General features: G+C 44.4%; 6 protein-coding genes; 2 read left to right on the top strand and 4 right to left on the bottom strand.

The window, feature by feature from the left end:
- Positions 1-10,773: 10,773 nt before the first annotated feature.
- On the bottom strand, positions 10,774-12,163 carry GSTUM_00010933001 (uncharacterized protein; the record flags this gene model as incomplete). Its single annotated transcript, XM_002841599.1, has 2 exons — positions 10,774-11,973; positions 12,038-12,163. The coding sequence occupies 2 exons, from the start codon at positions 12,161-12,163 to the stop codon at positions 10,774-10,776; spliced, it is 1,326 nt and encodes a 441-aa protein (XP_002841645.1).
- Positions 12,164-39,443: 27,280 nt separating this feature from the next.
- Positions 39,444-40,580, top strand: GSTUM_00010932001 (uncharacterized protein; the record flags this gene model as incomplete). XM_002841598.2 has 3 exons in its annotated part: positions 39,444-39,660; positions 39,727-39,849; positions 39,905-40,580. Exons 1-3 carry the CDS (start codon positions 39,491-39,493, stop codon positions 40,578-40,580), a joined length of 969 nt encoding a protein of 322 aa, XP_002841644.1. The 5' UTR covers positions 39,444-39,490.
- Positions 40,581-40,594: 14 nt separating this feature from the next.
- Positions 40,595-41,552, top strand: GSTUM_00010931001 (uncharacterized protein; the record flags this gene model as incomplete). XM_002841597.2 has 1 exon in its annotated part: positions 40,595-41,552. The coding sequence occupies one exon, from the start codon at positions 40,595-40,597 to the stop codon at positions 41,222-41,224; it is 630 nt and encodes a 209-aa protein (XP_002841643.1). The 3' UTR covers positions 41,225-41,552.
- Positions 41,553-42,732: 1,180 nt separating this feature from the next.
- On the bottom strand, positions 42,733-44,438 carry GSTUM_00010930001 (uncharacterized protein; the record flags this gene model as incomplete). XM_002841596.2 has 5 exons in its annotated part: positions 42,733-43,293; positions 43,398-43,520; positions 43,570-43,857; positions 43,950-44,264; positions 44,306-44,438. 5 exons carry the CDS (start codon positions 44,436-44,438, stop codon positions 42,884-42,886), a joined length of 1,269 nt encoding a protein of 422 aa, XP_002841642.1. The 3' UTR covers positions 42,733-42,883.
- Positions 44,439-45,714: 1,276 nt separating this feature from the next.
- GSTUM_00010929001 (uncharacterized protein) lies at positions 45,715-46,885 on the bottom strand (the record flags this gene model as incomplete). XM_002841595.2 has 1 exon in its annotated part: positions 45,715-46,885. The coding sequence occupies exon 1, from the start codon at positions 46,414-46,416 to the stop codon at positions 45,715-45,717; it is 702 nt and encodes a 233-aa protein (XP_002841641.1). The 5' UTR covers positions 46,417-46,885.
- A 1,545-nt stretch (positions 46,886-48,430) lies between these two features.
- GSTUM_00010928001 (uncharacterized protein) lies at positions 48,431-50,000 on the bottom strand. XM_002841594.2 has 3 exons: positions 49,241-50,000; positions 48,881-49,195; positions 48,431-48,799 (listed from the first exon to the last, which is right to left on the bottom strand). Exons 1-3 carry the CDS (start codon positions 49,409-49,411, stop codon positions 48,578-48,580), a joined length of 708 nt encoding a protein of 235 aa, XP_002841640.1. The 5' UTR covers positions 49,412-50,000; the 3' UTR covers positions 48,431-48,577.
- Between the last annotated feature and the right edge of the window lie 22,089 nt (positions 50,001-72,089).

Here is a 72,089-nt window from a genome sequence, read left to right as displayed (position 1 = left end):
ACCATGCCCTCCTACTTCCACTGTAGCCGTATTTCCCAGTACTATGGATGCTGGTCACGGTACTAGTAATTGATGAACCGACTATAACACCTCCATTTTAGGTATCTTCCCTGAATAGCAATAGGCGGTGTTCCGAACTCGGCTAACAGTATGTTGTTTGCCAACCTCATAGGCATTCAAAACACTGATCAGAGGCAGTCATTAACGTGGACGTTAATCTGCTTCACATACTATGCATGGTTGGCTACAAACTCAAGTTCATAGTAGACAGTTGGAAGGTATGCTGCTTGCACTAAGAGGTAAGTCTCCTATGCTCCTAACTCACCAACACTCCCAAACCTCCTCCCCAATGCCGAAATCCTTCTCCTAACACCCAACTCCCTTTCCAACCACTACTTTACATGAGAGGAAAAGCTAAGAAATACATTAAACCTATACCCAAGAACCCGCAAGTCCTCTGAAGACAACACCATTACTCCTAACAATTCCATTCCTTCCCATGCCTTATCTCCAAACCCAATCCAGTCAGTCTTGAGGACACTGAACTCCATTTCCCTGGCTCAGGCTATGCGGTCACAATCTGCAAATATCTCTCCCACATGGTATCGAGCGGCCTTACTTGACTCCGCCGCTACCATAATGACCCCGTCATCAACGTATGAGACTACCAACTAACGTACACCTGGAGAGTATTGCATGCGTAGCCTGAATATATCTGCCACATACCCACCAAAAAGGAACGGGGAAAGGGGTGAGCCCTGAGGTACTTATTTACTGATATGGTAGAGGTAAGAGACGCATCCGTTGAAGGGAAACTGTACCGACCGACAGGAAGTCCACCGCCGGATCCATTGGCAAAGGTATACAGGGCACCCCCTAGTCACCGGAAAGTCTGACAGGAGATCGATATCAATGTTATCAATCCTCCTATCCATGTCCATTGACAAGATCAATCTTTTGTATCCCATCTTATGCCGTAGGAATTCAAAGACTACTGCTATGGCATCATAAACATCCCGCTTATGTCGAGATCCAAACTGTGTTTCCCCCAGGTCAAGGTAGGCAGCCAGTCTCAACAGGCCAACCTATTCTGTGACTTTTGCTGGTGTCGACAGGAGCTGTATCATTCTCCAAGATTTCACAACATTGTACCTGGGTTTGTCCAGCTTGGGTATGAGTACTACCTCAGTCTTGTGCCAGTCTGGAATATCGTGTCACAGTCCGTAGTCCACCAGGCGCCTCAATCTTGTTGTATTTCTTCGTTTCCAAAACCGTAGGAAGGGATAGCCAATATCATCCTTGCCTGGGCCTGTATTCGAAGGGGACCTAGTAAGGGCAATTTCCATCTCTTGAGCACTGTCCATATCGATCTCAGAATCCTCCCAGGGGGTGGGGTCGACAGGAGACAACTGCTGTATAATCAGGTCACTAATGTCTGAATGTGTTGTAGCAGAGGACCCATCTGTTGGTGCTATGGAGGGAACAGTTCACTTAGCTTCCAACTTCTGTGCCAACCTACAAATATCTAGGTCTTGGCTCTCGGCTATCTTTTTCCTGATATGATTCAATCTGGCCCTTAGCAGCCATGCATAGTAGACACATTGGGTCAACTTGTAGTCCTCCATCCGCTCTGCCTGGTGTATGGCGTATCGACGTAGCCGAGCCACATCCAACCTCGTCTTGTCCAACTCCAGTGTCTACTACTCACACTGACCTCTGCCAACTGAGACCCATGGGAGTCTGTCCACCACTTATCTCACTCATTCCTACAACCTCCCATCTTCCACCTCTTGCAGGGCATCTAACTATTTCCCCACCTTTTCCCAGACTACCTTCTTCCAGGCTGGCCTCCTACACATGATATTCTTAGGGAGGTCAATTGCCAACTTAAGGGCTTGAGCACTATGCTCACAGCCAGTAGTGTCCAGGTATCACTGCCAATATACAGTACCCAGTATAGGCAAAGGTAGATTATAGAATCATCTCGAAAGGTTGATACTGTCAGGAGAACCATGTTCATATCGTGAGTCAGGGCTGTGAACCACTGTTTCAGCTACCGTCCCACCGTACTATTGCTGTCCGCACTTGGGTCCCAGTTTTAGTATCTGGCATTAAAGTCACCAAACACAATGTCTGGTTCCCCAAGTTCGTCCAACCAGCTAACAAATTAGTCCTTAGTGTAGCCAGGTCGGAAGTAAACTCCGGCAAGCACTTTCTTCATCCTCCTTTCCCAGTAGCCCGCACTGGCACTGCTCTCCCTGTGCCATACCATTTCGAACATCCCACAAATGTGGGGCCAAACAAATACCTCAATACCTGACTTCTTAACAAAGGAAAGCAAATCCCACCTATCAACATCTATAGGTACATGCAGTCCCTCCAGGTCAACCAGTGGTTCAATAATAAAAAACAAATAAACAAAAGAAAACAAATCAAATGCCAGTGCCCGATTCCAACTACTCCTCCCTACGTTTAATGCCATTGTTGTAATAAGCATTAAAAGAAGGCCTCAACTGATCCACTCGGGCTACAAGGGCTAGAGGGGTAAGGGACACCACAATCCTGGTCCCGGGTAGTCCAAAAGGTATCTTCACGGTGGGGTTTGAAGATGGCTGTAGTTTTCAAAATCCCATGTGCCAGCGAGAGGGAGGGGGAGGGGCTTTCCAGTTCCTTACTCTTGGCCATATCCAACTTCTGACAGGGGCCTTCATCTTCCTCATCACTTCTGATCTCAACCAGTCATGGTATTGGGGATTTTCCACGACTGTGGTGTCATCTCTGGGGCCTCCCCATCTGATTTCTCTGTTGTCTCAGTTTCTTGGCAGGTTCCGCCGGTGGGTCCGCTCCTTGATTTGGACTCAAGGACGACAGAGCTCGGGGCGACAATCTGCCTCCTGGGCACTGTTCATATCTAGTGAAATAGTCTATCCAGTCACAAAGCCAGCATTGTCTCCTAGTGTGTCCACAGGCCTGGCCCACACCTCCTGGGCATCTAGGCTTGCTGCACATATGTTCACGGGAGAAATGTACTCCAAAACAGAACTGACAGGGGAGTGGGCAACCACATGTGGCCTCAAAGTGGCCAGTCGCCAGACACTTACCACAAACCTTCAGAGGTCTGTGTTCTTTAAACACCCAAATGTTGTGGGCTCCTCCTCCCAACCAAATCTTTCACTTGGCCAGCCTTTCTCTGATGGCCTCATTTCTTTCGACCACAAAATGGATACCTCATGTCGTAACATTAGCCTGTCTCATTGTGTGGATAGACCCCATAATATCTGGCCTGGACACCGTTACTACACCAGTGTTGGATTGTTCTAAGTCAGAGTGGAGGCCATCTAAAGCTGCCCTTCTGGTCCATCCCTCAAACCTCCATATTGATCCCTGTCCTGTGTCAGCAAGTGGGACACCAGAAACAAAAATCTTCACCTTTTCCAAGTTCCTTTGAAACTCGAACTCCCAGAGCGACAAGTCTCTAAGCAGGTCAAGCCTTTCCTTGTCAAGCCAGTTGCCTAGTTCGATGACAGAATGTCCAGCCAGGGTCAGAAAAATACAATCAATCTCAGGCCGGACATGCCCCGCACGGATGTACGGGGCATTGCCTTGAATCTTTCCTTGATTTGAGAAGGTCCTGTTGATTCAGTTCCGAATTGCCTCGATGCCACACCTTCTGGTATGGCTACTTGTTTGTGGGTGGCGAATTGCATAGTAATATGCCTTCCGTGGGCATCTGGGGTCAGTGACGACTGTGGTGGTGCTGGTACTGAGTTGAGTAGGCTAGGAGCTCCCTGTGGAACCTGTCAGTACTCCTGTCGTATCAGGGCTGTGGTTACGTTGATGCTGGCCATGGCCACAGGCCCTGATTAAGCTGGCAGAGTAGCAGGTGCACTAGCAATGGAAGCCAGTTCCTGTCTGTCAGTGCTCTTCCCCTGAGTCTTGGCCAGGGTCGCCATTTCCTTCTCGCTATCAGATCCGCTGGCAGCCTTTCTTCTCCTTCTGGCAGCACTGCTCAGGTGCCAACCATGTTTCCTACCCTTTCTCTTTTCTTCTTCCTCCCCATCCTCTCTTTCCCAGTATACCGATTTGCCTTCTCCTCTACGAGCCACATGTAGAGTCACTCCTCCTGCACTGGAGGAGCTCCCTCTGTTAGACTAGTGGGAGGAGGCTGCTAATGTGGGGCAGGTGGAGGGTGTTAGCTCTTTTTGAGTAGAGAGAGGCTTGAACACGTATGCCATCCGTTTCACTACCTCTGTGAACGAGGCTTTAGCTGTAGGAGCCACCGTGGCAGTTTCCTTTCCCTGAACAGGGACAGGGGGTGGTGTATTTTCCAACAATGTAGATGGAGTATTGCCGGACATCACTGAAGAGCAATGGCGGTAGGGGGACAACTTACCTCACAGGGTTTCTATCTCTTCCCCTTGCTTGCCAACAATGTCTGTCAGTGCTTTCACCGCCCGTTCCAGCAGGTGTACCCAGCTCCAGTAATTCACTCTGCCCTCTGGTCTTTCATTACCAAATGCCGCGCCATTGTTCATCCAGGTCCGAACATCGTGCACAGTGTCGTCCTCAATGGATCCGGATTCCGAGAAGAGAAATGGCTGAGTGTTGCCAGAGCAGATATCCTCCAGCCCTTCCAATATGGATCCAATTATACTACCTGAGCGGGGCCCCAGAGAGGGAGTCCTACCTGCATCAAGCATCTCGCATACTCCTGCCATAATTGAATCTGCCCGGGCAATAGCGGCATCAGCTTCCTCAGGTTGGGTATCGGGAGGTTGAACCTCCAATGGTCTTTGAGCGTCGTGCAAGGCTTTCCGAGAGCTAAATAGCTGTAGTTCCCACGAGGTCTACTCTCTATTAAGGTTAGGTAGTAATGATGCCATTGCCAGAGAGGGGGCATGGATGCTGTCGCCCAGTCCAGTGGCTTTGGAGTTACGCCCTTCTTCTAAATCTATGGAAGTTTCCCGAGCCAACACCTCCGAGGTAGGCAGGACACCTTCAGTTACCAGTGGAGATGAGGGTGGTAGTGTAGCTTCAATGGTTGATGGGAGACTCATAGGTGGAGGAACGGCCAGGTACCCGTGATCTATATCAAGGGGCAGGCCAGGGAGGGCGAGAACGATCTGCTTTTTCCGGCCTTCATCAACATTGATTGCCCTCGAAAACTGTGGCCTCAGAACCGGAGTAGTGGACCATTTAGCGGGAGATGCTGACCATGTACAGTGCCATGTCCCAGCGGTAGGAGGCTTGTAATCCTCATCCTCAGGGTCATCTAATCAGAACTTCAGGGTCTCATAAAGAGCACTTTCTCCAGATAACATTCCATCCAAAAAGGAAGGAGTAGATGCACCAGCCTTGCTTACAGGACCTTGGCGGAGCAAACTGGACATCTTACTTTGGATAGCCCTAGCGAGGTGAGAGGTAGTAGACCATGAACTCACCTCAACCGTAGCCGCAGCCAAGTCATTTTCAGTGGGTAGTATAGAGGATTGAGGGACGATAGCCTGAGAGTCTTTGGAGGGACAGGGTGCCAGGGCTGGAGAGTATTCCGAGCCGTGATTGGAGTTGAACTGAACGAAGAGTCCTGTGGTTGTGTCCTTGTTCAAGCCACACGTGGCTGAACAGCCTCTCCTAATTAGGAAACCCTTCACCAAAACCTCCAGTTCTTTCATCCTGGTAATGGTCGCGTCAGTGACCGTTTACCGAACCAAGTCATCAAACTGCAGGTTCACTGCATTTCGACACCCATGACAGTGGTGAATCTGTAGGAAATTAAAGTTTCCTTGGGGTGCAATATATGACCAAATAGTTGTGGGGATAAGGTCAGGGTCGGCCTCAGTAGCAGGTGCAAGAGACAAGACTGCACAGGTTGTCTCAAGCAAGGAGGAGGGGTTGGAGTCGAAATGAACAGGAGACGACATCCGTGCAGGGGGGGGAAAAACTGTGAAAGAGGTGGCTGTCGAAGACACCATCCTCGCCCAAACTATACTCAGTGATTACCGAGACCAGGCCACAGATATCTTACACTGAAGTATCTTCTAAGTGAGAACAACGACTTCTAACCCACTGCCTGAAACAAAAAACACAAACAAGTAACAGTAGATGAAGTATTTATCGTGAGTGAAATAAGGTCAAGTATTAGTATGCTCACTTCCAACATGGAGTGCAAGAAGTAGGAAAAGTACTTAGAACAAAGTGTGAAGAACCTATCCTCTTCGGCTGCATCAGCCTCCTTATATAGTATTCTTCCCGCCCATAGTCATGTGACCTAAAGTGGTCACATGTGCGAAACCAAATCATAACAAACTAATCATGTGACCAAAATAGTCGCATGCTTAAAACTCATGACCTCATAGCGAGGTCATGTGCAAAAACTCATAAACCAATCATAACACAATAAACAAGTCATATGCGTGAAACCCATAACCTCATAAGTAGGTCATGTGTGAAACATAAATCATATGCGCAAGGCATACCCGCAAGGCACACTCACAAGGCATACTCATCAGGTGCACATCCCATGACTCATATTTGAGCTATGAGGGAAAGCATCACAAATCCCACACATAACAAATTATAAGACTCGAATGAGCCATATGTGTGAAACAATAACATACCTGTGACTCATAACCATATGTCACGTGAAAACCTTTTCCTCACCAAGCCACATTCGTGACACCTCTAGCCGAGCACATCTACCATAACTTGGCAACTAATATACATGGAATAACTTATTTCAATGCAAACTATGAATTTCACCCATAAACAGAATAGATGAACTATCACCATATGCAAAATCCAGAGCTACACTTTATACAAACTGGATAAAAATGATCTATGAGCAAGAAAGGCAGTCACTCCATCAGATACAACAAGCCATGGCAAAATTGAATGATGGGAAGGCCAAGAAACAACTAGACTTCAAAATCTGCAATAAAGTAAGATTAAACGTAAAGAACATTTGAAAACCTTAGAAGTCAAAGAAACTCAGTCCAAAATTATATAGACTGTGCGTGATAATGGAGAAATGAGAAAATTGTACCTACAAGCTCAACATTTCAGATCGATAGAACATACACCTAGTGTTCCATGTATCTCGTTTAGAACCTTACCGGGAGTCAGTATGTACGGAGCAACAATAACCTCTCATAGACCCCGAGGATATTGAGGGTGACATACAATCGGTAATAGAGAAAATTGCAAGAAGCGAGATATGCTCTAATGGAAAGAGAGTACACGGTCACTACCAGGAGGTACATGAACTATTGTACTTTTTCAAATGGCAAGGATATTCTGGAGACAGGAACAGCAGGAAACCGGCCACAGGCATGAATAATGCAAGGGAAATGATAGCAGAGTTCTATAGTAATATCCCAGAAATGCCATGGCAGGAAGACAATAGACAATAAAGGAAAGGTTTTCCTACCGTGGCCAAGTAAATGCAGAAGGATTTTCACCATACTCTCATCAGGTCCTACAGAAGCTAATGTTTGAGGTTTTAGTGATTTAATATTCTAATTTTAATTTTTAATTTTTAATTTATTTTATATATACCCAAAAGACATTGGAGAATAAGCCTTAAGAGGAGGGAGCTCATGTTAGGAATACAGGGATCCAATACCTAGAAGTCATCCTAAATGGAGTAACCTCACCCGGAATTGGAATCCCTGGTCTCCAACACTTACCTCCGGCCCCGGGATGTGGCCCGCAGGTCATCATATATATCAATCTCAGTTGAGTCCTGTGACTATTACACCCCAGAATGGAAGGCGTCAGAATAATACCATATTCGTTGCCACTGTCCATCTGACCAGATCCTGTTCACTTAATATATGGGAGGAGACCTTCGGCTAGGTCTGAGAAGTGGAATGGAGTAAATTTGTCAACTACTCAGAAGGTTACTAGGCTTTAAAGCTGCAATATCTTTCGCATGGGCCATATGTAATGGGACGTTTTGCACAAAGAAATGGTATCGAATTGTAAAGAATATCAGCGAGACTAATACATTCACATCTACCCTCTAATATTCTGAAGAGTCTAGAACTCTGTAAAACACTACCATAGAAGCCAATAGACTTCATGGAGGGTTACAATTACATTTCGGAACACGTTGTTGCTGCTGGAATAACACCCAATACTACAACACCAATTGAAACCCTGTTACTCAGAGCAACCAAAGGTTGTCAACTGTGGGATTGGTTATCAATCCGGTGGAATAGCTTCCTGCGAATCAGTAGGAAATTCTCCAAAATATATCTATTGATTGGGTAAGGAGTTATCAAGGTTTGAAGTCAGATAACCTAGAAAGGTTGCGATATTGACTATTTTCGCAGATATAACACACACATGAGACACATCATTTCATCAATGACAAAAACAATTAGGTCCAACTTAGTTCAACTTGAGAACTAGGTCATAAGTGTTAGGAATACCAGAACCCGATACCTAAGAACTACCCTAAGTAGGGTAACCCGACTCGGAATCGCAATCTCTGGTCTCCAACACCCCTTCCAGCTCCCTTACGAGGCCCGCGCATCATCATGTATGTTAATCTCAGTTGCGTCCTGTGACTATATTACTACAGAATTGAAGGTATTAGAATAACACCATATACGTCGTTGCCATATGTCCGACCAGATCCTGCCCACAGGATATATGAGAGGGGACCTTCGGCTAGGTATGGGAAGTCGAACGGAGTGATTCTATCAACTACTCAGAGAGTTATTTGGCTATAAAGACATGACACCTTTGGCATAGGCCGTAGGTAACGGGACCGTTTCGCACAAAGAGATGGTATCAAATGGTAAAGGATCTCTACTAGAGACCAATATATTTACATTCACCATAAGAGTCTAGAACTCCAAAAGGTACTACCAAAGAAGCCAACGAACTTCACGGAGTGTTGCAACTGGGTTTTGGAACACGTCGTAGCCATGGGGTGATTCTCAATACTACAATGATTACTGAAACCTACTACCCAGACAGCAACTAAGGGTTGCCAACCAAGGAATTAATTACCAATCTGGTGAAATAGCTTCATGCGAGTTAATAGGAAGTCATCCAGAGAAAATCTATGGGTTGGATATGGAGTTACAAAGGATCGGAGTCAGACGACCTACAATGGTTGTAATGATGACCACCTTTGCAGATATAGCCATAGATAAAACTGATCATTTGATCAATGGCGAAGACAATTGGGGCTAACTCAGTTCGACTTAAGAACTAGGCCATAAGTCTAAAGACTCTGCTAATCGGCATATTACTATTAGGGGCAGCATGTTTCCTAAGAAGAAATATCGTAATTACTGAAGAGGGTGTGATGGTTTTCAGTGTCCACAGGTGTTTGCACCTTGGGAGAAAACTCGACGTCGCGAATTACATGAATCATAAGCGAAAAGCCATAAATAAAAGATAACAAGAGAACTAAACTAACAACAAGAAGACTATTACAACAGGCTTGCTGAGAGGTACTGGAACTTATCGAATTTACCTCAAATGAAGAAAAAGGAATCCACAAGGCAAATGATGGTGACAAACTGATCAAGACAATATGTAAAGCCTTCAATGAAGTAAAAAGGAAAATGAAACTAATGGTATTGAGTTTATGCCAGTGGAAGGATAGAAACATGTGGTGCAAAGGAAAGCAATAGATTCCAGATGAAGAAATGATAAGGGCGAGTATAATAAGACAACATCACAATATTCGGACTGCAGGACTGGAAGGAATGATGTAACACAGGGAATTCACTACGAGGTCGTTCTATTATCCAGGATTGTATGAAGATATCAAAAGATATGTCAAGAATTGTGACAAATATCAAGAGACGAAAACGGCTAACCATGTACTGTACAAACAGCTGAAATCGAGCTAGGTTTTCGAACTACCTTATGAAACTGTTACTACATATTTCATCACTGATAGACCTCCATCGGAAGGATATGACAACATCTTGGTCATCATGGATCACCTGACCAAAATAAGTCACTTCGTTCAATTCAAAAAGAATTTGGATAAATCAGAATTTATCTGGACATTCTTCTGAGAGGTCTTCCGATTGCACCACCCTGCAAGGAATGTCATTACAGATTGAGGAATACTATTCACATCAGGGCTGTGGAAAAGGCTATGTAAACCATCTGCAAAGGTTTTTGAACCACATTACTAATCATTCTTCACCTTTAATCCTCTGAATTCCTCCTTCTTCAAATGGCAAAAGGATATCCTACCTGAATCCGAGGAAAAGGTCCTCAGGTTGAACCTGATTAAGCGCTTGGCCGTATTGGTGATATCCAATTCGCAAGGTTCCACACTAACATTATATCATTTTCACCTCTCCCTGCTGCCTTCACCTTTTTTCACCCTTTTACCATTTTCACCTTTCTTTCACCATTTTTTTCTCTTCCCCGATCCCCACTTGGGCAAACCCCAAATAGTTCTTAGCCAGTATTCAGTGGAGAAAATCAGAATGGAGCAATTATTGTCTCATGAATTTCTCCTCTTTCATGATATATTCCCTGCCCGCCCATAACCTATATTCTACTCGAGTACTCGTACTTCGACACCTTCCGGAGTCCCTTCTCGCCGGCTAACCCTATTAGGCAAGTACGCACACCTTGAACTGAACCCGAACATTTGAAACAGCCTCACCCGACCCCAATCGTTCTCCCGAACATAGGAAAAATAAAAACAACACGCAATTATGCACGTAGCGCAACATCCCGCATCCACATTTCCAACTCCGAAACCAAGCTAACAAGATCACTTTACCGGTACTACTCCTGCCCAGTCCTACAATTCCTCGTGCCCCCCTTCCCACTATACCACCCTCCCATTCTCAACCGTCTCTCTACATCCCGCCAGTATACCGCCCGTCCACCCTCCCCACCTTTCACATCCAAATCGCCCACTTTGGCGTCGATCTTGGCTTCCATGCCTCTTCCCCGACGCTTGCGCACCCACACTTTCAAGAATAGACTGCAGTCGCGGAGCGTCATCGCGGTCCAGATGTCGTCTTCATCTGAGACGGCCGGTTCATACTTCTCACCAGTGGCCAGGCAAGTTCTGCGGATCTCGTCTTCCGACGGGAGGACGTCTTTCTCGCCCATTAGGGCTAGTGTGGCGGACGTGAACACGCCGCGGGAGCCGAAGCGGGATTGTAACGCTGTGAGGAGGGGGATGATTGGGGATGTTCTGAAGAAGTTTGTCAATAGCGTGACGAGGGAGTTTTCTAGGCACTTTGCGAGTCTCTGGTTTAGGGTTGGTGGAGTTGGAGTGTCGCTGTCGCCCTCGTCGTCCGATGTGGGCGTGGGATCAGCTATCATGACTGAGTTCTCCATGTTAAGAATTGCGAAAGTGGCTTTCTCGATGCGTGTCGGGTCGCCGGAGGATAAATCTAGTGGACAAAAGTCCAGCGCTTCCTCTTCCAAATCGTGGCCCTCTTCCCCTGGTACGCACAATAAATCATTAGTCTGTCTCTTGGCAGACTGCATAAGTCTCACAGCGCACGTCCGACAGAGCAGCCAATTCGCCGGAGCATTTGGTGACTGCGCGAGCCATTTCGGCTTAAACTCAATCATAGCCATGTCCTTCCACTCATCGCTTCCCTCGTCCCGCCCGTCATCTATCTCCTCACCCTCCTGCATAGAATCCAGTTGCGTCTCCATCTCGTTGTACAGGTAGTTCCCGCAACTCATGTCCTCCACGATCAACCCCCACGACTCAGTATCGTCCAGCAATCGCCGTTGCTTCGGCGGCTTGATCGGACGGCCGGACCAGTCTGTTGCCTCCTCCCCGTCGCCCATGGCAAACATGCTGTTCAGGTCGGGGATTATGTTAATACCCAGTTTGACAATCTCGGTCTTTAAAAGGCAGTTATCCAGCAGTGGGCCCCAGCGGGAGTGCAGGTCCGCATATAATTGCTGAGTTGTGGGGGCACCAGGAAGGCGTTTTCGTAGACGGAGGAGATAGGGGCCCTATCCCATCCTCATCAGCTGCGTTTTCTGCAAGAGGAGGCGATTGCAGAAGGAATGTACGAACGAAGAACGGATCAGCTCCAATGTATCGGTAGAGCACGTTTGCGGCTCCCTCTCCAAAGTACTCCCACTCCTCGGCATCGTCAAGGACGTATCCCTCTAGCGGGGGCGGAATAAGCGAATGTTCCATGATGCTGGGCGTAAATTATCCTGAGTAGCAGGGAAAGCAGCACAGGGAGTGTAGTAAATAGAATGGGCCAAAATTCGTTGTATGAGGGAGCAGTGGAGGGTTGTGCTAGCGTCTGCAGTCTTGGCAGACCTTCCGAGGGGGGTTACTCCATGTATTTAAGGTAGATCACAATACGATATTGTATCGACGATGGTGGTGGCATAATATAATAATTGCTCTGTGGAAGCGACCAAGCCCGATTGATTTCCAACAGACCAGACCTGAGGAGCCACGCAGCACGCTGCCTTGGTGAGCTTTTTAAGATTGATACCGACTCATTCCCTCCCCACCCGGGCCACCACTACCCATCCGCCCACCTACCCATACAACATGTAATGACCAAACAGGGCGGGAGGATGAATGGAGGGATACCGGCAGAACAATAAATTTATAGGTCGTGTGCGGTGTTTGTCCAAGATGGACATGGGGGTAAACGGGGTGTGGTGATGAGGGTGTCGTGATGTAGTTGTGCAGCCAACATCCCATTCTTTCCTCCACTAGACTATACATTTTAATTCCTCCCCATCCACTGTAGTCTACCGAGAACTCTATCTCCACACAGACTTTGCACCCATTTGTTTTTACTAGCGCCAGCAGGGCAGGTACCCTACTCTAAAAGTGTGCTGCATGATACTGTACATTGTATTATCGTATCACACCTAAATAGCACAAATAAATGCCCTTTCTCAACTCGCCCGAAATACTGGCGTCGGTGCGATCAAAGGGTGTCAGAAACGACGACTCTCCCACCAGAAATCCTCAAATCCCTAGACATCATAGAAGAAAGAAAACAATGAAATTATCATAGCATTTCCCCACATAGCATCCATTGGCCTGCCATTAATAGGTTCTGCCATTTTGGGAGTAAGTTAGTCGAAAGAATTTTGTAAGCCGGTGCTCGTTATGCATCGAAAACTTTGCAGTATAGATACGGTACTCGAGTATGAGACTCGAAAAAACAAGATACTCGTACGGCACTCTAGTACAGTACCGGTAACGAAAACACATGGCCTAATACCTGTAACCCAACTTATCCCGGTCGGCCTCCCTCCCTTCCTTCCCACCTGCATAATTGACGTGCTTACAATTTCCATCCTCATCGACATCTAGTCTGCCCCAAACTTCCCCCTCATCCCTCAAGTAGCTACAGTACCGGTATTGCTCCACAGCCCACTTCGTCCAATATATTTCGAGGGGTAAGGTAACATCGCACACCACTCCCTCCTCCCTTGTAGCATCCACAAGTATGTTGCTATCATATATTGTGCAGAACAATACAATAAAAGATTCTCGCTAAAGCCGAAAAAAAAAAAATCCCTCCCAATTCCCTGATGTCCGGCATGCGTTTGCGCGACATTCCTGCAATAGAGTATAAAGCAAGGCCTGCGTCACTATCCATACTGACGGCTGACGGAAGTGCATGGAGGGTGGAGAGAATTATTCCAAGAACTGCAACCGCGGTTAGCTCTCCGATGGAGCCAGGAGAAAAAAATGGTCGATGGAAAAAGCAGAGGTGAACTTGCTTTACGATAGTACAAATTGTTCCGGATGTATAAATTGTCCTAAGCCAAACGCTTCGGGGAAGCATGCTTGGCATGAAAACTACCGTAGGTCCAATGCACACAGTTTTTTTGGATTTTAGGATTTGTTTATGATATCATATCAGTTTTTCGTTTACAACATATCATAGGAATTATAATGACATTAGAGGGTTTGCACAGTGGGACCTAGGTGCCAGTTAAATCTAGGAACATAGGTTATTTAATTTGTCTTGGTGACTTAGGTCTGCGTGGGGACCTGGCTGTGGTCCAAAAGATGGGTTTAGACACCTGGAGAATCTGGCAGGGTAACCAGTATGAAAAGATGGAAAAGAAAAAATGAAGCTAGACAGAAAAACTCCCGAAACGACAGAACAACCCCTGAAACGACCGATCATTATCAACAAAATGGATGAGAATCGACCTCCTATTGAAAGAGACCAAATCATCATACCGGATTCTCCTACTTCGGTCCTCCATGTACCAGAAACCCAACAACAAGCAGCAGCTACCGCTCTACCTGAACAGCCAAAAGGTAGTGGAAGACATAGAGCAAGCAGAGCTGGAAGGGCAGCAAAGTGGACAGGCTGGATGGATTCTGCACTTGTCTGCCAGGTTCTGACAACAGACCCAATTAACTGTGGGCATGGGAGGACGGTTGCAAAATGGACTAAGGTATTAGAGATACTTCAAAGGTTGCAGCCATAGCCAATTGTGCGCGGCTCAGAGTCTTGCCGACAAAGGGTTAAAAAGCTTGTTGAAATATATAAGGTTAGTAAGTTCTGTATATTAAAATAATAAAAAGATTATATATATGGAATACTAATATATCTATAATAGAAAAATAATATTTGGTCTCTCCGAAAGAGTGGGACCAATGAAGAGTTTGGAGAGTTTGAACAGAATATGGTTGAACTCGCCACCAGGTGGGACCAAAGCAGTATTGATCCAGCTACATGAAGGGTAGTACAGTAAAAGGCAGCCCAACTAGAGCTTGATGGGAGGAGGGTGAGGGAAGATTCAATGCGTGGGGTGGTTCAGAGATGGGAGGAGGAGTGGGATCATGAAGAAGGCGCAGTTGATTGTTTGGCAACACCACCAACCAAGAAGCCCAAGAATAAAGCTGTCAAAGATATAAATGGGTTATTGGATGACTTTTTGGGGGGAATGAGAGAAGTTAAAGAAGAATTGGAGGAGATACAAGCAAAGTATGATCAGAAGCATGAGGATCTGATGAGAAGAATTCTTGGTCTGACAGATGAGATTTGTGAACAAAGTGAGCGCCAATCTCACGATGCGTTTCTAGAGTGAGAAGCTAGAAAAGAGGAGCTTGCTATGATTTTAGAAGCTTTATGGAAGGATGGTGAAATCTAAAGTGTTAGATATTAGTTGTGATACTAGTTGTAATACTTGATTTATTTCTATCCTGTTTGAAGAGTCAGGATTGTGGTGGATTTATTATATTTCTTTATCTTCCTCCGTGCTTTCTTATTGTTTTTACTCTAATTCTCTATAAAAAATTCTATATGTTGCTATTCTTTTCCTGTCATTTCTCTATAAGTCCTATTCGCTCTTTTGCTTATTAGACAATTTCAATCTCTACTTAATGTATTTGTTGCTCTGTTTGTTGCTCTCTTTATTGCTCTTAAATGGAAGTGAATATACAGGTACTAATAGATTAGTATTAGTAAAGTTCGTAGAATATATTCAGTACCTCGATTATTGTGAACTTAAATAGCAAGACAGTGACAACTCCATTTCTAGACATATTTCTAACGGAACATTATTTTAGATACAGAATAAAAAAATTTAGTTATGAAAATATGCCGATAATAGTGGTGGTTCTAAATGCTGATCTACCGCAAACCCATCTGGATAAACAATATCACCTCTATCAGTACTAAAATATTGAGTAACTTGAGGTTTATGTAAACATACATGGGCATTATGAAGAAGTGCAGCCACTCAAAACTGAACTCCTACAAGTTGAAGTAAATGTTTTTGGTTTTTTACATAGTCTAAGAAACCAAAAGTATTGATCATTTCCTTGAATGCCCACTCTGCTATAATCCGTAGCCGTGACATAGAACGATTCCACTGCTTTTGATCGTTTGTAATTCTTGCTCCTTAATATGGCGATAAAATGAAACTATTTATACTATAGGCCAGATCACCATATACCTGGAGGCAGGTACCATCTGGTGCTCGTGCATATTGCTCCAGTAGATTTGGCAGGTTGGACACTTTCCACAAAATGCATCATTTCGCTGGCCATCCACCGGGCCAAACAAGTGGCTAATAAGCCCATCAGGAGTCACAATTGCATGATACTTAAGGCAATATTCCCGCTTCCAGCCGTTATAGCAGGTACACTGGTGCTGAACAGGGCAGCAATACCACGAATTGTTCCATCAATGAATCCCCAGACAGTTCCAATCAGTGCTCCTTTTCGCTCAACTGTACCGGCATAAAGGACTAATCGTTCTGGTGTTAAGCGCTCCGCATCCCATATGAGTAAGTGCCCCCATTTCTCATGGATAATTGATTAAGTTGTAGTACTAATACGTGATACTATTTCTACCAGCCAGCCAAACTTCAGGGCAAAATCGCAGAGTTGATTGGGATATGCTAATCGTGCTAGGAGCATACATAGTATTGTTCGTTGATCCTCTTTAATTTGATTATTCGCTCCTATAGGATTTGGGAGTTACAAGATATCAACCAACTCCTCAACCTCACTTCGGGTAAACCTTTTACTTGTAAGTATGTTTTACTGTGACATTTGATACACTATTATATTAAAGTGACTATATACAAATTGATTAGGCTAATACATACCGGAATTGGTTTCTCCACTCTTCCTCATCCAAAGTATCCAAATCCAATCTCCTCCCTGCTCGTAAAGCACCTCTTTTCTGACTATTGTCTCTAGAGACAGCAATATGAAGCTGTTGTAGAAGAATCAACCTTCTTGCATGTCTTTTCTGTAGGAACTGTGGTGCAAGCATGGCTCCGCTGGTTTTGTGCTTGAGATATGTTGTTCATCTGTTGTCGATGGGTTTTTTTTGTCACTTTTATTCATCATAATAATATAATCTCATTATATCAAATATATTACACAACCATTATGCTAATTTGACGTAACACATATTCCAGGTCACCTGGACACTATGCGCAAACTCATTCTGGCACCTAGGTCGCTTTTGCTTTAACCGGCACCCAGGTCGTCGGGTGCAAACCCTCTATTTTGATAATATTTTTATCATTCTGTAAAAGAAGAACTGGTATGGTAAACCTCTAAGGCCCTAGAATTATCAATTTAGACCTGTGCCGAGTACAGTACACTGTCAGAGCTTCTCAACTAAAACCATCAGCCGATTGAATAAAATTCACTTTGAGGGACCCCACAAGTACCGGTACTCGTACTTTAACCTTATTTCATTCTGACTAGCCCGGGCAACGCCCTCACTCCCGTGAGGCATCATACCAGAATTGCAAAAACCCTTCAAACCCCCTGTGGGTTATTTAGCTGAACTTAGTGTGTCAACCCACGATGCTCTCAGGTTAGCGTGTCACTGGGACTTGATTTACCGGTACTCGAGTACTCGAGCACCGGTACAGTAGTCTACAAGTGTAGGTTTGGTTGGTGAGATCTGACGCTTTCCCGGGGGCTGATCTACTTTGTTGGGAAAAGGTTTATGAAGAAAAGAGTCGCTTTGTACTCGTACCGTACCAGTGCCGAGTATTGTACATTTGATATCCCAACAGATCTTAACCCATTTCAAGAGCATTTATCTCTGAATATGGAGGCTATTATGCTTGAGTACGGTACTTGAGTACCGTAAAAACCAAAATAATTAGGAACGGCGCTAAGAGGTCACTTTAAGGTCTGTAATGCTAGGGATATGGCGCAATATCAGTTTCACATTATGATAACAGATTTCCTCATAGAATACACATTCATTGTCATCATCAACTTCATCCAACTCTACCAAATCATCCTCAGATTTGATTGCTAGAGTTCCTCCTCTTCCCCAATCATTTAGCCCTTATAGTAGGTAAGTTTTATCTAGTCTCTTAATACTAATTTCCTTATCACTACTACCACCAAGGGGCAAGGCTAACCTAACTAAATGAAAAGGCTTTTGGATTACCTCCGTCCAGGATTCTGAGAAGATCTCCCAGGCTGTCCCAACTGTCTAAGTGGTGAGAATCCTCTATCTCTCCACCATACTTCCTGGCAACTGACATCCAGCAGTAAGAATCTCTTTCTCCTTTCTTTCGATATCTTTTAACTTTTCCTCCAAAACTTACTATTGACACATTAGCTAGGTTTCAAAATTATCAAGTCTTTTTTTTTTTTTTTACATTGAAAGATTAGGAAAAATCAGTTTATAATACCTTTAATATGTCTTTAAAGGGGTGATTAATACTCACATCTAGGGGCTGTACCAATGGGGTACAGTTCACAGGTATTAAGCTAATAGGAATATGGTTAGCGAGGAAGGTATCAAGAACATCAGGTGTTTTGTGAGCCCTGAAGAGGTCTAAGAGAAGAAGTGTAGACTGACCATTGAGGAAAAGTACCAGCTACTCATATTGCCATTTAAGAAAGTTTGCCTCATGGGCATAGGCCTTTGAATTAAACTTGACTACGACATGTAAATCACTCTCTCCTATCTCCTTGACAATTGCTAAGCTAACTCCTTGGCCTCAAAAGAAGATCAGAGGTTTGACCCATACAATATAATCTGTAAATGATGTAAATTGAATTGTACTCTGGTATTTGTCCCAACCTGACTGACTTCCCTAAACCCACATAGTACACTTACTAATACTACTATATGTTTATTCTTCAAGATACTCGAAGGGCAATGTCAAAAATAGTACTAAGCACAGAAAAGGTTTTTACATGAATCGTGATGATGATGAGTGATAGGTATGTTATTGTTTCACGCATATGACTTGTTTAGATCATATGACATGTTATGTTGTGATTTATTATGTTTCATATATGACTCGATTATGAGTCATGAGATGTGCGCTTGGCGAGTATGGCTTGCAAGTATGCCTGACGTATATGACTTATATTTCACACATGACCTCATTATAAGGTCATTGGTTTCGCACATGTGACAACTTATAGTCACATAATTTGTCTATTGTATTATAATTGGTTTATGAGTTTTACAAATAACCTTGTTACAAGGTCATGGGTTTTATACATGTGACTACTTTGATCATATGACTAGTTTATTATGATTTGCTTTCATGTATGTGACCGCTTTAAGTCACATGATTTAGGTTGAGAAGAGCACTATTTAAGGAGACTGGTAGGGCCCAGGAGGATAGGCTTTTCACGCTTTGTTCTAAGTACTTTCCCTTGCCCTTACTGTCAGTTCGCCCTGAGTGATTCTTTTGCACCCATAATGGGCCTTGATATCTTAGATTCTGGGGGAGATATCTGAGTTCGCTCAGTAGTTTCAGGGGTCTTTGGTATTGAGATCTGTTGGCGTTATGTGGTGGATTACTTGTTTGCTTCTTGTTTCGTCGGTTGATGGTTTCTCACAATGCTGTCACTTTGAGTACTTCATCACGGTCGCTTATGAGCCCCTTTTGGTAAAATGTCTTCGGCTTCCTATCTATCGTCTACTCACAGGTTTCGTGTTCAATTGGGGGGGATAGAACATGGTGCTTGGGGGGATCAACCATGGCGTTCTTTGGGCCAGCTCATAATGTTGAGTTTTAACGAAGTCCTTAGTTCTCACGATACAAAACACCCTTAGGTTAGACTGATGACCTTCCTAAGTTCAACTCATCGTACCGGCCGCATCATTTCTCAGGTGGCAGGACAGCACCTACCCAGCCCCTCCTCGTTACATTATATTTCTATGGTCGGAATCCTACGATGTTGTTTATCACCATTTTCTTAGAAGTTTTGTCCTTGTAGCATTTACGGTGGTTCAGTCAGGTGTCTCCTTCCTGTCTCAGTGGGGATGGCTTTGACTCTGAAACTTCTTAACCCCTGGTGCAGTTTTTATTGCTACCTGGAGTGGTGTGGGATGATTGGCTGTTAGGCACTCACGTTTTCAGTGCATTTGGGTGGTTCGGTTGTGATTTGTGGTTGGTGGCTTCACCCATTGCAAGAGAGGCCTACCTTCTCTTTATCTACTCCTGTTCGTTCGCCCTCCCCCTTCTTGTCATATCAGTTGGGTGTGCCTCTTACCCATTGTTCGGTCTGTACTTGTGGCCAGACCAGTTGGGCTAGCTTCTACTCGCTCTGCCTACTCTTTCCTGGCTTGGTTGGACTTTGGTTCAGCTAGATCAGATGGTGTGGCTGGTACTAGCGCCTTCGGGTATTGGTACTGCCTCATTTGTGGCTCCTGGCTGTACCTGGTGGGTCCCCCTCGGCTGCAAGGTACTGGGGAATGGGGCTCTGTTGGTGTGGCAAAGACCAGTAACTGCCTAATAGGGCTAAGTATGGGCTGTCTAGTGGTGATTAGATGGTTGATCTGTCTGAGGGGCTGGAGGGCTGGATGGACTCTGTGGCATCTGGCGTGTGGGGCTTGAGGGTGCTAATTAGGAGGGGAGAGGCACCGGCAAGTACCAGTCAGGCCTGCGTCAGGTTGGGCCAATCTAATTAAGTGTTTCCAGTCCAGCTTGGGTGGTTGAGTGAAGCTGCTGAGTGCTGTAAAGCTCCCCGATGGCCTGGCTAGCTGATGGCCACCTGTGCGAATAGTTGGTTACAACCACCTGGTTGGACTTGTTTAGGCTTTGCGTGCTGGGTTTTGTGGGATTTGTTTGGTTTCTTTGGTTGAGCTACAGGTTTGGCGGGAGGAGGAATGGCACCACAGGTGGGAGATAGGCCCTACTGACCTTTTTGGTCTGTCACTACCTCTATGTATTTCTTTTGTTTGTGTTGATTTGTTGGGAGGACAGGCAGCGGGTACAGGTCCTCCTCACCGGTACGCTCTTCAGAGGCAACCAGTAAAGTGGGTTTATAGGGTCAACGGCCTGGCATGCAGGTGCGAGAGGTTGACATATTGGTTGCCTCCTCGCTGCCATTGTATCGCCTGTAAATTTTGTTTGTATTTTTTAGTTTTCTACTGTAGTGGAGGGGTTTACGGGACGGGTTCAAACCGGGTGGTAGTGATTTTATGTTTATTGGAAGAGGAACCTGGTTGGGTCGGTCTTTTGCTCAGCCTCAGCTACACTTAGTGCTGGTTGGCTTCATACTAGAGGGGCTACAGACTTGAACCAGAGCGGGCCCTGGATTGTTTGACAGTCTTGTAATTAGTTTACGTGCGGGCATGACTCAGGGATGGTAGGTGTAGGACCGTAGACTTAGTTAGCTTAAGATTAGTGGTATACCAGTTAGCGGTATCTCTGTACCAGCAGGAGCTCATCATATGCCACTGTTAGCAGTACGAGTTTAAATAAAATTAGATTGAATTCTAAGTTCTTTTCCTCCCTCTTTCACCCGGTATCAGACGTGAATGTTCGGTCTCGATCCAAGCAGGGCCCTTGATTTCTATCTCACGATAGGCTTCAAGTCTTTAACTTCGAACACCTTTTGGGAACTTCATTGTTATACCTCCTTTTACGCTTACTGGAAGTCATTTCTTCCTTTTACTTATCTTTCAGTTATTCACTACTGTCGCCCCCTCACAGTTGCAATGGCTAAGCATGCCTAAGCCCCCTCCGCCATGTCCGCTCTACGTTTGTCGGTGGTTCTGTCTTGTGCCATTGAGAAGAACCTCTCCCTGAAGGCCGAAGCTTCTGGCCTTTGGCATCAAATCTCCGTCCATTCTTGGCGATTTTATCATGCTGGGAAAGAGATATCTGCCTTGTCGGCTACCCTCGAGAATGAACATGCTATTAATCCTGGTTATCTCACGATATTGGCGGCTGAAGCTCCTATAGTTATCCTCTCTTCACCTGTCCTCCCTGTCGCTTCAGTTACTATGGTTGTCCCAGTTGGGGGGAGTCGGTAAGACCCTCAGTGTTCTCAGGGTCAGGCGGAGGGGCTCCACCGGTAGAATATTATGCTGCCGGTTATCTAGGCCCCTCCTGCAGCTACAGTTGTTGGTGGTGTTATGGGTGGACTGGTTCTTCATTTGTCAGGGCCAGTTGAGGTACTTGCTGCTAGTGTGTGTGGGGTGCATTCTGGTGTGGTGACACCAGCTGCAGTGGTATCACCCCCTTCAGGGGGGAAGGTCCCTGAGTCCTCTGTGGCTGACCCTGTAGATGGTCAGGGTAACGCCTCTGGTGGTGTCCCTCCTGTAGCAGTAGGTGGTGATGAGGGTGGTCCATTCACTCCAGTTACTAGACCTGCACCTGGAGGTGAGAAGAGGAAGAAAAACATAAAGCACCAGGTCAAACAAAACCAGACCTCACCTGTGCCACTTGTCTCTGACTCAGAAGGATCATTGCCTTCACCAGTTCACTGCCTGCAAAGCGAGCTGAGGAGTTAGAGGAGGAGCTGAATACCTGGGCATGTTCGGTCAAGTACTGGTAGCTTGGGGACTATCTCATTCTGGCTACTTCTGTCAAGGTTTTTGGTCTGTGCTGCCAGTGTGGTGCCTCCGTGATTCTCTACAATGGTTTGTAACCCCTTAGCTAGCGAGCTCTCACCCTATAAGTCAGCTTTCCTTCATGTTTACACGCTTGGGTATTGGGTGTTTCTTTTGTTTGGGAAGGGGAGTGAGTGCTGGGGTGGTCGACAGGGTGTCGCAGGATCATTGAGTGGGAACTCTCGGGTGGGTTTCTACTGTGGAGGAGGTTTTTGTGGGGTCACATTCAGGTAGCGGTAGTGTAATTTTGTATTTTGTATGGGTAACTTGGCTGGCGGGTAGGCTGGGCTGAGGAGAACCTTTCTTTACAGTTAATAGCTTTGTATTTAGTATTCGTGTTAGGGCATAGTCCAGGCATGGTTGAGGTACAGGGTTGGAGGTTTAGTTAGTTCGTAGTTAGTGGTATCTGGAATGTGTCAACCTGGGATCCTGGCCCTGGGGCACATCGTATCCTAGTGTTGGTGGTATGAGTTTAAATAAAATTAAATTTAATTCTAAGTACATTTCCTCATCCTTGCTGTCACTTCCTCTCAGAACATTTCTTTCACAGCGATGATGGGCTTTGATACAGGATATTCAGGGGAAGTGTAATGATCCCTCTTCAGATGGTTAGTTGTTGGCAATGGGAAACGATACTTCTCTTCTCTTTCTTCTTCTTTCTTTGTCTTACGATAGGACTAGGCCTCTGCCTACCTTACCGATAGTACAAGACCTCAGTCTTCTAGCGGGAACGCCTATCGTAAGCTTTCTCTAACTCTTCTCCTTGAAGAGCTTTCCTCTGCGTAACTATAAATATTGCAATGGAGATAAAGATTGTAAAGGTATTTTATATTCATTTAAAATAATAAGTAGGAAAAGTACTTAGAATTCAATCTAATTTTATTTAAACTCGTACCACCAAAACTGACATACGATGGGCCCCTGCCGGCACAGAAATACCACTAACCAGTATACTACTAATCCTAAGCTAACTAAGTCTATGGTCCCGCACCTGCTATCCCTGTGTCATGCCTGCACGGAAACTAATTACAAGACCATCAAACAACCCAGCGCCCGCCCCAGTCCAAGTCCATAGCCCCTCTAGTATGAAGCCAACCAGTACTATGCCTAGTCAAAGCCAAGCAAAAGACCGACCCAACCAGGTTCCTCGTCAAACAAATTATAAAATCATTACTGCCCGGTCTAACACCATCCCACAAAACCTCCTCCACAATAAAAAAACCAACGAAACCAAAACAAATATAAACTACTAGCGATACAATGGCAGATAAGAGGTGACCAACATGTCCACCTCTCGCATCCACAAGCCAGGCTGTCAACCCTATGAACCCACTTTGCCAAGTACCTCTGAAGAGCATAATGGTGAGGAGGACCTGTACCCGCTGCCTGTCCCCCAAAAAAACTCATAAACATAGGAAATACAGAGAGGTGGTGACAGACCTAAATGGTCAGTATGGCCTATCTCCCACCCGTGGTACCTTGCTCCCACCAGCGATGCCCATTGCCAAACCAAAGAAACCAAATAAACCCTACAAAGTCCAGCACGCAAGACCCAAACAAGTTCAACTAGGTGGTCGCAACCCACTATCTGCACCGGTGACCATCAACCATCCGGGTTGTCGAGGAGCTTTACAGCACTCAGCAGCTTCACCCAACAGCTCCATCAGGCCGGAAACACTTAATTAGACATCGCCCAACCTGACGCATGCCTAACCAGTACTCGCAGGTGCCTCTCCCCTCCGAATCAGCCCCCTCCAAGCCCCACACACCAGACACCACAGAGCCCATCCAGCCCCCCCAGCCTTTCAGACAGATCAACCATCTGATAGCTACAGGACAGTCATACCTAACACTATCAGGCAGCCACTGGTCTTGACCACGCCAACAGAGCCATAACCCTCGACTCCACATAGCCGAGAGGAGCCCACCAGCCAAAGCCGGGAGCCACAGAGGATGCAGCACCAATACCCGAAGGTACCAGCACCAGCCACACCATCCAACCTAATCGAGCCAAAGTCCAACCAGGCAGGAAAAAAGGTTAAGCAGAGCCCGCCAAAGCCAGCCCCACAGATCCAGCAAAAGCCAGACCAAAACATCAGGCAACAGGCACTCCCAACCAATGAGACAGGAAAGGAGGGGCAAGGGAAACAGAAGCAGTCAAACGGAAGGTAGGCCCCACTTGCAATGGGTGAAGCCACCAACCACAAACTACAACCGAACCAACCCAACACACAGAGAATGCGAGCATCTGGCAGCCAATCGTCCCACACCACCCCAGGCAGTCTTGAAATTCACGCCAGGAGGTAGAGTTTTTCAGGGTCAAAGTCATCTCCACTGAAGCAGAGAGGAGACACCTGACTGAACCACCGTAAATGCCACAAGGACAGTAGGCTCCAAGGGAAATGTGATAAACAACATCGCAAGATTCCGACCGTAGAAACTTGTAGTAATAAGGAGGGGGGGGGCTGGCGAGGCCCCCTCCCTAGTGGATTGATGCGGCCAGTACGACGTGTTGAGACTTGGGAAGGTCATCAGTCTAACCCAAGGACGTTTTGTATTGCGTGAACTAATGACTCCGTTAAAACCCAACAAAAGACATGAGCTGGCACAAAGAACAACACCGGTGATCCCCCCAAACACAATGTTCAATCCCCACAATCGAACGCGAAACCTGCCAGTAGACGATAGACAGGATGCCGTAGACACTTTTACAGACAGGGGCTCACATGAGACCGTGATGAAGTGCTCGAAGTAACAGCATCGTGAGAAACAATCAAGCGACGAAATGAGAAGCAAACAAGTAGTCTGCCACGCAACACCTAACAGACCTCAACACCAAAGACCCCAGGAACTACTGAGCAAACTCAGATATCTTCCCCAGAATCCAAGGCATCAAGGCCCACCATGAGTGCGAAAGAAATGCTGGGGGCGAAGCGACGGCAAGGATGAGGTAAAGTACTTAGAACAAAGCGTGAAGAACTTATCGTCCTTAGCCACATCAGCCTCCTCATAAAGTGTTCTTCCCGCCCCTTGTCATGTGACCCAAAGTGGTCACATGTGCGAAACTAAATCATAACCAACTAGTCATGTCACCAAATTAGTCACATGCTCAAAACCCATGACCTCGTAGCAAGGTCATGTGCGAAAACTCATAAACCAATCATAACACAATAAACAAGTCATATGACTCCAATGAGTCACATGTGCAAAACCCATGACCTCATAATGAGGTCATGTGTTAAACATAATTCATACCTGCAAGACATACCCGCAAGGCACACTTGCAAGGCAAATTTGCCAAGCGCAGGTCCCATGACTCATATTTGAGTCATGTGCGAAACATAACAAATCATAACATAATAAATCATATGACCTAAAAGAGTCATATGTGTAAAACAATAACATACCTATAACTCATAATCATGAGTTATATGAAAACCTTTTCCATTCCAAGCCACATTCATGATATTAGCTCCTCTCCCCCTAAGCCTGAGTTCCATCAGGCTTTATCCCCAAGTTTCAATAGTTCCCCTCCTGCCGAATGCATGGACCTTCAGTACCTATTGCGCTTGTCATCTGCGTCCCACCATCTTACCCGCACCGCTATCAAGGTGAAGTTTGCTATCTCAATTGTGCGCCGCTGGGCATTGTTCACCTGCCTCAGCTCCATAATTGTTTTATCATTTGCCAAACTTCTGGCCTCTGCTTGGCCCAGTTGTTCTCGGAGTCCTCGGATTTGCCTGTACAGGCTTCTCATATCCGGTTCCGTTTCCGTAGATGAAATTTGGGCTCCCCTCTCCTTGAGCATCATCCTTGAGGCCCTAGCCTTCTGCCATATCGTGGCGTTCTGTCTATCTAACTCTTTTTTTGTTCTATCCTTCTGCGGGTAATATCCCGAAGTGATTTTCTTCATCCTGTGCATCTTGCACGTATTGTTGAAGCACTGTTTCTAGTACTTTAGGGCATGGTCCAGGCATGGACCATACTTTTTGCATTCTCTCAGGAACCACCCAGAGTCTTGCTTGTCCCCTTAGTGTATGGGACCTCCATCATCATAGCATACCGTCTATGATATAACGTTATGCTGTGCTTATTTTTCTTTTTCCCTGAGTTCTTCGTCAGTCGGCCCCATGAATGAGTATTTGGGGCTGGTTGGTGTTGTTTGTTGGGGGACAGTGTCAAATTGACTACAGGCGAACTGTTGAGACACTGTGTCGCACATGGTTCGCTTGTGAAGGTTATCTTGTTTTCGTTCCAGTCTATCGTTGGGTTATGTCTTCGTAACCATGGCATTCCTAGGACTATCTCCTGCTTCTTGAGATTTGCTACCTGGAAGGTTGCCATTTTCCTATAGCTGTCAATATCCATAGGTACTTCCACCATATGGGTTAAAGGGCCTATTGCGCTTGTGTTAGGTGGAGACAACTTGATAAACTTCAAGATTGTTTAGGCCAATCGAGATTCGTTTTTGCAGATGGAAATTGTCTAAGAAGGCTTGGACTTGACTCATTTCATTTATGACTACTAGGAGCGAAGTATAGTAGGTAAAGTAGGGTAGAATCGTAAAAACAATATTATATTGTTAAGGTCTCTTCTCCGTTGCTTGATGATGTCTAAAGCTTGGGAGGCACTTCGATATTTATATTCCGCGTCTGAGTGTTCGCAGCCTACATCTATTTATCATACAACTATGTACTTCTTCAATCGTAATTCGCAACGTCGAGTTTTCTTCCAAGGTACGAACACCTGTGGACCCTGAAAACCATCACACGCTCTTCAGTAATTACGATATTTCTTATTAGGAAACATACTGTCCCCAATAGTAATATCCCGATTAGCAGAGTCTTTAGACTTATAGCCTAGTTCTTAAGTCGAACTGAGTTGGCTCTAATTGTCTTCACCATTGATAAAATGATCAGTCCTATCCATGGCTATATCTGCAAAGGTGGTCATCCTTACAACCATCGTCGGTCATTTGACTCTCATCCTTTGTAACTCCATACCCAACCACTAGATTTTCTTTAGATGACTTCCTATTAACTTGCAGGAAGCTATTCTACCAGATTGGTAATTAATCCCGCGGTTGGCAACCCTTGGTTGCTCTCTGGATAGTAGGTTTCAGTAATCATCGTAGTATTGAGGATTACCCCATGGCTACCATGTGTTCCGAAACCCAGTTGCAACACTCTGTGGAGATCGTTGGCTTCTTTGGTAGTGTCTTTTAGAGTTCTAGACTCTTCTGGTGGATATAAATGTATTGGTCTCTAGTAGAGATCCTTTACCATTTGATACCATCTCTTTGTGCGAAACTGTCCCATTACTTACAGCCCATGCCAAAGGTGTCATGTCTTTGAAGCCTAGTAACTCTCTGAGTAGTTGACAGAATCACTCTGTTCCACTTCTCAGACCTAGGCGAAGGTCCCCTCTCATATATCCTGTGAGCAGGATCCGGTTGGACAGACAGTGACGACGTATATGGTGTTATTCTAACACCTTCAATGCTGTGGTAATATAGTCACAGGACGCAACTGAGATTAATATATATAATGACGCGCCGGCCCCGTAAGGGAGCTGGAGGGGGTTGTTGGAGACCAGAGATTCTGATTCCGAGCAGGGTTACCCTACTTTGGGTGGTTCCTAGGTATCGGGTTCTGGTATTCCTAACTGCTTAGCTTTCCATCCACTAGGTAGACTAGTCTTGCTTTCTTCACTTTCTTGATATGAAGGCCGTATTTGTCGCAGATTTCCTTATCGATGAAATCTTTGCTAACCCCGGAGTTGAGCATTGCATAGATGGTTGTTTCTTCGTATCTTTTATTGTGTATCTTCATCTTGATCATCACATGATCTCCATCTTCTTCTCCCCTTTGCGTGTGTAGCGCCATCTAGTAGTTCGCTAATTTGATAGGTTTTCCATATCCATATCTTAGGTCTTCCAGACTACCATTTACTCGAAACCCTTGTCGTTTTCCACTAGTGAGTCTTCTGCAATCATTTCGTGCATGTTGCTCCTCTTCTGAGCTTGGAAGAGATTGTTTCCAGCAGCTCTCGTCTATTGGTATCCACTATCTGCTCGGCTTCTGCATTCTTGCATCCAATATCCTGCTTTTCCGCACCTAAAGCAGAGTTTCTTATTCATTCTTCTAGCGTATTCTTCCTTCGTCAGGTTCAGAGCAGGTCCTGCCCTTGATTTGTCCAACTCCATTGGTTCTTCTGGTGGTAATGCTCTGCTTTCACTTCTAGCTGCTTGCAGTTTGAAGGTTCTATCCACGTTTCTGGATGATTGGGATACTCTGTGTACTATAGTGTGTTTTGAGTTATTTCAAACCATTTTTAGTTTACTTTGCTTAACTATCGTCTATCTTGCAAATCGTTATGATGTTTTGTAGCACAAGTCAGAGATTCACCATGCTTCTCCAAGTCTCTCACTATAGTTTCTTAACAGGATGATGTACAGAGTAGCATCATCAAACTCCAGCTTGTATTCCAATAGTCAGCATTCATTCCAGTATGCCGAAAAGGTCTGCTTTCCTTGTTGAAGTTTCTCCACCTTTCGTCTTGCTGTCTCCTTAGCATTGGGGTCCCCAAATTGTTTGAACTGTATGGCCTCGAATTCCTTGTACATGACCCATTCCTTCTGCTTCCTTCAATCTTGCAAGGGCATAATCCATTATCTCATGAGTCCTCCTAGTAGATCTTCCACATAAGGAATCTTGATCTCATTGTGGTGTTCTCCATATCCCTTAATCGCAAAATACCCTTCACATGGTGTCTGGAACATTCATATCTTATCTTCGGCTCCTTTGTACGTGTCTGGTTCTTTTGCTTTCAATTGCTGAATATTTCCTTTTCCTGTGTTTCATGTTACTGCTAGAAATACCTGAAACTAATTTTTAGTGATTCCAAGTATACTAGTGCCTGGTGCCAGAGTGGCCAAGGCCGGTGGTACAGGTACTGCTGATCCCGACATTCACTCAGGTCGTGGGGTTCCTGCAGGAGAGTTATCAACTGGTGATACTTTCTCTGGGGTTACTGGACTTGCTGCCCTTGAGGGCTCTGCTGATATGTGATCTAGGGCGTCGCTAAATCCCCTTAGATTAAGGTTTTTATTGTCAATGTCGATATCTCCTTCCCTATCTAGGTTGAAGGATGCTGTCTCTCTGTATCATTTAGCATCATACTAGGTAATGCTTGGTAATATAATGATCCCTCTTCAGATAGTTAGCTCTTGGCGACGGGGAATGATACTTCTCTTCTCCTTCTTTTTCTTTCTTTGTCTTACAATAGTACTAGGCCTCTGTCTTCTATCAGGAACGCCTATCATAAGCTTTCTCTAACTCTTCTCCATGAAGAGCTTTCTTGTGCATAACAATAAATATTGCAATAGAGATAAAGATCATAAAGGTGTTTTATATTCGTATAAAGTAATAAGTAGGAAAAGTACTTAGAATTCAATCTAATTTTTATTGAAACTCATACCGCCAACACTGGCATACAATGAGCCCCTACCGGCAAAGAGATACTGCTAATTAGTATACCACTCATCCTAAGCTAACTAAGCCTACAGTCCCACACCTACTATCCCCAAGTCATGCCCCCACGGAAACTAATTACAAGACCATCAAACCACTCAGTACCCACCCCAGTCCAACTCCGTAGCCTCTCTGGTAGGAAGCCAATCAGCACTAAGCGTAGCTGAAGTCAAGCCAAAGACTAACCCAACCAGGTTCCTCATCTAACAAACATAAAATCACTACCACCAGGTCTGAAAACCATCCCGCAAGACCTGCACCACAGTAGAAAACTAACAAAATACAAACTAATCCTTCAGGCGACACAATGGCAGGGAGGAGGCAACCAACATGCTGACCTCTCGCCCCCACATGCCAGGCCATCGACACTATAAACCCACTTTACCAGTCGCCTCTGAAGAGCGTACCGGTGAAAAGGACCTGTACCCGCTGCCTGTCCTCCAACCAAAACAACATACGAAAGAAATACATGGAGGTAGTAACAGACCTAAAAAGGTCAGTGGGGCCTATCTCCCACCCGTGGTGCGATGCCTCCTCCTGCCAAACCTGTAGCCAGACCAAAGAAACCAAACAAACCTCACAGAACCCAACGTACAAAACCCAAACAAGTCCAACCAAGGGGTCGCAACCCACTATCTGCACAGGTGGCTATCAGCTATCCGGTCTGTCGGGGATCTCTATAGCACTTAGCAGCTTCACCTAACAGCGCAAGCCGGATTGGAAACACTTAATTAGATCTCGTCTATCTTGAGGCAGGCTCGACCAGTGGTCGCAGGTGCCTCTCCCCCCCAATCAGCCCCCCTCAAGCCCCACACGCCCGACACCACTGAGCCCATCCAGCTCCCTAGCCCTTCAAACAGATCAACCATCTGATAGCCACCGGACAGCCCATACTTAGTCCTATCAGGCAGCCACTGGTCTTGGCCACCCAAATAGAGCCCTATCCCCCAGTACCTTGCAGCTGAGAGTAATCCACCAGCCACAGCTGGGAACTAGAAAGAAGGCAGTACCAACACCCGAAGGTACTAGCACTAGCCATACCATCCAACCCAGCCATACCGAAGTCCAACCAAGCGGGGAAAGGGTAACCAGAGCCAGCCGAAACCAGCCCACAGGTCCAGCAACAAGCACAGACCGAACAACAGGAAAGAGGCACCCCCAACTGACACGACATGAAGGGGGAGGGCGCATGAACAGAAGTAGATAAACTGAAGGTAGGCACTACTTGCAATGGGTGAAGCTGCCAACCGTAATCCGCAACCAAACCACCCAAGCACACAGACAACATGAGTGTCTAGCAGCCAATCATCGCACACCACCCCAGGCAGCAACAATAACCCCACTAGGCGGTAAGAGTTTTGCAGGGTCAAAGCCATCCCCACTGAGGCAAGGAAGAGACACCTGACTAAACCACCGTAAATGCCGCAAGGACAAAAGGTTCCAAGGGATCGGTGATAAACAACATCGTAGGATTCTGACCATAGAAACATAACATAATGAGTAGGGGTGGGGCAGGTACTGCCCCACTACCTGAGAAGTGATGCGGCCAGCATGACAAGTTAAAGACATGGGACAGTCATTAAGTGAACCCGTGGGCATTTTGTATTCTGAGAACTAAAGACTCTGTTAAAATCCAACATGAATATGAGCTGGCCCAAAGAACGACACTGGTGATCCGCCCAAACACAAGGTCACGTCCCCCCAATCAAACAATAAAAATCCTGTGTGTAGACGATATACAGGAAGCCAAGGACATTTTACCAAAAGGGGCTCATAAGGGACCGTGATGACATACTCGAAGTGACAGCATCCTAAGATAACCAGCAAGTAACGTAACGAGAGGCAAACTAGTAATCCGCCGTACAACACTAATAGACCTCAACATCAAAGACCCCAGGAACTACTGAGCGAACTCAAATATCTCCCCCAGAATACAAGGCATTAGGGCCCATCATGGGAGCGAAAGAATGGCTCAGGGAGAAGCGACGGTAAGGATGAGGAAAAGTACCTAGAACAAAGCATGAAGAACTTATCCTCCGCGGCCGTATCGGCCTCCTTATATAGTATTCTTCCTGCTCGTAGTCATGTGATCTAAAGTGGTCACATGCACAAAACCAAATCATGACAACCTAATTATGTGACCAAAGTGGTCACATTCTCAAAACCCATGACCTCATAGCAAGGTCTTGTGCAAAAACTCATAAATCAATCATAATACAATAAACAAGTCATATGACTTAAATGAGTCACATGCGCAATACCCATGACCTCATAATGAGATCATGTGTTAATCATAATTCATATGTGCAAGGCATACCCGCAAGGTACACTTGCAAGGCTAACTCACCAAGCACACATCTCATGACTCATATTTGAGCCATGTGCGAAACATAAAAAATCATAACATAATAAATCATATCACCTAAAAGAGTCATATGCTTAAAACAATAACAGACCTATGACTCATAATCATAAGTCATATGAAAACCTTTTCCATGCCAAGCCACATTCGTGACAGGCAGTTATCTGAATTCACTCAGTAGTTCCTGGGTTTCTTAGTGATGAGGTCTATTTACTTTGCATGGGAGATTACTTGTTTGCTTCTTGTTTCGTTGCCTGATATTTATCTCACAATACTATCACTTCAAACACTTCAATACGGTAATGTAAGAGCTCCTATCGGTAAAGTCCCTGCAGCTTCCTGTCTATCATCTACCCGCAGGTCTCGCGTATGATTGTATGGATTTAACATTGTGTTTGGAGGGATCAGCCGTGTCGTTCTTTAGGCCAGCTCATGTTTGTTAGGTTTTAATAGAGTCCTTAGATCTCACGATACAAAATGCTCTTGGGATAGGACGGGGACCTTCTTAAAGTTTCAACTCATCGTACCGGCCACACCATTCCTCTCGTTACAGGGCGGTACCTGCCTGGCCTCTTCTCATTGCGTTTTCATTACTACAGACAGAATTCTATCATGTCATTTATCGCACTTTCCTTGGAGTTTTTGTCCTTGCAGCATTTACAGTGATTCAATCAGGTGTCTCCTTCTTACTTAAGTAGGAATGGCTTTAATCCTGAAAATCAATACTATCTGATATGGTTTTTCATTACTGCCTGGGATGGTATTAAACAATTAGCTACCAGATACTCGTATTGTCTGTGTATTTGGGTCGTTTGGTTGTGGATTCTGGTTGGCAGCTTTACCCATTGCATGTGGAGCCTACCTTCTGTCTCTCTGCTTCTGTTCACTCACCCTCCTCCATCCTGTCGCATCAGCTGAGGGTGTCTTTTTCTTATCTTTTAGTCTGTGCCTATTGCTGGACCTGTGGGGCTCACTTTGGCTGACTCTGCTTACCTTTTCCTGGCTTGGTTGGACTTCAGTTCAGCTAGGTTGGATGGTGTAGCTGGTGCTAGTACCTTCAGGTATTAGTGCTGCCTTCTTTGCAGCTATTGGCTATGGCTTGTGGACCCCCTTGGATATGGGTTATTGGGAGCTGGGGCTCTGTTGGCTTGGCCAAGACCACTGGCTGCCTGATAGGACTAGGTAGAAGCTGTCCTGTGGCTGTGGGATGGTTGACCTGTCTGAGGAGCTGAGGGGGCTGAATGGTCTCTGTGGCATATACTGTGTGGGACTTGGTAGTAGCTGAATGGGGGGGGAGAGGTACCTGCAACTACTGGTCAGGCTCGCATCAGGTTGAGTCGGGTCTAATTGAGTGTTTCCAATCTGGCTTGGACTGTTGGGTAAAGGTGCTGAGTGCTGTAAAGCTCCCTGACTAACCTGCTAGGTTGATGGCCATCTGTGCTGATAGTAGGTTGTAACCACCTAGTTGGACTTGTTCGGGTCTTGCACATTTGGCTTTTTGGGGTTTGTTTAGTTTATTTGGTTTGGCTGCTGGTATGGCAGAGAAGACAAGGCACCATCAGTAGGAGATACACTCTGCTGGCTGTTTTGGTCTGTTACTCCCTCTAGGTATTTTATTTATTTATTATGTGTTATTTAAAGACAGGTAGCAGGTACAGGTCCTCCTCACCAGGACGTTCTTTGGAGGCAACTGGCAAAGTCGGTTCTTAGGATCGATGGCCTGGCATGCGGGCATGAGAGGTACACATATTGGTAACGTTCTCCCTGCCATCATGCCGCCTGTATTGTTAGATTAGTTTTTTAGTTTTCTACTATGGTAGAGGCTTTGGGGGACAGTATTCAGACTGGGTGGTAGTGATTTTATATTTTGTTGGACAAGGAACCTGGTCAGGTCAGTCTTTTGTTCGGCTTTGGCTTCACTTAATGCTGGTTGGCTTCGTACCAGAAGAGCTACTGTTAGGCAGAGACAACTTGATAGACTTCAAAGTTGTCTAGGCCAATCGAGATTCATTTCTGGAAGCAGAGATTGTCTAGGAAGACTCAGACTTTGCTCGTTTTGTTTATGACTACTAGGAGCAAAGTAGAATAGGTAAAGTAGGGTAGAATCGTAAAAACAATATTATATTGTTAAGGTCTCTTCTCCGTTGCTTGATGATGTCTAAAGCTTAGGAAGTACTTTAATATTTATATTCTATGTCTGAGTGTTCGCGGACTACACCTATTTATCATACAACTATGTACTTGTTAAATCGTAATTTCACAACATCGAGTTTTCTTCCAAGGTGCGAACACCTGTGGACCCTGAAAACCATCACATACTCTTCGGTAATTACTATATTTCTTCTTAGGAACCGTGCTGTCCCCAATAGTAATATCCTGATTAGCAGAGTCTTTAGACTTATGGCCTAGTTCTTAAGTCGAACTGAGTTGGCTTCAATTGTCTTCCCCATTGATAAAATAATCAGTTTTATCCACAGCTATATCTGTAAAGGTGGTCGTTATTACAACCATCGTAGGTCATGTGACTCTCATCCTTTGTAACTCCATACCCAACCCATAGACTTTCTTTGGATGACTTCCTATTAACTCGCAGGAAGCTATTCTACCAGATTGGTAATTAATCCCTTGGTTGCTCTCTGGGTAGTAGGTTTCAGTAACCATTGTAGTATTGAGAATCACCCCATAGCTACGATGTATTCTGAAACCCAGTTGCAACACTCCGTGAAGTTTGTTGGCTTTTTTGGTAGTGCCTTTTGGAGTTCTAGACTCTTCTGGTGGATGTAAATATATTGGTCTCTAGTAGAGATCCTTTACCATTTGATACCATCTCTTTGTGTGAAACTGTCCCGTTACCTATAGCCTATGCCAAAGGTGTCATATCTTTGTAGCCAAGTAACCTTCTGAATAGTTAACAGAATTACTCTGTTCCACTTCCCAAACCTAACCGAAGGTCCCCTCTCATATACCCTGCAAACAGGATCCGGTTGGACTGACAGCAACGACGTCTATAGTGTTATTCTAATACCTTCAATTCTGTAGTAATATAGTCACAGGACACAACTGAGATTAATATATATGATGACGCACAGGCCCTGTAAGGGAGCCAGAGGAGGGTGTTGGAGAGCAGAGATTCCGATTCCAAGTGGGGTTACCCTACTTAGGGTGGTTCCTAGGTATCAGGTTCTGGTATTCCTAACAGCTACAGACTTAGAGTTGTGAGAGCGCTGGGTTGTTTGATGGTCTTGTAATTAGTTTTCATGCAGGTATGACTCGGAAATGGCAGGTACGGGACCGTAGACTTAGTTAGCTTACATTTAGTGGTATACTGGTTAGTGATATCCCTGTGGCGGCAGCAGCTCGTCATATACCAGTATTAGCGGTACAAGTTTAAATAAAATGAGATCGAATTCTAAGTACTTTTCCTACTTATTACGTTAACAAATAAATATCTTTACATTCTTTATCATTGTCATGATCTTCATTATTATTACGCCGAGAAAAGCTGTTCATGAAGAAGAGTTAGAGAAAGCTTACGATAGGCATTCCTGATAGAAGACAGAAGTCTTGTACTACAGTAGCGTAGGCATAGGTCTAGTGCTATCGTAAGAGGAGAATAAGGAAAGAAGAAGACCAGTATCATTCCCCATCGCCAACGAACTAACTATTCGAGATAGGATTGTTACAGGCAATAGCATTTTGTCCATCTTGCAGATATTTGCCAAACGATAGTGCCTAATATCGGTAGGTAAGTCTCTTAACCTCCTACTATCATTCTTCTTGGTCTATAAGTTTCATCAATTGAATTGAATTCAATTCAATATGACTTTACTAAAATTACTTGGTAGCTCACTTGATTTATTGGTAACTACTTTTATGGAGATTCAATGTCAGTGGGAAAATCTACGAAACCACCTATTGGAGAACTGATAGTTGGTAAGTAGCTACTCTTCTTTAGGTTTTTGGCAGATTTCCTTGCTGACCTAGTGAAACCATCTCCTCACTATTTGTCCACTTTCTCACTAGACTCAAAATTAATCACATAGCTCATGCTCCCTTGCTATCCACTTTCTTTTCCTCTTTCTCCTAACTGCTCTGTGCTGACCCTTTTTCCTAGTTCCTTGAATTTTCCCTCCTCCTCTTTCTTTTTCCCATAATAGAGGTTGCTTTTTGGGATTTTAAGGAGCTCAATCATCTTGTTTTCAGTTGAATTTTGGAATTTTGTTGGACTAATTAGTATCGAAAGAACTTTCCAAGAAGAAAGTATACAAAGGTTATAGCTAATACTATATAATCGATAGCGGTTATCAATGTGTTTTGGCAGTGCTTGCAGTCTTTCTGAAAGGTTTTTCTGAACTGTCCTTGTTTTCTTCTTTACTCCAGCATAGAATCCACCTGCTGGAAGTAGGTTGAGGATTGGCTAGGTCTTTATTTATCTGGTGGCCTTTCGAGGCATTTTGATCATGATATCTAAGATTTGATACTTTCCTTTCTCCCCTTTAGTGGTTTTATTATTTCTATTCTACATACTTATTATTTTAATTTTTTTTCCCCTGTGCTTGACCCATTCTTTTCGTTTGATAAGATGTAGTCAAAAGCAGAGGTCTGTGTTTTTGTCTCATCTCAAGAGTCACTTGTATTTTGCTTTTTTGCCAGCACCTCACCCAATTTAACCTCTTAGCGTGATTCTCAATTATTCCAGTTTTCACAGTACCGCAGAATTCCATAAATAAGGCGCATCCATGAGTTAGGCGCACCTAGCAACCGGCTAATTGCATCACTATTTAGTAGATGCTTTGTAAACTACGATGAATCAATACAACTTTACTTACAGGATAATTTCAATTGCCTTCCAAGTCCACTAATATCTCATCATCGTCCTCGCTCTCTAACACCTCTTTGGATTGAGCCAAAGTACCATTTTCATCCAAGATCTTTAACAGTCTTCCCCAATTATCCTCCTTCAAAACTCCGGGACCGGTAGTATGCTTTCCTCTCTTTCCAGGTTCAAGATTGCAGTTTAAACCGTATTCCATATCGTAATTAACTTGTAAGTCCAGTAAGTTGCGAATATTAATTAGGTGGTCTTCAGTACCATCAGGACAAAGGGTGATACCGGTATCACGAAATGACTTTCGGATAAGATCGCTGTACTCTGAGTGTAACTTATGCCAGGCATCAGCTACACATTTGGTCATTAGTATCCGGCGCTCCCTAATTTTGACAGTTCCAGTCCTAGTGTTTGGATATTGACTTTGCTATCCTTGCACAATATACTCCTCTAAGAAGTCAGCAATATACTTCTTAAGAGGTTAGTTGATATGAGTATCTTCGGGTTGTAAATAACCAGTCATACCTTCAGGTATAAAAGCGGTTGTGGTATTTAAAGTGGGGGCAGAAAGAGCTTGTAGGACAGGGAGTGTGCAATGAGTAGGACATGTATCGAGAACAAGAAGATGAGGAGCTAAAACCTCAGGATCATTGCAGGGAGAACCAGCTGTACCGGTAATCGTAGTTGAATAATACTCATGAATCCAGCATAACATAATTGCTGTATCTGTATATGCTTTCTTATTAAAAAATGTAACTACTTGATCATCGTAAAAACGGGCTTCTTTCTGGATACTACCACCTTTTCCTGTCCCACGAAACATCAAAAGTGGCTTGCAGTGAGGTAGTCCATCAGCATTAATAAGAATCATAAGGGAGGCTTGCCGCTTCGTCCATGACTTGGTTAAGACCTTTTTTTTAACAGAGGTACTATCACGTGGAACATAGGTCCGCTTGGTATAAAAATCAAATGGCAAAGCCATTTAATCAACGTTGAAGATAGAGGATAGTGCATATCGGCCAATATCACGTACTATTTCTCCCAGTCGAGGTCTTGCATTAAACCTTACAAAATCTAAAAACTGTGATGCCGTATCTCGATACTCAACTGGCATAAATTGTGACTGGGAGGTAGGGGCTCGATAGGAAACTTTAAACCGTTCCTTGAAACTCCGAAACCAGCCGTCCAAGAGCTGGCAGGCATAAATCTGCTCACCATTTATGCCCACTACCTGCTCAGGATATTCTTCTTCGAAAATCTCTAGGGCATGCTGCTCAAACCACTTGCGAGAAATTGCAGACCCAAGATCGACCTCCTTCTGCCATAGTTCCGCTAAGCGTAACTCCATTTTCGGCCATGATGGTTACGATCCGCTTCCTATTCTCTTTTTTCAGCAATATTTCTAGTAGTACTTTCTTTACAGATTATCTACATACCAATACTCCGGGCATGAGCCTTAGCATCTAGGATTTTCATCTCCTGACTTTTCCACTTTCGTATTTGACTTTTGTTGTAGTAGAGAATCGACGTAGTACGACCAACTGATAATGGTTGAAGAATTATATTGCCTAATATTAGTTCATAAAAGTACAATTGTAAGTTAAGCATAACTATTAAAAACTAGCAGAACTCTTATTCCTACCATTTATATCTTCTTGCCATTGCCGTCCATTTTCAAAAAGTTCTAAAGCTTCTAACTGTTCTTCTCGTATTGTAGTTCGCCTTTTTTTCAATCCTTCTCTCTTGCTTTTGATTTGTTGTCTTTTGAAATTCGGCTCAGCTGGGTTCACAATCTCGATTTGGGGATTTATACATTGCTGTTCGGCTAATATAGGGCGTTCTGTTGGTCCTGGGTTTGAGGTTGCTTGGGGATCCCGGGGGAGTATCTGTGTTGTTCGTGATCCAATACTAGTTGGAATTTGACCTGGACGGGCTGACCGAGTACTTTGATATGCCATTTTTATAGCTGGCAGGACATGGAAGGTAATATTATAAAGAATAAACAGTTTGGTATTATAGAAAGAAGAATACATGAATTGTGCTCAGTTTTATCCTCCAAGTCTATTATCGCATTATACTTATTCATGATCCTACGAACTTATGACGTCCAGCTTACATCTCATTGGTTCATAGTAGAAACCTAAACCTTAGCTTCTCTACATCAACTAGAAATGTTGAATAAGGCGCGCGCCTTATTTATGGAATTCTGCGGTACTTCAACTGGTACGGTTGACTAATACCAGTTCTGTCCGCTGGAGATACCGGAAGCCGGCAAGTCTATTCCAAGGATCCGGTGCTGGTGCCTGGATGACTGTGCATACGGTCATGGTACCTATAGTACATCGCGCTCACTTAACCACCATCCCCCCCCCCTTTTCCCTCAGCTCTTTTGCATTTCAACATATTCCTCTGCTCCCTCCCTCCCGTTCACTTCCCCCAGCCCCCCAACCCAACCATGACCCATACCTCTCCACCCCCACCCTCTCCAGCACGGAGCCCTGATCCGGATGACAAACTTCACACTGTTTCTGCTTCATCGGCCGATTTCGGGTGCACGAATAGCTCTCTCGATTGGAAACGTGTATCGATAAAATGGACATCTTTTGCCTGTGCCACTGTGAACTGGTGTGTAGGCCCGGAATCTCTCTCCTGGTTTATTGTTGAGCTGAATTGACGCGTGGAATGGGGCAGCCTATGCGCCGGGAGCATACTACTGTTCTCCCTCTGGGCTCCTGTGTTCCAGCAGAAACTCGGGTATTCGCAGATGCAAGTGAACGCTATTTCTATCGCCGGCGAACTCGGGATGTATCTACCGTGGGTTCTTCTCACTTCCGTGGACCCGGAGTCTTTGCTAACCGATCGGTCCTAGTGTACCCGTTTTCGGCTATATTTGTGATGCCTACGGGCCCGCTAAACTCAGCTTGCTCTCTGCTACCTTTTTCGGCCCAGCTTATCTTCTCGCATCGCATACCTTCGCGAATCAACTGCCGTACCCGGTTATGGTATTGGCATTTGTGTTTGTCGGCATGGGCACAAGTAGTATGTATTTTGCCGGTGTAACAACCTGTGCCAAGAACTTCACCGACAACAGAGGCCTTGCCCTAAGCTTGCCCATCGCAGCTTTTGGGCTGAGCAGTTTGTGGCAATCGCAGGTTGTTAGTCGGGTGTTCACGAATAAGACTACTGGAGAGTTGGCGATTCCCAGAATCTTTCTGGCATATTCCACCTTCTTGGTGGTTATCGGTATTCTTGGTGCACTTGGATTAAAGGTTATTAAGAGTCGCGAGGAGATCTCTAGAACTGGGGAGCGAGAAAGTCTCTTAGAGGGAGGGCAAAGCCCTGGCAGTCAGAGCTATGGTACAACCGGGCATGAAGCCGTGGACGAGGAGGTGTCAGGGGAACATCCATTTATCAATAAGGCAACACGGGAGTTTTTCACTGACAGCACAATGTGGTTTTTTGCAGCTGGGGTGTTTCTGGTGACCGGTCCTGGTGAAGCCTTTATCAATAATGCACGTCCCCCCCCCCCTTTATGGACCCAATGACTAACAGGGCTCAGATGGGGACCTTGATTACAACTTTATATCCTCCGCCATCCACAGCTTCCCAGATCGGAAACCCCGTTGATCCAGCTACTCATGTCTCGATCGTTGCAGCTACCTCTACTATAGCGCGTGTAGTGGCGGGAATTCTTTCCGACTACCTTGCCCCCCCTGTCCCCACACCCGATGCCGCCTGCCCTCCTCCTCGGAAATTCCCACGATGCTCGAGGATGTATCTGCTATTCTCGTTCGCATTCCTTATGTTGCTTGGTAACCTCTACGTCTCTCTCGGCTATGTCCAGGAGCATGGAGAGAACTTTTGGATTGTATCTTCGTCCATCGGCGCAGGCTATGGTGCAGTATTCTGCCTTGCCCCTACGGTCGTCAGTGTAGTTTGGGGAACCGAAAACTTTGGCACAAACTGGGGAATCGTTACGATGACTCCTGCCGTTGGTGCAACAGTATTTGGCTCGGTATTTGCATGGGGATACGATCATTATGCCAATAATCACGGCATATGCTGGGGCAAAGAGTGTTATAGTGGTTCATTTATGGTCATGGCAGTGAGTGTGGCTTGTGCATTGGTGGGATGGACTGTCGCATGGCAAGCCCCCGGTGGATGGAAAGCTAGGGGAATTGTTGTCTAAAATGGACGAATAGTCAACGGTTCTACTGTAATATTACTATTCCTTGGAACCAACTAGAAGTCATGGAATAAAGGTTGAGGGCGTGGGAGGTTGCATTACATCATGTCTTTGTTTTGCGCCGTTTTCTTAAATTTTCACTCTGCTTTACTCTTCACGTCATATCACGGGATTTGGGGCTTTCTTTCTATCGGCGTTTTCCATCGTCTTTTAATTTTTCACAGGATGGATGATACACATACATTGCGGCAAGAAACAGGAGAGTGTGTCTTATAGATGAGAAGAGGGGAGAGATAAGGTGTTCCTAGCTTAAATACTTTCAACTTTAGAACATTGTGATCTTAGAATTTCGTTTGTGTGAAGAACTTCCACATGATATTTACTGTAGCTCTCTTTTTTATTAGATATACTGGTACACCCACCCCAGTCCACTCACCAAGAGATTATGTCGGCAGCGACTGATGAGTGCTGACCCTATGATTTGCCATCTCTTAGTTGTACTGAGGAATATCCTGCGCTTGGAATATACCTACTGACGTATCATACTAGGAATATCCAACAACCTAGATTGCAGAGTACTGTATGAATCAACACTCGGAGACCACTCTGGTTGATTCCTCAGGTGTCATCGGTAGTGCGCGTGTAACACTCAGTCTAGACTGACTTTACCCCACTCACCCACCTCCCTTTTCCAAGCAGTGTAGCCAGCGAGCGACCCATTACCACTCACTCGGAGGGTGCACCGCCCCCTTCCGTCCGAGTCGTGACCGGAGCGGAGGGAGAGGGTGAGAGGGCGGTCGAACCTCCCCCCCTCCTGTGCGGGGGAATAACAATCAGCGCAGTAGTATCAACGTGATAGACTCTCACGGCGGATGGAAAATTCGGATACTAGGGTGACCGATCACCCAATTTGAACCGACGGAACATCTAGGGACAAGTAGGATACCGTGCCTATGGAGTTGGGGGGGAGGGGGTCATACTATACTCGAGATGGATTTCTGTAGAAGGTGCTTGGCCTACTAGAAAGTATCATAATATTATGATAATTATCACACCATTTCGGTACGCTAGGTCCGGAGCAAATCCCTGAGTCCGAGGACCGGTCCCGCCCCCTTAGGTCCGGAGGGGGGCACCGCAGTTACTTGATGAGTGCATGATAGGTTATGATTCGCCTTGTGGGATTGAGTTGGTTTTGGTGATTGGCGCGTACCAGTAGATGCCATATCGACACGGCCTTTTGCACTGTCGGCTGGATACGCATTGGGGTGGAAGTTGGGTTGGAGATCAGGAATCTAGGGTCCCATTCCAGCGTTTTTTTGATCCTGATGGGCGGGGTGGGTGGGGTTGATTATCACTCGGGCGGTAAACTGACTGACACTGGGAGGGGGGAGATCGCTGGCGACCCCAGGTGCCGTAATTCTTTGCCACTTCTGTTCTAGCATTATTGTTTTCTTCTTTGATATTCGCTGCTTAGACATCTTCTGCTTTAGGTTACGCCCCGGGTATCGAAATATAGTAGCGTCCCTTCCCTCACCTGCTGTATTTATCCCACATTCGTCTTTGGACCAGTGGTCCTCCAAGTTATATGACACAACCAAAAGTCTACCAAAGTGTAACGTACCAAATTTACCTTCCATCGCCCGTCCCCGTGAAGCCCCCAACCTACCTAGGCACCTCATTCCCTTCCTTCCTAACCCCCACCTCGTCCATCCTCCCCCGCTCAGCCCTCCTCCTAGCGATCAGCGTACAAACCGGGAACAGCAAGACACTAACACAAACCCAAGCGAACAGCACTCCAAAGTTCCTTCCAATCTCATTCCTAACATCAAATACAATACTCCGACTGGCCGCCACAATGTTATGCAACGGCCACGCATACCCGAATCTGTAAATCCCGGGTGCGAGGACGAGCGGGTAGAAGGACGTCGCGACGTTCGTGATGGCCCAGAATATCAGCCACAGGGCAAACCACGGCGGGCCCAGGACCATGGACATGTTCTCGGAAGCGAGGCCGAGCGCCGACATCCCGACCCAGTTTAGCATCCAATAGATTGGGAAGTTATAGTTGCTTGCTCCGCCCGGGGTGGTTTGCGGGAGAGAGGAGCGGGAGAAGGGGATCTGGAAGGAGAGGGGAACGAGGGAGTAGGCGAGGGAGAGGAAAAAGTAGGTTGTTAACGTTGCCGTAAGGCGCCAGACGAGCCATTGGGGGAGGGACAGGGGGGGGATGTCTTATTATGTGGTGAGTGATCGTTCGTGAAGATGTGGGCGTGAGAATTACCGTCTCTGGGGATTATGAAAGCTTGGTGAATGGGTAGGTAGAAGGAGAAGGAGAAGAAGGAGAAGATGACCAAGTCTGTCCGCGCCGTCAACATTATTCCTCCGCTTCAACATGCCGAGAGGGAGGGTGAGGGCGAGGGGAGGAATACATAACAACCCAACACTAACCGCCGGGATAGCAGCTGGCACATCAAATGGCCTCAAATTTGTCATACGGAATCCAAACCCAGGATTCACTGCCAAAGGCACCCTGGCCATATTCCTCCTCAATCCTTCCTCGCGCACAACCCTCGGTATCCAGACTTCCGAAAACCCACGCACGACTTCACCCTTGAGGTCGTCCAAACGGGGGACCAAATCTGCCGTGTTTTATACTTGTCAACTTCCCCCCTACCTTGAGAAGTAGAAAGATCAAAAGAAGAAAAAGTGGAAGAGAGAGAAAAGGGCAAACAATTTCTGGTGACGCTCTCCTCCCTTGCCTCTACAAAGACAATCTCGGCAAGGGAGTCCGGATCAAAGCCTTCATCCCCGCTCCTCAGCGCATTTTCCAACCTCGCTGTTGCATTGCTAGTTATGGATATGGCAGCCCAGTGCTTTTGCTCGTACACAACTTTGCGAACTTGCGTTTCCCCACCGGGGTATTCGTCCGGGGATTTGACGATGTACCCTAAATGTGGCTGCCGGAGAGCATTCTGGCTTTCGGCGGCGCGGAGAACTGCTGGACCGATGAGTGCGGTTTCGTGGGTTGGGGAGTCGAAGTCTACTACTATAACGGTCAGGACGGAGAGGTTTTCGTAGGTGTGAGACAGGACGCCCCAGACTTGGATTCCGCATTGCACGGGCTGTCAGTAGATGTTGCCAGCCTGGTAGGGTTGGGGCCGTACAGAGGGATAGGAAGGCCAGCATAAAGACTCCAATTAATAACGCTGCCATTCCCCATCAGCATTCCTTGATTCCTTCCCCCCCCACTTGGTGTGAATCCCAACGCATGTAGATAAGATGAACATACTCATCCCAGCCCACTTCTTGATAATCCCATTCCTCTTCCGCCGAATCGACCTGTCGAAAAAGCCGACGGCGGCCTGGGTCTTTCCCTGAGTCTCGAGGGTCGACATTGCGTAAACTTCGAACAAGAAGGAAGCGGGGATACCCTGTGGGCATATTCTGTTAGCGGCTTCGCCGATGACGTTACTAGGTGCGGGGCGCGGAGGGGGCCGCTGTATCCGGTAGTTTTTAACAGTGGATTGGGCTAGTGGTCATTGGTGATCGTTTTGAGCGCATGAAGGGGTGGGTGGTTGACTAAGCTAGTGGGCAAGGAGAACGGATGGAGGGGCGCGAGTACGAGTACAGTAGTCTACTCGAGCATGATAACTTTAGCACTGGCGCTGAAGAGTGGAAACGGACGGGCTAAATAGACGGTGGAGTACTTGTACCAGCGCTAGGTGTTAAGAAACCCTGAACAGAGCATTGGCTATTGGTCACTTGCCAATGCTTGGTGGCTCAAACTGTAAACTATAAATTTACATTGGGTCTGGTATGATGAACAAACGATTGTTGTGCTGGGGAGGGCAGTCGCGGGGAGTGGGTGGGGGTCAGTTAGAAATTGATTGGTGCAGCTAGGAGGGATGTGGATAGAGGGGCTTGGGAGTGGTGAGTATTTGCTGTGATACCGCCCTTCATATATTGAAGGTAATGATAGCCAAACAAGGATGCTCAGAAGAATATATATACTCTAGCACCTTGACTTGGTGCCGCTTCACCCGTTAAACGCTAAACCACAAAAATACCCTTATAAAAACGCCGGCCCATTTCATCAACCCCCCATTACTACTCTCACCGTTTTCCGGAATATAAAAGAAATACATCACCCAAAAGAATATAAACAAAGAAAAAAAATACACATACGACCAACTCAACACCCATTCCCAGACTCAAGATTCTGCCAAGATAGTGCATGCTTTCTCCCCTCCCTCCTATGGTGCGCCATATTCGGGCTCATAACCGGCCTGGCTCCGCCACGCAATGTCTCGTGCGGCGACACTACGGCGCCAGTAGAAGCAGTAGACACGTTAGTGCTAGAGTACACCATCCGGTCTCCAGACGATAGCCCCGACACGGGGGAGATTGGCGGCGAGGCGAGTTCTACGAAGCCAGGTATGAGGCTGTTGTGTCGAGAGCTGGAGGTGGGGAGTTCGGTGAATGTCGTCGAGGGGGAGTCAGTTGGCATTGTTATAGCTTTGGCGGCGGACATCGGGCGGGTTCGTGTGAAGAGGGCTAAGAAGCCATTGCGCTCCGCTATAATGGCTTTCCGTTAGCGGGGGGGAGTTAAGGGTCGGGCTTGGGGCGGGGTTTGAGATACCTCTGACAGCACCATCACCGGGGGAGGGTTCGCTGTCGTAATTTGGGAGGTCATTCGCGGAATTTTTGCTCTCTCGGCGGCGGCGGCAGAGCATTATGATCAGGATTATTATTAGGATAATGAGAACCCCGCCGATTGTCGCCCCGACGATGACTGCCTGTGGGACTGGGTTTGTGTCTTTGGAGTTCCCGCCGGAGTTCGAACCGGCGCTGGTGGGCAAAGCGGAAGAGGCAGTCCCAGAGGTTGAAAACGCGGGGGTGGAAGTGTGTACCGGTGAACTGGAGGTGGGATCCAAACCAGAAACAGGTGGGACTGTAGGGGATACAGGCGATGTAGAAGACGTTTTCACTGTTGCTGAAGGGGACCTTGTTGCTGAAGTTCCCGGATTGGGACTGGGGATGGTACCGGTACCGCCAGGCAAGGTTGAGGAGAACTGAGCATCCGGCGGGCAACCTTGTGGAAGCGAGCAGGGGTCTATCCGACAGCAACCATTGTACGTGGACAGCGCACATACGTACCAATTATATCCACTTGGACATGAACCTCGTGGAGACTCCATATCACTAGCCTTTTTGGAAGTAAAAACAAAACAGTTGACGAAAGGTCGAAGGGTGTGGAGGGACGGAGGGGAGGATAAGAGGTAATAAAGGTGGTGGGAATTCAAAGCAGAAAAAACGCATCTACGGATACGTGCACAACTGTGAAACCCAACCACGCTGTACTTGTACCAAGCTGCGGAGCCTACTTGTGGGTTGAGTATTGCAGTTCTGGGTGAAGCTCTGGCCCAATGAGAGACTGTACCGTACCGGCACAATTGCCATCGTGGTGGATGGGTCCATCATCCAAAAAAGCACTCGAGTACAATGTCGTGGGATCTACCGTTCCGCCTTTTCCCCCCCCAACACATGGGAATGATGGGAATAATTTTGTGGGTGTGTCCATGGTGTTAGGCTCCTAACTCTTCTCCCTACTCGGGTACCGGTGGACTGCTGTGATCCTTTGCTGGTCATATCGGTGCGTCGTTGCGGGGGTCCTGGGAGGCGAATAGCGGCACAGCAGCGCATAACGGGTGTTGCCAGTGTCCTTGTAGGGGGGTGGATGCAAGTGGCAAGCCAGTTAGAGACGCTGAAGCAGTCTTAGGAGTGGTTCCACCACAGGTAAAAGATAAGCTTAAACAATTGGCTCCAAGAGAAGGACAAAGAAGTTTCTTGGGCGCCAAGAATAATTTTCGATGCATATCGCTATTGGGGGCATGGGCTAGGAATAATTTATTATCCTTGTTTGCTAACACGGCTTCAACGAGAAAGAGAAAAAATCAGCACCACACCAGTAGCAGCATGAAAATGAGTCCTGGGGAATCGGTCATAAGTACTCGAGTACGGTAATCCAGTGCCAATGCCGCTCTCCTCATATAACTTGGACCCCCCCCCAGGAAACTCTCCCAGAAGCCGTCAGGAAAACTCACCAAGCCTTTATCCTGGCCGCCAATACTGCAGTACAAGTATGCCACGGCCGGAGCAGCATGAGAGGCGTCTGACTACCACGAGGGATCTTGTGTTGACAAATGCCGTACCGTAAAAACTCTTGGGGTCCGCCGGCTTCGCCAGCCCCGTAATTACTCGAGTACCGTACCGGATCCATGGACAAAAGGGCCCGAGAACGATCAGCGTTTTCCTTGACAATGATAGGATCGGCACACTAGACGTGTTAGATCTGATCAACTCATTTTCACAATTCTGTCAGTCCGTCGAGCCAAACCTATCCCGGGCCATCCCACTTGTTCCCGCTGATAGGCTAGTGGTAGATTTCAAGAGATTCTACGAGTGCTCGAGTACCGTACAGTACTCGAGCAGCGGCCCGCCCGAACGGCCGGTCTACTGGTACTCGTATACTCGACGTGACCACCGTAGCGCAAGATTCAATGGCCGAAACCTCTTCAGTCGGAGGTCCAACCAAAAGTACGAGTACTGGCAATTTCTGCCCCCCCAAGATCGTCGACCGGGCCCTCCCGGCCACCCTCCGGGGTGTAAAAAGCACCTGTAAAGCTAATTATAGCATCCCGGTAAAAGTTAACGTTTTGCTCAGTCTTGGGACGTTCTCCTCATCGCACAGTACCGATATCAGGATTGTACGAGTACTTGGAGGCGAGGTCGGTAAGATGTTCTTGAAAAAGCACTTATCAAGCGGGGTCTGCAGTTATGTTCGTGTTTGCATCTGACCATAGTCATCGCTTATCCGGGAACCTCCGGGTTCGAATGTGAGAGCGCTTGCGCTTCTCGGTACGTGGGTTTCACACATAACAGTAAGCTAGGCCGTTGTGCTACGCCGAAAGGGGATGCGTTGCTGAGCGGTGGGCCTCCGGTATGATAATTGAAGTTACGAGTACTCCGGGGAGTGCATGTTCATTGCCAGTCATTATGTATCACTCGCGTTTTATACACCCCCCCCTGGTGACCCCTCCGACCCGATATTAAAGGAGCTTTCTTTTTTCTTCCCAGGGGGTACAGTATGGCATCACGAGGCTGCCCCAAAATTCTCACCGCGCTTGAAAAGAAGAGAAAAAAACTCTCAGCTAACCGATCTACCTAGCACAGGGCAAGTAACTTGATGAGCCTTGGCTGAGGAGCCTGCACAGGCTCAATTTTGCAGAACCATTTCCAACACACAACTCCACCCCTTGTAACCATCACAACAACTCACTCGATCCACCACCTCCCTGTCTATTCTGTAAAAACATTCAAATCAAACGCCCCGGCCGGTGCACACCCACCGGTACTCTTCCCATACTGCTTTGCAAACGCCCTAGTCCACCCACCCATGAAGGTAGTAACGCTCCCAAGCGTAGGGACCCCATCCCACTGCACGGCCCAAAGGGGCAAATCGCTCGCGATATCCACACTCCTGGAGCCAAACATGGTCGCCCACTGATTCCCATTCGCATACTACGCATCCATAGAAAAATCAGCCCCGGTTATACGACGAAAGGGAGGCAAGAAAACGGAAGAAAGGAGAAGGCAACGCACGATCCCCCACTCCAGCCCCGTAGCCTTAATAGCTGTGACAAACTCCGTGGCGAGGGCAATATTCAGCGCAGTGCCGTAGTTCCACCCCTGACATGGGGAATTCGGACTTGGAGGTTCCAAGTCCAGCCATAAACGCTTCACCGAGATGTCCTCTGCCACGAGGAAGTATACTATCTCGTCCACTTGTTGTTGCGGGGATTTGCAGTCGTGCCAGAAGCCCGTGCATGGGAAGAAGTAGCCATCGATGTTCGTGATTCCCGAGGCGCGAATTTGATTGTAGCTTGTTATGAAGTTTGGATCTATGCGGCCGCCAAGCTGAGGATGTTAGACTTTGGGTAAGGGAGGAGGGGGGAGCTATACGAGGCAGGCTTCTTGGTATAGTCGGGGTACAGCTTTTAGGAAGGATTGGCGTTGCACACAGGTCCACACGCTAGTTCCCCGCGGCGAGGAGAGGTCGAGGGCTTTTACGACGGCTTGGGCATTGCCGATCAGTGCTCCGAGGGTGAGTAAGATTGTAGAAGTGAGGTGCATTGTAAGATTTGTTGGGAGTGTGCTGCGGCGCAATAGTGGTACTGTACTTGGTTTGGGCCTGCTGGACTGCCTCTTGACCGGAGGAACCGGGCCTACTTATACCAACCTCCACTCGCCAGCCCGCCATCCACGACGTCACGGGAACTTGCGCGTAGGCACACTCCCTCCACATCACTCTCACACTATTGGCCCAAAACACCAATCAAATCCCTCCTCCACAGAACTTCCCCTCTCCAGAATGGCACCGACCCTTACCCTTCGGTTCAAAAATCGGAGGATTCTCTGCAGCGATCGAAAAACCACAGCGATCGCCCCACCACCATTCATCCATCCGAATGGAGATTGCCATAGAAGCTGCGAGCTTTCTAGAGCAATAGTCACCGGAGTGCGAAGTTGGACACGAACATAGACCAATTGTGCTACCCCGCCTGGCGATATCGGGAAACACTTATCCAAGCCACCCATTCTTGAGTGCAGGCGGGTATGGCACGGGACGGTCCCGCAGGGTGAAGTAAATGTGGGGAAATTTGTTTTGCATAATGGTGAGATCGTGTTATGCCGACAGACGGATTTTAAAGGTATGTTGGAGATGGTTGTGTGTTGGTTGACTGGCTGGGTGGGAATCGGTTGGAGGTGAATCAGCTGTCGCGCTACCTTAGGGTATGGTGACACGGTCTGATACCGGTAGGGTATGGTCGAATGGAGATAGGGCTCCGCACAACATTCGCACATATTCGATCAGGAAGGTTCTAAATACACAAGGACTCGGATATGGAAGTAAAAATCGAGGACGGAAAGAACCCTGTTTTTGTTGGAAAGTATTGTGCGTGGACAAAATTAACCATGATTCAACAGAGGAAAATCTTTGGCGATGACAACCACACTCACCCACCAATCCACTATCATGAAAACCAAAAAAAAAAGATGTAAATACATAGTAGAAATTAATATTTGGTATACCATCCATCAGACTTAATAATTGCCTCTATTCTATCCACCATTGATCCAGCTAAAGTATCAAAAACCTTTGGGTCAAGAAGTTCTCAACAATAAGTGATGGCCTCTACTATTGCCTTCTTAACTACATTAACATCACCCTTCATAAGATATAGCTCAGGGTAGTGCTTGTGAAGTTTACCTTTCACCAGAGACCAAATATTTTCAATTGGATTGAGATCTGGTGAATAGGCAGGAATTTCCATCAGTGTAATTCTCTGCCCTCTGAGCTATCTCCTAAAAGGCAAGTGAGTCTTAGCATTGTCAATAATAAAAAATACCTCTTCATCTCCAGCCTTTTCTCTGATATTCTCCCATATCCCTAGAAATTCATAATAATAATAAACATCAATAATTGAGTTCCTGTAACGATCCCTCCTTGGATGGTTAGGTTTTGGCGACAGGGAACGATACTTCTCTTTTTCTTCTTCTCCTCTTCTTTGTCTTACGATAGCGCTAGGCCTCTGCCTATGTTACTGATAGTTCAAGACCTCTGTCTTTTATCGGGAATGCCTATTGTAAGCTTTCTCTAACTCTTCTTTATAAAGAACTTTCCTTGGCGTAGCGATAACATTGCAATAAAGATAAAGATCGTAAAGGTGTTTTATATTCGTTAAAGTAATAAGTAGGAAAAGTACTTAGAATAAAGCATGAAGAACCTATCCTCTTCGGTCGCATCGGCCTCCTTATATAGTGTTCTTTTCACCCATAGTCATGTGACCCAAAGTGGTCACATGTGCAAAACCAAATCATAACAAACTAGTCATGTGACCAAGGTTGTCACATGCTCAAAACCCCTGACCTCATAACAAGGTCATGTGCAAAATTCATAAACCAATCATAACGCAATAAACAAGTCATATGACTCGACTGAGTCATATGCATGAAATCTATGATCTCATAACGAGGTCACATGCAAAACATAAGTCATATGAGCCAGGCCTACCCGCAAGGCACACTCACAAGGCATACTCGCCAGGCGCACTCCCATGACACATATTTGAGCCATGTGCAAAAGCATTACAAATCCCACACATAACAAATCATATGACTCGAATGAGTCATATGTGTGAAACAATGACATACCTGTGACTCATAACCATGTGTCACGTGAAAACCTTTTCCTCGCCAAGCCATATTCGTGACAGTTCCTAGTAACTCCACCACTAGCAGAAGAAGGATCAGAAAAAACAGGTAAAAAAAGACTATGAGTTTGACTATAAAAACAACTGGTCATCATCTGGCTAATCCCTCTCTCCCCTCCCCTAGCCTTAGGTTCAACATAATCCTTATTCTATTTCTCATATAGGTATCTGAAAACCCATTTTCTCCTCTTTCCTTATCTTTCCACAGCTACCTCATTCCTCCACATTGCCTTCTTTCTCCACATCTCTTTTATTCAATGCCTATGAGCCAATGCCTATTCTAACCTCTCTTCAGCTAGATCTTTATCCAAATAAACTCTCTCTTATACCATACACTTTCTAAGATGCTTTTTTTTAAGTGTTCTCCTTATTGTCACGAAGCTGGCTTGGCGTGAAAAAGGTTTTCACGTGACACATGGTTATGAGTCACAGGTATGTTATTGTTTCACACATATGACTCATTCGAGTCATATGATTTGTTATGTGTGGGATTTGTAACACTTTTGCACATGGCTCAAATATGAGTCATAGGACGTGCACCTGGCGAGCATGCCTTGCGAGTGTGCCTTACAGGTAAGCCTTGCGCATATGATTTGTGTTTCACACATGACCTCGTTATGAGGTCATTGGTTTCACGCATATGACTCAGTCAAGTCATATGACTTGTTTATTGTGTTATGATTGGTTTATGAGTTTTTACACATGACCTCGCTATGAGGTCATGGGTTTTGAGTATGTGACCACTTTGGTCACATGATTAGTTTGTTATGATTTGGTTTCGCACATATGACCACTTTGGGTCACATGACTACGGGTGGGAAGAATACTATATAAGGAGGCTGATGTGGCCGAGGAGGATAGGTTCTTCATGCTTTGTTCTAAGCACTTTTCCTACTTATTACTTTAACGAATATAAAGCACCTTTACGATCTATATCTTTATTGCAACGTTATCGTTATGCCCAGGAAAGCTCTTCACAAAGAAGAGTTAGAGAAAGCTTACGATAGGCGTTCCCGACTGAAGACAGAGGTCTTGTACTATCAGTAACATAGGCAGAGGCCTAGTGCAATTGTAAGACGAAGAAAGGAGAAGAAAGAGAAGAGAAGTATCGTTACCTGTCGCTAAGAACTAACCATCCAAGGAGGGATCGTTACACTTATTGTCTTACTAGAAACATTGGAAGTAACTTGCTTAGCAATGTCAGAATAGGTAGTATGGTGATTTTTAAGAGCTTCCTCTACCATAGCATCATCTTATAACTTGGTAGTTTTAGGATGTCTTCCTCTACTCTTATTCTCCTTGGCCTCTTGATGTCACTTTGCAATTGTATTTCTGCCAGTAGTGTAGGAGATATTAAGATAGTGGAAAATTTGCTAATATCTCATCGGAGGCTCATGTAACCTGAGAATCCTCCCCCTGGTAAACTCAGAGAGATATGTGCAGGGAATAGGTTTTTTGGCATGACTGCAAAGAACAGGAGGTATAGTTTATTGAAAAAAAAAATTAAACAAAATGGTTTCTTCTTGGTTAAGTTAGAGCAATTCCTTTAGGTACTGTTAAGAGTATGGAGTGATTAAGATGGGTGAGTTGCTACCAATTGTTGAATTGCGGTTAATTTTGTCAACATACAATATTGACCTGGTCAGAATGGCTGAAGAGATCTGCATGCTGGGATGATAAAAAATTTGGATGAGAGCTTGGCAGATGTAACACAAGAAAATGATATCTGTATAATAAAAAAACAAACACACAAAAATTGATTCTTGTAGAAGATATTGCTAGTGGTAAAAAATAAAAGTATTATATTTTACCAGTATGAGTAGATGTTGAGTGTACTTATGTGAAACAAAGTTCTATTTCACACCCTCCTCATTATGCCTACTACAACTGGGTCATATATAGAAGGATCATATACCAGTAGGAACTTTAACAGTAATGTAAACTCCATCACAAGAATAGCTAATATCTCATTTGATGAATACATTTGCTACCATCATGGCTATTGCAACCATGTAACACTTATTTCCCATACTTGCACTTGTAGGAAATCCATCTACTAGTGGCAGCTTTAATATGGCTGATAATTTGTCCACATTATATGTAAGTATAAAAAAATCCAAAGAATTAAAGTATTATTAATTTAAGAATTAAAAAAGAGTCAAAGAGGCGAAGGAGAAGTAGTAGGAGAAGTTAAAGGTAAAGGTAAAGGTAAAGGTAAAAAGGAGAAGGAGAAGAGGCTAGGGGATAAGGATGATGGTAGGGGTGGGGAAGTGAGGATGAGGATAAGGATAAAGATAAAGATAAAGATAAAATGTAGATGTTAAGCTAACGACTATAATGAAAGTCATACCATACTACACAGTAACTCCAACTGAATATGATACAATTCAGTGACTCTATAAGTAAGGTGGATGGATATATCACTAAATATATGAGGAATTTGATATTCCTATAAACAGTCTTCATGGGCTTGTTTATGGTATTAGTACTGTACATCAATCACTCTACTATACCTGTGGCTACAAGCCAGTTTTAGCCACACTGATCAAATATTGTCTTATCAAAACAGTGACAGCAATTTCCTATATTCGCCATCTTCCCTTATTGGAAGTTGTAAAGCTTACAAGAATTCAAGCTTCTAATTACTTGCTGTGATATATTTTCTATAGGGAGGGCTACATCTACTGTGGTGTAAGAATTAAATCATTTCTTAATGCAGAAACAAAGCAGATAAGACTAAATTGGGCAGAAAACTTTTATAACTGTAGTGAGTCTGATTAGAGTCAAGTTATTTTTCAGATAAGACTGCCTTCAATTGCAGCCAATAATCTGGAATAGTTTGGTTTACATAAAAGTTAGAGGAAGAATATAACAAGAACTGCTGGGTAATGGTTAGGAGTACTGGGATCCAATATCTAAGAACTATCCAAAGTATGGTAACCCTACTTGGAATTGGAATCACTGGTCTCCAACACCCTTCTCTGGCCCCTATATGGGTCCTGCATGTTATCACTTGTATTGATCTTAGTTGTGTCCTGTGACTATAATACCACAGAATTAAAGGTGCTAGAATAATACGATTTATATTGCAATAGTGTGTCTGGTTAGCTCCTGTTCATGAAATAAATAGAAGGGGACCTTCAGCTAGGTCAGAGAAGTGGAATAGAGTACATCTGTCAACTATCCAGTGGGTTGCTAGGTGTAAAATAAGGGATATCTTTGGTGGGAGCCAAAGGTAATAGGACATTTTCTGATAAAGAGATGATATTGAATGTTGGAGGACCTCTATGAAAGGCTAACCTATCCTCACCTATCCTACAAAGATTAGACAAGTCTAGAACTCCTAGAGAGCACTACCAAAGAAGTAAATAAACTTCTCGGAGTGTTATAACTAGGTTAAAGAATACATTGTAGTTGCGAGAATTATCACTAATACTAAACAATGACCAAGAACCGGCTACTTAGAACAATTATGAGTTACTGACTGTAATGAGACTCTAGAGAGTACTATTACAATTAGGCAAACCTATACTCATACTGGTGGCAAGAGACTGGTGCAGTAGAAATGGTGGTAGACCAGAGTCTACCGAGAAGAGGTACTGTTAGCTAGGTACCTCAGTAGAACATACTATACAATACTGAGAAGTATATAAGTACTAGTAAAGAGCGGTGATTACCCTACTGGATAGGGTAATCTAAGTAGTCAATTTAGGACTTACACTGAATTGCTTGATGGTGAGTCTGAGTAGAGTTACCCTACCTTTAGACAGGATAGTTACCCTGCCTTTGACCATGAGTTATCCTACTATGGAGCCAAGTTATCCTATCTTGAAAGTAGCTTGTTAAACTGTGCTTTGAGTGGAATTACTTAATTGTTGGTCATGTGAGACTAGATATAGTATTCAAATCTCAGATTGTACAGATCATTCTCGCTCAACCAGTTGAGCTCTGAACAAGCTGTAACATGGAAGTGTGGTGGCTAACACCCCCCTCTGGCCCCGTTATAAGTTCCTAGTATTATGAACTACATCCCGGAGAGTTGCTGTAAGTCTAATAAAAGTCTACAAATGGTGATACTCCTGTAACATCATATACGCTCACGCTGTCCATCTAACCTGAAGCTGTCTGTGGGATATATGAGAGGGTAAAGGCAAACCTGGAGAATGGTCTCCAGATGGTTTCATGTACAACGTGGTAGAACTGCCAGAGTAATACTACCTTGAAGTTAGAAGAAGTATGTAAGATTACCGGAGGCCTATAGTAGAGGTAACCAAAGTCCATTGCCCTAAAAGTGTAAAAGTATTTGAGAATCATTACGGACTCTGAGATACTGGTCTGAGGTCAAGATGAGACCTACTTCTAGGAGGATTGACTGTGGGTAGTGCCTAGTGGTAGTTACCATCTAAAAAAGTCAATTCAAGAAGTTACATGACCATCATCACGAAAGATATAGAATAGGGTAGAACTGGATAGATTTCAGAGGCTGCAGATACTTGTAGAAGACTAAGTGTATATGGATAGAAAGTTCCATAGTTGGTATTGCATCTACTAGGGCAAGACAGCTTGCCACGGACATGTCCGTGATAAGAAGAGCTTTTACTCCTGCAGTTACATTGTAGATCTAGTGGTTATAACTGTTCTGTCAGGTAGATGTTAGCAAATCACGGAGTAGTCTAGTTTATTATAGAGGATCTTTAGTCTGATCCGTGAAGGTTAGCTAGTGTAATTGGTACTCTTTCTAGAAAAAGGCATCACCAGGTTGTGACTGTACCGAGTTGAATTCTTCTGTAAATGCGAACAAATATAATAAATTTCAAAGTATGGTAGAGTTTGAAGAAACAAAACATTAAAACTGAACATTCGTTAAGCCACAGCGTTACTCAATTAAGTACTGATCTCAAGAGGTAGTTGATTGACAGAGTAGAGGAGAACTTGCATATACTTAAGTAGATTTCATATACTGCCAGTTGCTCCTCATTACTACTCTGTATTTGTGAGCATCCTGCTCCCTTGAACTGTCTAGCTAACCTGCATAGATTGACCAAAGATCCTCCTAGCGAAGTAGACTACTCTTTAGTATACTAACATCCACCCAGTAGAAGTGTTTTAGCCACTACATCTACAATGCAACTGCAGGAGTAAAAACTCTTCTTATTGCAGACATACTAGTGGTGAGCTGACATGCCCGAGTGGATGAAATATCAACTATGGAACTCTCTACCCATATAAATTTAGTCTTCTACAAGCATTCACAGCTTCTGAACATCTATCTGGTTCTACCCTATTCCAAATCATTCCGAATGATAGCTATGTAGCTCTTACGATTAACCCATTTGAAGCTTGACTACCAATAGGTGGTACCCACAGTCAACTATTCTAGAAGTAGGTCAGTGTAACCTCAGACTAGTGTTTTGGAGTCCTTAATGATTGTCTAATACTGTTACACTTTTAGGGTAACGGACTTCAGTTAACTTGCTGATAGGCCTCCAGTAATCTCACATACTACTTCTATCCTCAAAGAGGTATTACTCCGGCAGATCTGGTCTGTTTTACATGAAATCACCCGGAGACTATTCTTCCAGTTCGCCCCAACCTCTTCATCTATTGTGCGGAAAGCTTTTGGTGAGATGTATGGTGTGAGTGTATACCTTGTTACAGGAGTGTCTCCACTTGTAGACTGTTACTTGGCTTACAGCAACTCTCCAGGCTGTAGCTCATGATGGTAGAGACTTATATTGGGGTCGGAGGAGAGTGTTAGCCACCACACCTCCAAGTTATAACTTGTTCAGAGCTCAACTAGTTGTGCAGGAGCAATTTGTTTAACTAGAGATTTGAATATCCTATGTAGTCTCACGTGACAAACAATTTAGTAGCTTCCTCCAAAGTCCTGCAGGATAAGTTACTTTCTAGGTAGGGTAACTTGGCTTCATAGTAGGGTAACCCCTTGGCTTAAGATAGGACAACTCTGATCTGAAGGTAGGGTAACTCTACCTGGACTCACCATCGAGCAAATCAGGGTAACTCCCCAATTGACTACTTGAATTACCCTACCCAGTAGGGTAAGCACTACTCCTTACTAGTACCTATGTACTTCTTAGTATAGCATAGCATGTCCCACTGAAATATCTAACTAACAGTACCTCTACTCGGTAAACTCTAGTCTACCACCATTCCCACCACAGTTATCTCTTGATACCAGTATGTGTATAGGTTTGGCTAACTGTACTAGTACTCTGTGGAGTCTTGTTATACTACTCAAGTTGTGAAAGCAAATCCCAGTGCTAGTACAGTTGTCTATATAGTCAATCTGGAGGCTCAAAAATGTACTTGTTGACTATTCTTTGATACAGATATACCTTGCTGCCATGCTATTGCAGTTATTTATCACCTTCAACTTGCATCAATCGATCATATACCTCAATACTCACTCATTTAGAACTATCACAATCCTTGTAAGGAAAATATTCCTATTGGCCTACTTGTGACCTTAACTCCTACTCCTACTGGTAATTTAGATGAAGCTGCAGCAGTAGTGGCCAAATACAGTACTGGTCCAGAAGTAAATACTACTGGAAGTAGACAGGGACTTGTACCAGATGACTCAAATAGCTATAGCTTGAATGAAGAGAATGGGTATAATGAACAGATACTCAGTAGCGGAAGAAATAGGCAAGAGAGTACTTCATCAATTATTGAACCACTATTGACTTGTATACCACAAGGAAGGGCAGTAAAGAAAAGAATGTGGGCAGGAGATCACTGATGACAACAGAATTTGCATGTACTTATTACTAGACCCAGAGCCCTACCTAATACTGAAATACCTACCCATGCCCCTCCATGATGTTTAGCCTGCAGTATCATTGGTCATTATACAAGGACCTGTCAACACTCTCATATTTGACACTTCTGTACTTTAATTAAACTCTTTTAAAAGTTTATTCAAGGTGTTTGATTGTTTATGGTTACTATACATGCTCTTATTTTCTAGACATAATGGAAAGAGGGGAGCCATGGAGAAAAAACATTTGTACAGGCTATCCTGTGAAGAAATTTATTTTTTATGGCATCCTGTGAAAATGACTTCTCCATAGAGGTATCCTACAAAATAACTGATAAAAATAAAAATAAAAATTACAAGCTTCCTATCACTACTGTGCCTTTATGAGCACACAACTGCCATGGGCTATTTATCCAACCTCTATGGGTTGGACCAAAGATTCTCAATAGTGAACTAGATTACTCCCTGGCTTTCTAATATCTACTTAACAGAAGTGTTTTAGTGGCTACATCAATGATGCAATCGCTGGAGTTAAAACTCTTCACATTATTAATACATTAGTAGTGAGCTAACATGTCTGAGTGGATACTATGCTAACTATAGAACTCTCTACCAATATACACTAAGTCTTCTACGAGTATTCGCAGCTCCTGAACATCTATCTGGTTCTACGCTATTCTATATTATTCTGGATGATAGCCATGTAACTCCTCTAATAGACTCCTTTGAAGGTTGACTACTAGTAGGTACTATCTACAGTCAACACTCCTAGAAGTAGGTCTTATCGTAACTTCAGTCTTGTATCTTAGAGTTCTTAACAATTCTCCAATACTATTATGCTTGCCGAGCAACAGACTTCAGTTATCTTACCTACAGGCCACTGGTAACCTCACATACTACTTCTAACTTTAAAGTTATATTACTCCGTAGGTTTTATTCTATTTTGTATAAAGTCACCTGGAGGCCATTCTCCAGGTTCTCCTCTTCCACTCATATATTCTACAGACAGCTTTTGGTTAATCAGAAAATATGAGTATATACTGTGTTACAGGAGTGTCTTCGCTTGTTGACTTTTATTAGACTTACAGCAACTCTCGGGCTGTATCCCATAAGGCTAAGGACTTATAACAGGGCCAGAAGAAAGTATTAGCCCCTACACTTCCAAGTTCCAAGTTACAGCTTGCTTGGACTTCAACTAGTTAAATGGTAGAGGTCTGCACAACTTGAGATTCTAATACCCTACATAGTTTCATGTGACTGAGAGGAGTAATGGGATCCAATTCCTAGGAACTACTCTAAATAGGGTAACACCACTTGGAATTGGACTCTAGTCTCCAATACGCCACTCCAGACCTCTAATGGGGCCCGCAGGTCATCATTTATATTATACTTTGTTATGTCCTATAACTACAATTCTACAAATTTGAAGGTATCACAATAATACCATATATGTTGTCACATTTTGTCAAACTGAATCCTGTTCGTAGAATATATGAGAGAGATCCATTGGCCAGTCTGAAAAGCAAAATAGAGCAAATCCATCAACTACTCAAGAGCATACTAGATTTTAAAGATGGAACAACTTTGGAATTTGTGGTAAGTAACAGGACACTTTTGTCTGAAGACATAATAATGAATATTAGAGGATCTCTAGGAAGAGCAATATATTGTCATTCACACTATAATAATTAGAAAAGTCTCAAGCTCCAAGGGACACTACTTAAGAAGCCAAAAGACTTTTTGGAGTGTTACCATTAGACTCAGAGATATGTTATAGTTGTGGGAATTATTCTCTAATACCAAATAGCAACTAAAGCCCTGTTGTCCCAAGCAACTAAGAGTTACCAATAGATGGACTTTCAGCCAATATAGTAAGATGGCTTACTGCGAATCAGTACAAAGTTATCTAGAGGATATCTGTTTGTTGGATCAGGAGGTATGGAGATTCATAATCGGTGACCTCAGAAGGATATGCTTACAACCATTCCTGCAGACCTAATATTAGGCGGAGAAAACCTGATAAACTTCAGAGAATTCTTGGCCAACCAAAATTTGTTTTTGTAGACTGAGATTGTCTAGAAAGGCTCTGTTAGGCGGAGACATCCCGATAGACTTCAGAGTTGTCTAGGCCAATTGAGATTCGTTTTTATAGACGGAGATTGTCTAGGAAGGCTCAGACTTCACTCGTTTCGTTTATGACTACTAAGAGCGAAGTAAAGTAGGGTAAAGTAAAGTATGGTAAAATTGTAAGAACAATATTATATTGTTAAGGTCTCTTCTCCGTTGCTTGATAATGTCTAAAGCTTGGAAGGCACTTCAATATTTATATTCCGCGTCTGAGTGTTCGCGGACTACATCTAACTAACATACAACTATGTACCTTTTTCCAATATAACTCGCAACGTCGGGTTTTCTTCCAAGGTGCGAACACCTGGAGACCCTGAAAATCATCACACCCTCTTTGATAATTATAATATGACTATTTGGAAGTCATGCTGTTTCCAATAGTAATTATCCGATGGTGAGAGTCTTTTTAGACAAATGGCATAATTCGCAAGTCGAACTGTGTTGGCTCCAATCGTCTCCCTTGTCGATGAAATGATCAGTTTCGTCTGCGGGTTGCATCCAACCGATAGATCTTTTTCGGAGGACTTCCTACTTATCTGCAGGAAGCCTTTCCATAGGGTTGGTAGATAATCCCTCGGTCGGTAACCCTTGGTTGCCGTGGGTAACAGGATTCTGGTTACTGTTACCGGTTTGGGAGTCACCACCTCTGTTGCAGTATGTACTGGAACTTAGTTGTAACACTTCTCGAACTCCATTGGGTTCGATGGTAGTATTCTCAGGAGTTCCAGACTCTTCTGGTTATCGTAGGGTAGATGTGAATGTATTGGTCTTTCATTAAGATCCTTTACTATTCATCATCATCTCTTTGCACGAAAACGTCCTGTTACTTGCGGCCTATGCCAAAGATATCTCATTCTTGAAGCCTAGTAACTTTCTGGGTAGTTGACGGATTCACTCCGTTATACTTCCCAGACCTAGCCGAAGGTCTCCTCTTATATATCCTGCGAACAGGATCCGGTCGGACGGACGGCGGCGACGTATATGGTGTTATTTTAACACCTTCGATTCTGTGGTATAATACTCACAGGACGCAACTTAGATCGATATGTATGATGACGTGCGGGCCCCGTAAGGGGCCCGGAGGGGGGTGTTGGAGACCTGAGATTTCGATTTCGGGAAAGGTTACCCTACCTAGGGTGGTTCCTAGGTATCGGATCTCGGTATTCCTAATAGGCTCGGACTTTACATGTTTTGTTTATGACTACTAAGTTCGAAATAGGTAAAGTAGAATTAAATCGTGAAAACAATATTATATTGTTAAGGTCTCTTCTCTGTTGCTTGATGATGTTTAAAGCTTGTAAGGTACTTCAATATTTATATTCCATGTCTGAGTATTCACGGACTACATCTATTTATTATACAACTATGTACCTCTCTGATTATAACTCGTAACATTGAGTATTCTTAAAAAGTGCGAATACCTGGAGATCCTGAAATCATCACATCCTCTTCAGTAATTACGATATAACTAACTAGGAACAGTACTGTTCCCAATAGTAGTTATCTGATCAGTGGAGTCTTTAAACTTATGGGCTAGTTCTCAAGTTGAACTGAGTTGGCACCAATTGTCTCCGTCATTCATCAAATGATTACTTTCATATGTGGATTGCAACTGCAAAGGTAGTTGTAATCACAATCTTTCTAAGTCGCTTGACTTCAAACCTTCATAACTTCTTATCTAACGTATAGAGATCTTCTGAAGAACTTCCTACTAACTCGCAGAAAGCTATTCTACCAAATTGACAAATATTTCAACTGTCAGCAACTCTTGGTTACCCTGGGTAACAGGGTTTCAATCGCTATCAGAGTATTGGGAGTCATCCCCGCAGTGACAACATATTTCGTAACTTAGTTGTAACACTCTGTGAAGCCTATTGGCTTCTATGGTAGTATTCCTGGGAGTTTTAGACTCTTCTATTTATTGTAGGGTGGATGTGAATGTATTGGTCGCTCCTTGAGATTCTTTACTATTTGATACCATTTCTTTGTATTAAAATATCCTGTTACTTATAGCCTATATCTAAGATGTTATATTTTTGAAGCCTACTGACTCTCTAGGTTGTTGACCCATTTACTCCATTCTAGCTCTCAGACTTAGCCGAAGGTTCTTTCTCAAGTATCCTGTGAACAGGATCCAGTCGGTCTGATGGCAGCGATATATACAGTATTATTCTGACACCTTCAATTCTGTAGCATTATAGTCACAGGACGCAATGGAGATTGAGATGTATAATGATGTGAGGGCCCCGTAAGAGGGCCGAATGAGGGTGTTGGAGACTAGGGATTCCAATTCTGAATGGGGTTACCCTACTTAAGGTAATTTCTTAGTATTAGATCCTGGTATTCCTAACACCTAACCTGTGGATGAAACTGATTATTTCATCAATAGAGAAGACAATTAGAGCCAACTTAGTTCGACTTAAGAACTAAGCCATCAGTCTAATAACTTTGAAGATTGGATAATTACTATTGGAAATGATACAGTTCCCAATTAGCAAAATAGTAATTATTGAAGAGAGTGTAATAGTTTTCAGGCTCTCTTAGCATTTACACTTCAGGAGAATACTCAACGTCACTGGTTTTCGTTAAAGGGATACATAATTTGTATAAGAGATAGATGTAGTCCAAGAACACTCAGACTCAGAATATAAATATCAAAGTGCCTACCACCTTTTGGATATCATCAAGCAATGGAGAAGACACCTTAACAATATAATATTGTTTTTATGATTCTATACTACTTTATCTACATTTCTTCGCTCTTAGTAGTCATAAAAGAAACGAGGATTTCTTAAGTCTTTCTAGACATTCTCTAGCTACAGAAATATATTTCAATTAGCGTAGACAACTCTGAGTCTATACAGGTTGTCTCCTCCTAACAGTGACAAACAATCTAGTAATTTTCCCCAAAGTTCTGCGTAATATGTTACTTTTAAGATAGGGTAATCTGGCTCTATAGCAGGGTAATCCATACCTCAAGGCAAGCTAACTCTGGTCCAACAGTAGGGTAACTCTACCTGAACTTACAATTAACCAACTCTGAGTAACTCCCAAATTGACTACTTGAATTACCCTACCTAGTAGAGTAACCACCACCCCTTACTAGTACCTAAAAACCTCTAGTATAGAATAGCATGTTCAACTAAGCTACCTCACTAACTATACCTCTACTTAGTAGACTCTGGTCTACTATCATTCCTACAACAGTGTTCTCTTTATACTACTATAGGTATATGTTTTGTTACTTGTAATAGCACTCTGAAGACTCTTATTACAGTCTGAGTACTGATAACATTGTTTTTTTTGGTTTTTTTTAACTAATAAGTGTTTACTCCAGACCATACACATAAGTTTGTGAGTATGGTATTGAATGAGATTAAGGGTCAGTTTGCCTGTACTTGAGTAGATAGCTGTCTGGTGGCTAAAGATGGAAGGATAATTGCAGCGCCAATGGATAGTCTAGGCCCTGTTTGGTTGTACAAGGTCTATTTCATTTTTGCATACTAAATCTAATGACCATTTACTGTAACATGTTCGCAAAGTGCTAGTCACATTATCGTAAAGATATGATAGTTGGCAGGTAGCCTGCTCTACCAGAGAGGAGGCGAGAGCTGAGAACTAAAGGAGATTTCAAAGGTGTACTGAGGAATAAAGAAGTAACTGGTCAACCAAGTATATTGAAATACTATCTGTTGATGTCTGCCTTTTCCATCGTGGAATCAGGCGGTCTTTAAATACACAAATCTTGTTCATGTCTAGCATGAACGAAGCTAATCAAAGGTATCAAGCGATACTCTTTGGTAAAACCAACCAAGTATCAAAATGATACTTAAAACAATACATAAAACAAAACTAAGTATCAAAGCGATACTTAAAACAAAACATAAAATAAAACAAAACTAAGTATCAAACGATACTTAAAACAAAACATAAAACAAAACCAATAACTGAGTACCCATACCGGTTACATTTATCTTCTATTTCCAAATAGAAGAACTGAATGGCTATTTGGCAATAGTAAATGACATTAATATTCCATTTCAGATATTGTCATAACATAATAGTTTCTTTGTAAAAACATTATATATGAATAGTTATTGTAATAATATTATTATTAATGCAATAATTACTATTCTGCGTAATTGGTTTTGTAGAGGATAATATTATCTACAAGTTATCTTTCATTTGAATTCCATTTTCAAATCATTCAATAATGAGTATTCAAGCCAATAATAATAGCATCTATACCATAATCATCCATTAATGAATGCAAATTTCAAGCAGTATAGTACTTTATATCAACTTCTTTCTGCCTAGAGAGTATGTACATACTCCTAGTAGTAACTTACTAGTTACTGATTTATCAAAGAAATCCTAAGAGCACATCCATGTTGCCTTGTGGTGGCATTTATACACATGTCAATAACCACTTTCTTGGATCTTTGGGACTGGATAATTGAGTGTAGTCAAATTTCTCCTTCTCTACATAACAGTATTAAAAAGAAGCTTGTTATGTTTTTATAGACCATAGGCTATGGAGCATTAAATCCAAAGGTACAAAAAGCAGTTTCAGTATAGTGGAAATGCTATATTATGGTAAGAAAATATTTTGTTTTATTATAAGTAGCTATGATTATTATAGTATATCTAGTGTTTAATCTATTAACTAGTAGTTTTATGCAGTTTTTCAAGCTGGAACTGGGAGCTGGAACTGGGAGCTGGAGCCAGGAGTAGCAGTAGCTGTAGTATGTAAAAGTGAGCTCTGAATTCTGGCATGTTGTTGGTAGAGTGTTGAAAGTTTGAATTTGAAAAGAGTTGAAGCTACTGGTAAAAAACATTTTATGAGACCCTAAGGTGAAATCTTTTCATGTGTTTGCCACTAGTGAATGGTGGTTCCCAATTGGCAACCATTTCGGCACGTCCGTCCATTTCACACTGGAACGGGCCAAAATGGGCCCAGCTCAACCGCACAGGGCCCTAGTGTGTATCCATACCTAGCATGTCGTCCAGCGTGTGGTCTACAAGAACAGTGGACGGCACGAGCCACCCCATATGATAGGCTTGAGGACGCAATCAATCACCGGTTAGTGGTGCGTCATTGTGTCTCAGGGCTCTCTCCGGATGTCCGCAAAGGCAATTGGCAGTTGTAAAGGAATCGAAGCTGTTTGGCGCCATTTCCGAGCTGGCGGGCCAGAGGCAGGGCATTGATGTTGCAAGACGGAGCCCGCAACTTCACCTCCGGAGCAACCCTACATTTTACCACCTAGCACTGTGACTTTGAGATAGTAGGAGCAGGGAGATATTAGAGGGTAAACGCTTGAGGAACCGTCAATTGCAGCACAATCTTGGGTGAGCGGTGACCACCTAGTTTCACTGTTAACTTAGAGATTTTGGAAGTGGACTTTGGTAAACATAACCTAAACCGAGCAACTCCTGCTGTTTGGGTATGTTATCATACTTTACAGAGAGCAGACATTAGTACTTGTATGATACCTAGCAAGGGCAGCTGCATAGGTGCTACGGTATAACTTCATCTGGTAATGATAAACGTGCAAGATTTACTTTCTCGTATCGCCACTTCGTATTACCCTAAGGCAAGCATCGCCCATTGTGCTGCACCTTATCCAGTTTGCAAAATCCACTAGTTCCTCATATGATACAACAAGCTAATTCTCCACGAGGGTACTCACCGCTTTCAGAGCCTGAGCCTACCTTACTCCAGTCGAGATATAATACTCTAGCGAAGCCATGGGCTCCGTGGGTAGAATGCTTTATATAGTCATCTCAAGAGGCCCAACAAACTAACCAAATAAAATCGCCTCCCTCCGAGACGGTTTTAGTGTGTTGTTTTCTGAGCCCCCTGTCCGCTGTCCCACACTCTCTATGCCAATTTGAACACTGGTTAATCTTTCAACCGAACATTGTTTATATTAGTAGATCACATGGATGTTACTCCTCTACCTGCATCCTCACACGAATATTGTTTAACTCCTGACGAACTTTCGAAACTATTCTTACACGATAGATTAAAGAGGTAAATTGGAGCAGGGGCATATATTTCTAATACACTGTTTACAACCAAATATGAATAAACTATGCCTAGATATATAAATATACTGCCCTCCAACTGGACGATTATGAATAAAACTAACAGTGGGAGTGTACTCTACCATTCAAAAAGTATCCAGAAATCTTGGTATTTCTCAGGCTTAAGGTATCCAAAGATTTCCAAATTACCCCCGGAAATAGTCATATATAAAAGAGTTACGAATTGAGCTACAAGTTAGTTGCAGTAGTAGCAATTGGAGAGTTTATATGTAAAGATCATAACCTAATCACTGAAGGATAAATTAGCAAACTCAATAATAAGTATGAGCTTGAAGACAAGTGGGTTCTGTTCTGTTTTAAGGGGGTATTCTGAAAAATTGACACTTAGACGTATACTCAAAAAGGACTAAAGCTTCCAAGATCTCTATATTACCTAGAGACCTTTTCCAGACTACAATTGTCTTTAAGTTTAACTATACTAAACTAGATGAACAATTAAATCCTGATCAGGAACTCAAAGATTCTCTAGAAGGAATTAGTATCAAGAGGTATATTAGCAGGCGGAGGTCTTCGTCTCCGAGACGCAGAGTGCGTTCCGTTATATTTTTTTCCAAGACACAGCAAGATCGCAGCTCCTCTCAACCGATAGTCTAGTATCACGGGGAAAGGGTGTAGAATATTTCAAGAATTTATTATCCTTGTTTGACAATCCGGCTATACCGCTAGCTCGGGAGCGCTCACTTCTGTAGGATGTCAACAAAGCGCTCCAGCGCCAGTGGGCAGTCCCAAGGGGAGTGTGCGTTGGAGTACTACTCGGAAACTCGTTTGCGTTTTATAGCACAAGACTTTATATCACCTGTCCACTGGGTTTATAACCATGCCGGCAAGGGGCCAGTCTGGCCTGGCCCTTTTTTCCCCTCCGGAGCAGGCCTGGCCGGACTGTCGGTTGCAGTCCGGCTTCTGGAGCTCATCTGGTCGGGTCTGACCAGACTGCCAATATGCGAGGCTTGTTGAGCTTTGCGCTTATCCACAGTTCAGAGCTAGTCTCATTCCTGTGAAACTTGATCCTTACACCACCCATCATTTCACTTCTCGTCCTATCGTTCCTCTCTATTCGTCATAATTCCATACCTTATTCAACTGTGGCATGTTCTCATTCCATATTCATTTCTTTTTATTTATTTTCCTTCTCCTCCCATCTCCGACTATGTCACCAATATTTGCCTTTTGTTGTTTCCCGTTCATGTTTTCTTTCTTCCTCCTAGATTGAGGATATAAACCCATGAGAATCCATGTAGTCAAAAATCAACCTTCGCTCCGTTTCATTCTCAGGCTTCCGAGTGATTGAGCATGATTGCCCTATTTTTGAGGAGTTTTCAGGACATGTTTATATATTTACATGGATTGAATGGAGCACCAGTGTATGATCAACAGGTTCTGTGCCTACATGAATATACTAGCGTGAGGCGTTATCCTCACCACTATTGCTTACACCCTTAGAGGGTTAAATGCGCTCGACGCAGAACTTAGTAGAGATCCGAGGTTCACACCAATATTCCAGCGTGAATAGTTGTATCCGACTTGGGAATCGGGACAGGGAAAAGGAAGAAGCTTTTGCCATTTGGAACAATCAGGATGCAGAGTGCCCAGAGAGGGATGTGGCGGGGAGGGCGGTAGAGAAGAGTGTTAGGTATTTTAGGCTTCTTTTATCCGGGCTATGTATCTCTAGGCCATCTACAGGCCAGCCGGGCCGCCTGCAAATACTGTCTATAATGCGGTTCCGCTGTTTCAAAATGTCAAGAAGACACCAATTCTTCAATCCGTCTTGTTTGCATGAAAACAGCAATTATATGGTCTGAAGGGTGTTAATTGCTCCTACTTTTTTTTTTGACATGAAATCTCAGGGATTGCCTAGCTTCTGGAGAAATTTGTAGATGAACATTAATGCTAAAACCCGCCATTATAAAAAGTGTTGGTATCATACATATCACTTGGTAGCTTCACTTATCCTTGGGGCAATCCCACTGCGTTAAGACAGTTAAATAGCCCAAACTCCACCCTCCCCCTACTTGTACCTTCTGAACCACCTACAATCTCACCCGTCATGTCTGAGTCAGGCAGGAAATCGGTTTCATAATGTTCTCCATTTCTCTTCTTATTAACGGGCAACGGGAGTTGTGGATCTAGTGGACGAGATGCAAAGGAAGCAAGAGAGAAAAATGTACACAAACATTAACTGGAGACCAGGTAATTCTTGCTTATATATAAACCCCAAACCCTTCAACACACCGCACAAGCGCTAAATTAATAGCTTCCGCAATCAGTCCAACGCCACTTACTCCTGGCGATACAATATCACATTCTGGTAGTCTACCAGTATCTGGTCAAGTTCGTTTTTACGCTCGGACGTCAAAATCAGGTGCGGCAGTACCAAAGGCCTATCATAGTCTCTATCCCCAGACTATTACGAACCATTTGCGAGGGATTTTGTGGATTGCCGGTGAGCCTTATAGATGGAACTAAATACCGAAATTGTCAGAACCAGTTCCGAATAGTGTTGTTCACGAGCCAGCTCGAGCCGGCTCGGCTTGAGGGACCCCCAGGCTCGAGGGCTCGAGTCTGGCTCGAGCCGCCAAGACCCTTGCGTCTAGAGTGGTCATGGTACCTCTACACACTACCATTATCATTTAAAACAACCAATAATTGTATATTGCAACTTGAAAATAAATACAACTAGTCAAAGGACCTTCCCACTATCCCAGAATCCAATTCCTGGGGAAGCTCACTATCCCCTTCTGTGTCTGCCTCATAGTTCCCATCTTCCCCACGGGTTTCCTCTACCTCTTCCCACGTTTCCACCTCCAGTAGCCCAAGCCAGACCTTGGTTAACATGAGCAACATAATAGTACTACCTACCATGCGATTGCGCTTCTTTGTAATGATATCACCTGTGACCAAGAAAGCCTGCTCAGATGGCACACTAGGTATCCCAACCATGGCACATGCCTTAATAGTTAGTACTAGTAATCGGGTATGTTGGTGTGATATATAGTATTTCAATTATACCTTGTAGCTGGAACAGAAAGGTAATCATGCGCCATGAGGGCAAGTGAGGGAAACCGCTGTGCGTGCAATTTCCACCACTGAACCGGGTCTGCCCAACAGTCTGCACAGTCCTCCTGAAGATAGAAGTCCACAAGTGATCCCATTTGTGATTGGTGTATTGGACTCTCTGGTGGGCTGAGAACAAGATCATCAAACCCAACCTCTTCATGTATTGCTGAGGAAGTACTACTAGTTCCAGGTCGTTCCAGTCCTACATGAAGCTGTATTGCCGAACTTGAAGCTACATGATGTGCCTCCAACATATCAACCTCACTACTAGTATCAGGCTGACTATGTTCTTTGCTTGCAGAGTAGTCATTGTAGACTCTATGGAACTTTTTCTTCATATCGTCAATCCATTCTGACTCCCACTGGAGATTCTGAAATACCTTTAATCTCATCTGGAGGTCTAGCATCGTAGCTACAGCCTGGCTACTATGGTGATCAGTCTTTTGCCAGTAAAGGTTAAGCTTCATATAAGCCTTATCTGCAGCAGCCTAGAGCAAGCCTGACGTTCTTGTGTCAGGTTCGGAGTCGTCATGAGAAGAATTCTATCACTCCGCCTAAATTAAGCGGTAGAGCTTGTTTTGCGTGAACTGATAGTATGGCAATTACATTGTGAGGATAGGGTAGGTTGAGCTGCTTACAAACTTAGTTCCCAAGATGAAGACATGAAGGATATCCTTCAATTTTACTAAGACTATCCAGTCGCTCCTGTTCAAGGTCAGTTGTGCATACTGAAAAGCATGGGATAGGTCAAATGTCGATAGGCGTTCCAAAGCAGGTTGGAGCTCAAGAGCACGCTCTATCATCTTGTGAGTAGAGTTCCACCAGATACGAACATCGAGAATTGGAGCCAATCAATCCAGCTTTACTGCTTATGCTTCTGTTTTCAAAGCTTCCTATAATGTTGTCAAGGAAAGAATTTTTGCAGTAATCCCTCGCAGCTGGCTTAGAGTTGTAGCGGGTCCAATCTCATTATTGCTATTTTCATCCCAGCCTTCAAGAACAACTTCTGCCTCTCGGGCCTCTGACTTCAAAGTCGAAAGAAATGTGTGTACGGCTAGATTAAGCACATGGGCCAGACAGCGAATTTGTCCATCATGTTTCTACTCTGATGGGAGTTGAAATTCAAGCTCATTAAATATTGTGTCATTAACAGATATATTGTCTGTGGTAATACAATTGATGTGATCTTCGATGCCATACATTCGTAGAACCTTCATTATCGCAACAGTCATATTCTCCGCCATATGTGAACCCCGTAAACATTCAAATCCAAGAAGTGTACTTACTAGCTTGAAGTCTGTATTCATCCAGTGAGCAGTAATAGTGAGAAAGGCAATTTTATTCGAAGCTGTCCAGGCATCGAGAGTTAGGTTGATATGGGCTCCTTCCAAGACATAGAGTTGTAATCGCTGGCAGACCTCCTTAAAAGGTCAGCGATAGAGCAGCTTATGTATATCATGGTAAAGTATAGAGCAGGTGACTATAGGGGCTCTATTATTGCAATAATGTATGAGGTTCTGGAATGAGTCTACCTCAACTGTCCGGAATGCAGTATTGGTTTCCACAATCATCATTGCAAGCAGCTTTCGGTATTCTTGTTTGTCAAATATTTCCCCTGGTTGTCATATTCCTGAAAGCTGACTGGCAAGAGAAAATGTGCTAGGGACAGTCCTCTTACGCTTGCCGGTACATGTAGCTTCTGCCATTCGTTTTATCACACTTTTGTACTCCTCCTCCCGGGACGGTAACTGAGAATGCAGTGCGTGGAAATGCTTTCCAAATGCTAATATAGTGATATAATTTGGCGCATACGGACCCCATTTATGTTTACAATGACAACAGTAAACCATATGCTTCTCCTCCACATTCCCGATAGAGCTGAGGATCCGTTGTCTGATAATCAATCGTTTTGCGTAGAGGTAACCAGTAAATTGTGAATCCGGTTGGCCACTCAGAGTAGCTTCATCGTATAGGATACCTAAATAACCATGATTGCAGGCCTTAGTTTTTGATCACGAATAGTAGACTTGAACAACTGCAATCATGAAATTCTCACTTACCCCACCATCCACTAAGCTGCTCATGAAAATCAGGCGTGGCTCCCTCACTTGTACTCGCTATACTAGTACTAGCTGACCCACTAGCAATAGAGGTTAATGTGCTAGCAGCTGACAACATGGTGCACTGATGCTAGCCTACTAGTCAGGTGCAGATAAATGAAGGGTAATAAATTGTATGGCAAATTTGTTTGCTGAAGTGGTAGTGGTAGGAGGCTGGGGGACAGTAGGTGGCGCAGAGGTGGGGAGGTGGTAGGAGGCATGGAGGCGGGGAGGTAGTAGGATGCAGGTCAATCTCATAATAGAACACTAGGGAGTGGTGGTAGGAGGCAGACTGGGGAGGTGGTATGAGACTTGGAGTTGCAGTGATAAGAGGTTGCAATGGTTTGAAAGATCAGCGCCAGCAGCAC

This window comes from Tuber melanosporum (assembly GCF_000151645.1).
Source record: "Tuber melanosporum whole genome shotgun sequence assembly, scaffold_77, strain Mel28".
Taxonomy (NCBI): domain Eukaryota; kingdom Fungi; phylum Ascomycota; class Pezizomycetes; order Pezizales; family Tuberaceae; genus Tuber; species Tuber melanosporum.
Note: the sequence above shows the minus strand (reverse complement) of the source record. Positions and strands in the feature narration are given on the sequence as shown.

Bases quoted from the DNA above. Each gene is read 5' to 3' on its own strand.
- GSTUM_00010928001 (XM_002841594.2), bottom strand. From the start codon at position 49,411: ATGCACCTCACTTCTACAATCTTACTCACCCTCGGAGCACTGATCGGC. The intron at 49,196-49,240 runs GTATAGCTCCCC...TAACATCCTCAG, and splicing joins TATACCAAGAAGCCTGCCTC to CTTGGCGGCCGCATAGATCC. The intron at 48,800-48,880 runs GTGCGTTGCCTT...ATGGATGCGTAG, and splicing joins CGGGGCTGGAGTGGGGGATC to TATGCGAATGGGAATCAGTG.